Genomic DNA, 72,089 nt, shown 5'->3' with positions numbered 1-72,089 from the left:
AGGAGCTGACAAAAAGAGGGAAACCACATCCACAAAGAGGCTAAGGAAACTTATCATATCTGAGTGAATTTAGAGAGGGAGGAACATTGTGTGAATCTACCTCATCAGAGTTGGCTCAAAGAAAAATAATTGACATTTGTTTTAGAGAAAATTCTCTCTCGCCTCATTAAAAACGGGGAGAGGAAAAGGGAAAAGAAAAGAGTATAGGAAGGAACGGGGAAAGACTCAAAGGGGGGAGGGAGTGATTATAAAGAGGATAAGCATCGTGATACAAGAGGGTACATAGTTTAAAGGGGAAAGAGGGTTGGGGAGGCAAGAATAAGTAAAGCACAATCTGGGGTTATTAGGATGGCAGGAAATACAGATTTAGTAATCTAACTGTAAATGTGAATGGGATGAACTCCCATAAAGAGAGGAGGCAGATAGCAGACTGGATCAAAAGTCAGAACCCACAATATGTTGTTTACAAGAAACACATTTAAAACAGTGGATACATATAGAAGGTAAAAGTATTGAGAGAAAATCCTATTATGCTCGTGAAGTCAAAAAGCTAGGGTAGCCATCCTTATCCTCAGATCAAGCAAAGTAAAAATTGATCTAATTAAAAAGAGATAAGAAGGAACACATCCTCTAAAGTGTCATAAACAACGAAGCAATATCAATATGAAACATATATGCATAGTGGTATGGCACTCAACTTCCTAAAGGAGAAGTTAAGAGAGTTGCAAGAAGAAATAGACAACAAAACTGTAATAGTAGGAGATCTCAACCTTGCACTCTCAGAATTAGACAAATCAAACTACAAAACAAATAAGAAAGAAATTAAAGAAGTAAATAGAATATTAGAAAAATTAGGTATGTTGGATCTTGGAGAAAATTGAATGGAGATAGAAGGAATATACTTTCTTCTCAGCAGTTCTTGAACCTATTCAAAATTGACCATATATTAGGACATAAAGACCTCAAAACTAAATGCAAGAAAGCAGAAATAGTAAATGCTTTCTTTTCAGATCATGATGCAATAAAAACTACATTCAACAAAAAGTTAGGGGGAAATAGACCAAAAGTAATTGAACTAAACAATCTCATCTTAAAGAATGATTGGGTGAAGCAGCAAATTATAGATACAATTAATAATTCACTCAAGATAATGACAATGATGAGACATCATACCAAAATTCTGTGGATGCAGCCAGCGGTAATAAGAGGGAATTTTATATCCTTAGAGGCTTATTTGAATAAAACAGAGAAAAGAAAAGATTAATGAATTGGCTTGCAACTAAAAAACTAAAAAGACCAAATTAAAAATCCCAATCAAATACTAAATTGGAAATTCTAAAATTAAAAGGAGAAATTAAAAAGATTGAAAGTAAAAAAACTATTGAACTAATTAATAAAACCAAGAGCTGGTTCTATGAAAAGCCAATAAAATAGATAAGCCTTTGTAAATCTGATTAGAAAAAGGAGGAGGAAATGAAATTAGTAGTCTTAAAAATGAAAAGGAGAACTCTTCCACCAATGAAGAGGAAATTAGAGAAATAATAAGGAGTTATTTTGCTCAACTTTATGCCAATAAATCCTGATAACCTAATGAAATGGATGACTCACCTCCAAAAATACAGACTGCAGACTAACAGAGGAGGAAGAAATTGTTGAATAGTCCCATTTCAGAAAAAGAAATAGAACAGCAATTAAATCAACTCCTAAGAAAAATCCCAGGACCAGATGGATTACATGTGAATTTTACCAAACATTTAAAGAACAATCACTCAATGCTATATAATTATTTGATAAAATAGGGAATGAAGAGTCCTACCAAATCTTCTATGACACTAGAACATGGTAATTGATACCTAAACCAGGTAGGCTTGAAAACAGAGAAAGAAAATTATAGACCAATCTCCCTAATGAATATCGATGCTAAAATCTTAAATAAGATACTAGCAAAAAGATCACATGATAAATCATCTCCAAGATAATACACTATGATGAAGTAGGATTTATACCAGAAATGCAGGTTGGTTCAATATTAGGAAAACTATCAATATAATTGGCCATGTAATACAATCCAAATTAGCAAAACCATATGATCATCCTCAATAGATGCAGAAAAGCATTTGATAAAATCCAACATCCATTCCTATTAAAAAACACTTGAGTATAGAATCAAAATGGACTTTCCTTAAAAATAATCAGCAGCATCTTTTTAAAACCATCAGTAAGCACTTATATGTAATGGAGACAAACTGAAACTCATTCCTAATAAGATCTGGAGTGAAACAAGGCCACATCACCGTTACTAATTAATATTGTATTAGAAATGCTAGCTATAAGCAATAGAGCTGAGAAAAGATTAAAGGAATCAAGAACAGGCAATGAGAGCCAAATTATCACTCTTTGCCGATGACATGATGGTATACTTAGAGAACCCAGAGATTCTGCTAAAAAGTTATTAGAAATAATCTACAACTTTAGCAGTGTTGGTTATAAAATAAACCCACATAAGTCATCAGCATTCTTATATATCACTAACAAAATCCAACAGTCAGAGTTACAAGAGAAATCCATTTAAAGTAACTACTGATAGTATAAAATATTTAGAATCCATCTGCCAAGGGAAAATCAGAAACTTTATGAGCAAAATTAGACCACTTTTCACACAAATTAACTCTGATCTAACCAATTGAAAATATTAAATGCTCCTTGATAGGTGAAGCAAATATAATAGGATGACAATATTACCTAAACTAATCTATTTATTTAGCACTATACCAATCAGACTCTAAAAACTATTTTAATGACCTAGAAAAATAAAACAAAATTCATATGGAAAAACAAAAGGTCAAGAATTCCAAGGGAATTAATGAAAAAAATCAAATGATGGTGGTTTAGCTGTACCAGATCTAAAATTATATTATAGAGCAGCAGTTACCAAAACCATTTGGTATTGGCTAAGGAATAGATTAGTCGATCAGTGGAATAGATTAGGTTCAAGGGATAAAACAGTCAACAAATATAGCAACCTAGTCTTTGACAAACCCAAAGATGCCAGCTTTTGGGATGAGAACTTACTGTTTGATAAAAATTGCTGGAAAATTGGAAACCACTATGGCAGAAACTAGGCATTGATCCATACTTAACGCCGTACACCAAGATAAGGTCAAAATGGGTTCATGACCTAGGCATAAAGAATGGAATTATTAATAAATTAGAGGAACATAGGATAGTTTACCTCTCAGACCTGTGGAAGGGGAAGGTCTTATGACCAAAGCAAGAACTAGAGACTCATTACTATCACAAATAGAAAATTCTCTGGATTATACCAAACTGAAAAGTTTTGTACAAACAAAACTAAATGCAGACAAGATTAGAAGGGAAGCAATAAACTGGAAAATATTTTACAGTCAAAGGTTCTGATAAAGGCCCTCATTTCCAAAAATATATAGAGAATTAACTCTAATTTATAAAAAATCAAGCCATTCTCCAATTGAAAAATGGTCAAAGGATATGAACAGACAATTCTCAGATGAAGAAATTGAAACTATTTATAGTCATATGAAAAGATGTTCCAAGTCATTATTAATCAGAGAAATGCAAATTAAGACAACTCTAAGATACCACTACACACCTGTCAGATTGGCTAAGATGACAGGAAAAATAATGATCATTGTTGAGAGGGATGTGGAAAACTCAATTGATTCATTGTTGGTGGAGTTGTGAACGAATCCAACCATTTTGAGAGTAGTTTGGAGCTATGCTCAAAAAGCAGTCAAACTGTGCATACCCTTTGATCCAGCAGTGTTACTACTGGGATTATATCCCAAAGAGATTATAAAGAAGGAAAGGGGCCTGTATGTGCACGAATGTTTGTGGCAGCCCTTTTTGTAGTGACTAGAAACTGGAAACTGAATGGATGTCCATCAGTTGGAGAATGGCTGAATAAATGGTGGTATATGAAAATTATGGAATATTACTGTTCTGTAAGAAATGACCAACAGGATGATTTCAGAAAGGCCTGGAGAGACTTACATGAACTGATGCTGAGTGAAATGAGCAGGACCAGGAGATCATTATATACTTCAACAACAATACTAGATGATGACCAGTTCTGATGGATCAGGCCATCCTCAGCAACGAGATCAACCAAATCATTTCTAATGGAGCAGTAATGAACTGAACTAGTTATACCCAGAAAAAGAACTCTGGGAGATGACTAAAAACAATTACATTGAATTCCCAATCCCTATATTTATGCCCACATGCATTTTTGATTTCCTTCACAAGCTAATTGTACAACATTTCAGAGTCTGATTCTTTTTCTACAGCAAAATAATGTTTTGGTCAGGTATACTTATTGTGCATCTAATTTATATTTTAATATATTTAACATCTACTGGTCATCCTGCCATCTAGGGGAGGGGCTGGGGAGAAAGAGGTAAAAATTGGAACAAGAGGTTTGGCAATTGTTAATGCTGTAAAGTTACCCATGTATATATCCTGTAAATAAAAGGCTATTAAATTAAAAAAAAAAAAAAAAAAAAAGAAACTTGGATATTTAAGGATATTCTTACAGAGAAGGTAAAAAATGGAGAACTGGCAGGAATGGGTGAAAGTTATAAAAGGTAAATTTAATTCATTATCCGGTATACTTAGTAACATTTGGAATTATTCTAAAGTATAATGGGATGCCTTAGTATATAGTGGGAACCCTCTTATTTGAAGTCTTCAATCAGTGATTGAGTGAATATCAAGTATAATGTAGATGGGATTATCATTCAAGAATGGGTCAGACATCGTGAATTCTGACATCCTTTTCAAATGTGAAATTCTGTGATCCTATTTTTCATATTTTTTCCCAGGTTTGAAGAACAGAAGGGTTTGAATGCAAGGAAAAGTTCAGGTAAAAGAAAAAAAGATATAGAAACCTGAACTTGGATTGAATCTGAGCTGAGACATTTTTTGTGTTACCTTAGTCAAATCACTTTCTCATATTGAGCTTTAAGGGGGTTGGAGGTCAGAAAACAAGGTTTTTAAAACAGATTTGCATATAACTACAAAATCTCTTTTTAACCTATCTCCACCTGACCAAATTGAAGCTTTTTTACTTTTCTTTTGGAAGTAGACTCACGTTGCAAAAGATCCTACATGGGCATAAGCATAACCTTTATGCTTTTTATGTGATCTGCAATTTTTAAGAGATCCATTTCAATGAAAATGAATTATTTTGCTTTCTTAGCATTTCTAAACACTTCAAAATAATTTTAGACTCTACTGTTCATCTTGGAATGGGATATACTTCTATAATGATGGTGAAAAATAAAATTTTATCATTCACAGAAATGGAAAGACTGAATGTCTTTTCATTCATACATAGAACAATTTCTTAAACTGTGGTTTATGACCTCATATGGTGTCTGATAACTGAGTATGGGGCCTAAATTTTTTATTTATAATCAGTAATACGCTCCAGGTCATGTAAAAATTTGGGGGAGAAAAGGGGTCATTATTGAAAAAAAGTTTAAGAAGCCCTTATATATAGGATGATATGTTGGGCATCTCAAGAAGCATAGAAGCAAATAGAGGCATCACATCTAACTGTGGGAATAAGGCAAGAGGAAGTGACTCAAGCTGGGAATTGAAGAAAATAAGCATTTAGCCAGAAGCTATATTAAAGGAAATGAGTGATGAGGATACATAGGATGGTAGGTTCAAATGCACAGAAGTATAAAGATGGCAGGAGGAAATTAGGAAAATGTCTCATAATCAAGTTTAGTTGGAAAGTCATTTGCGTGAAGAGGAATATTGCAAAACAGGCCAGAAAAATTGGGTTAAATGAGAAGAATCTTTAAAATACACTGATAATTTTAAAACAATGATCAATAAACTTTTTTTAGAACTCTTAAATTTGGGTTTGAGTTCTCTTTCTACCTATCAATATATGTAGATTATATTCCATGGGTAGAGTAGAATGTTTTTATTTTAATTTCCCATGTCAAAGGCTATGTATCAGAACTCCATTGTGGGAGAAAAGATCTTATAAAACATTCCATTTTCTAGTGTAAAAATCTAATAAACCATTAACCTGGGACACTTGGTCATGTTAAATCGACTTCATAGCAGGGCACTAGATGAAATGAGTCCATAGGGACAATTAGAAGCAAAACATATTACATTTTTGCCATGTAAAGCCTATTACAGACTTATTATATGAATTCCTTCAAGGCTTGCAGGAATGGAGTCCTCATTTGATAGACTAAGAATTCTTCACAAAGTCTTTTGATTATTATTATTTTTTAATGAGGTTTGTGTGCTCTGGGAGCATGATGAGTCAGTGTTCTCTCTCCCTCTCCTTTACATTCTCTCTCTCTCTCTCTTTCCCTCTCTCTCTCTCTCTCTTTCTCTTTCTCTCTCTCTCTCTCTCTCCCCTTCTCTTTCCAGCTGTCTCATTAGTGGAAAAGTCTATTAAATTAGTTTTACTCAACTTTAATTAGGCTTCAGAAGGAAGACTGATAGCTGTGTACACTAATAATCCTAAAATCAAAGAATTGTTAAGATATACATATGACCAAAGAGCTTATGTCAAAGAGAAACATGGCTTACAGAATTTATATTTTTACACTAGTAAAACTAGAGAGGAGAATGATAAAGCTAGTGAAGTTCAGGTGTCTCAGCAATGAAAATGCATCAGATTAAAGGGAAGATCACAGTTTTTAGAGATATGGATTCTTAATTCATAACTGTGACTATATGAAAGCAATTCCTTATTGAATATTGTGTCCAATCATGAACCCCATCTAGGATCATGGAATTTAGAGGTCTTTCTGATTTTACATATAGCACTGGACCAACAACTACCCTAAGATGATTTTCAAAGAGAATAAAAATAGAGAATCACTGAGAAGTCAATCTAATTAAAGTGAGGAAGTTACTTGTCCTGCTACTCTGTTTCATGAACCTCTTTGTCTGTTTGATGAAACCTAGGAAAACTTTCCTTAGCATAATGTTTTAAATATATGCATAAAATACATAAAATTATACAAGAAGCTGGGTGTATTGAAGTAAATTGTGAAATATATTTTCAGCCAAATTTGTGATCAACTAATATATAGAGAGGTTTGTCTCATAAGTATAGCAAAGTAGTGAGAATCATAATATTTCAAGATAACTGTAATGGTAAAATGATATATGTCCATTCTCTTTGTCACAAAGTCAAAAATACTGGTAATGTTACTATATTTTGCTGCTTATATTCATAATGGTAGAAAAATGGTAGGTTTGATTAGATGTTAATTGAAAATAAAGATAATTTTGTTTTGTTTTCTTTTTTCACATCCAAGTTCATAGATTCCCTAAAATCTATTATGTTCTATGGTCCTCAGATTAAGAACTCATTTTTTAAAAGAAAAATAAAGTATTCTCTGTGTGCCAGTCATTCCCTCTGTTATTTTCAAAAAATGAAAGCTCTCAAAAACATGGTACAAATAGGCCAAAGTCTGGTATTTAAAAGCACTTTCAAGTATTTGTAATATTTAATAATGTGTATTTTTGTTTCTGTCATGAATCTGTTTATTTATATCATCTCATAAGGATTTAATGAAATGACAACATTTCCCCCTCCCCCCCATGAAGCCTGGTGAGATTTAGTCATATTTGTTTTTTTTCTTTTAGAATCTTAAAGGAAGCTTGCAGATAATCTGATTCCATTTAGAATTTTATTTTTATGCACATTTTATGACTTTAATTTTAATTGCTCCAATTGCTCCAGGCACTGAAAGGTTGAGAATCCCCACTGTAAAATACTAGAACATTCACCAACAATGTATACATGCAAAATACACATTTGTGGATCTATATCTTGGATTCATGGATTCTAACCAAAAACCTAAATAGTATTTTAATCCTAGCAATACAAAAATTATCCATGGAGATTTTATTTTTAACATACTTAAGATTCTTGATATCTTTGTCTAGTTTAAAAAAATTCATAAATATAAAGCTAAAGAGAAAACTAAGTCATTTGCCCAAGATCATACAGGTAAGTATGATGCCTCCTGAATATCAATGAAGCATTCAACTTGTTGACATATCACTTATCAGTCATTCTTGTTAACTCTATTTTCCTACTCTTAATGAATATTACTTAGACTAATGTGCCAAGCATTTTCACTGTTCCTTACACATGATGTTTTTTTTTTCCAATATTCATGATTTTGAGCTAGTCATCATTTATGCTTAGGCACTCCCAAATAACATCTATTTCATTAAAATTATTTTTCTATAAGATTCAGCTCAAGTGACATCTCCCAAATCAGGTCTTTCCTGATCTTCACAAATACTAGTACACTCATCAATTTATCATTTCCTTTAAATATTATGTTTTTTCTTTTTTTTAATAACTTTTTATTAACAGAACCCATGCCAGGGTATTTTTTTACAACATTATCCCTTGCACTCAATTCTGCTCCGATTTTTCCCCTCCCTCCCTCCACCACCTTCCCAAGATGGCAAGCAGTCCTATACATGTTAAATAGGTTACAGTAGATCTTAGATACAATATATTTGTGCAGAACCGAACAGTTCTCTTGTTGCTCAGGGAGAATTGGATTTAGAAGGTATAAATAACCCGGGAAGAAGAACAAAAATGAAAGCAGTTTACATTCATTTCCTAGTGTTCTTTCTTTGAGTGTAGCTGCTTCTGTCCATCCTTGATCAACTGAAACTGAGTTAGATCTTCTCTTTGTTGAAGAAATCCACTTCTGTCAGAATACATCCTCATACAGTATTGTTGTTGAGGTATATAATGATCTCCTGGTTCTGCTCATTTCACTCAGCATCAATTCATGTAAGTCTCACCAATCCTCTCTGTATTCATCCTGCTGGTCATTTCTTACAGAACAATAATATTCCATAACATTCATATACCACAATTTATTCAACCATTCTCCAATTGATGGGCATCCATCCATTTTCCAGCTTCTAGCCATTACAAACACAGCTGCCACAAACATTTTGGCACATACACGTACCTTTCCCTTCTTTAGTATCTCTTTGGGGTATAAGCCCAGTAGAAACACTGCTGGATCAAAGGGTATACACAGTTTGATAACTTTTTGAGCATAGTTCCAAATTACTCTCCAGAATGATTGGATGTGTTCACAATTCCACCAACAATGTATCAGTGTCCCTGTTTTCCCACATCACCTCCAACATTCTGTATGATCTTCCCCTGTCATTCTAGCCAATCTGACAGGTGTGTAGTGGTATCTCAGAGTTTCTTAATTTGCATTTCTCTGATCAGTAGTGATTTGGAACACTCTTTCATGTGAGTGGTAATAGTTTTAATTTCATCATCTGAAAATTGTCTGTTCATATCCTTTGACCATTTATCAATTGGAGAGTGGCTTAATTTCTTATAAATTAGAATCAATTCTCTATATATTTTGGAAATGAGTCCTTTATCAGAACCTTTGATTGTAAAAATGTGTTCCCAGTTTATTGTTTCCCTTATAATCTTGCCTGCATTAGTTTTGTTTGTACAAAAACTTTTCAATTTGATATAATCAAAATTTTCTATTTTGCAGTCAATAGTGATCTCTAGTTCTTCTTTGGTCATAAATTCCTTCCTGTTCCACAGGTCTGAGAGGCAAACTATCCTATGCTCTTCCAATTTATTTATAATCTCATTCTTTATGCCTAGATCATGAAACCATTTTGACCTTATCTTGGTGGATGGTGTTAGGTGTGGGTAAATGCCTAGTTTCTGCCATACCAATTTCCAATTTTCCCAGCCATTTTTGTCAAATAATGCATTCTTATCCCAAAAACTGGGATCTTTGGGGTTGTCAAACACTAGATAATTAGTTATTGGCTGTTTTGTCCTTTGAACCTAGCCTATTTCATTGATCAACTAGTCTATTTCTTAGCCAATACCAGATGGTTTTAGTAACTGCTGCTTTATAATATAATTTTAGATCTGGTACAACTAGGCCACCTTCATTTATTTTTTTTTTCATTAATCACCTTCAAATTCTTGACCTTTTGTTTTTCCATATGAACTTTGTTGTTATTTTTTCTAGGTCATCAAAATAGTTTTTGGGAAGTCTGATTGGTATAGCGCTAAATAAATAGATTAGTTTAGGTAGTATTGTCATCTTTATTATATTTGCTCGACCAATCCAAGAGCATTTAATATTTTTCCACTTGGTTAGATCAGACTTAATTTGTGTGGAAAGCGTTTTGCAGTTTTGCTCATAAAGTTTCTGATTTTCCCTTGGCAGATAGATTCCTAAATATCTTATACTATCAGTAGTTACTTTAAATGGAATTTCTCTTTGTAACTCTGACTGTTGGATTTTGTTAGTGGTATATAAGAATGCTGATGACTTCTGTGCATTTATTTTATAACCAGCAACTTTGCTAAAGTTGTGGATTATTTCTAATAACTTTTTAGTGGAATCTCTGGGGTTCACTAAGTATACCATCATATCATCAGCAAAGAGTGATAATTTGGTTTCCTCATTGCCTATTCTTATTCCTTTAATCTCTTTCTCAACCCTTATTGACAAAGCTAGCATTTCAATCAATTTAAATAGTAACGGTATTGGCAACCTTGTTTACCTCCTATCTTATTGGAATGGTTGCAGTTTGTCCCCCATTAAATATGATGCTTACTGCTGGTTTTATATAAGATGCCACCAAATTTTGGGAAGGAAAATCCATTTATTCCTATCTCCAAGTGTTTTTAAAGTAATGGATGTTGGTTTTTTCAAAGCCTTTTCTGCATCTACTGGGATGATCATATGGTTTTTTTAATTTGGTTATTAATATGGCCAATTATATTGATATTTTCCTAATATTGAACCAGCCCTGCATTCCTAGTATAAATCCTACTTGATCATAGTGTATTTCCTGGGGATGATTTTCTTATCTTTTTGCTAATATCTAATTTGATTTTAGCATCAATATTCATAGGAATTGGTTATAATTTTCTTTCTCTGTTTTCAACCTACCTGGTTTAGATATCAGTACCATGTCTGTCATAAAGGGAAATTGGTAGGACTCCTTCATTCCCTATTTTATCAAATAATTTATATAGCATTGGGAACAATTGTTCTTTAAATGTTTCGTAGAATTCACATATAAATCCATGTGGTCCTGGGGATTTTTTTCTTGGGGACTTGATTAATAGCTTGTTCTTTTCTTTTTCCAAATGGGACTATTTAAACAATTTACTTCCTCCTCTGGTCTGGGAGTCTATACTTTTGAAGGTAGTATCCATTTCCTTAGGTTATCAAATTTTTATAAAAAGGGAAAAATAACTCCTTAGTATTTCTCTAATTTCCTCTTCATTGGTGGAAAGTTCTCCTTTTCATTTTAAGACTACTAATTTCATTTTCCTCCCTCCTTTTTCTAATCAGATTTACCAAAGGCTTATCTATTTTATTGGCTTTTTCATAGAACCAACTCTTAGTTTTATTAGTTCAATAGTTTTTTTTTTTTTTTTACTTTCAATATTATTAATTTCTCCTTTTGATTTTAGAATTTCAAATTTAGTATTTGATTGGGAGTTTTAATTTGGTCTTTTTTTAGTTTTTTTTAGTTGCAGGCCCAATTCATTGATCTTCTCTTTCTCTGTTTTATTCAAGTAAGCCTCTAAGGATAGAAAATTTCCTCTTATTACCGCTTTGGCTGCATTCCACAGATTTTGCTATGATGTCTCATCATTGTCATTATCTTGAGTGAAATTATTAATTTTATCTATAATTTGCTGTTTCACCTAATCGTTCTTTAAGATGAGGTTGTTTAGTTTCCAAATACTTTTTCGTCTATTTATCCCTAACTTTTTGTTGAATGTAGTTTTTATAGCATCATTATCTGAAATGAAAGCATATACTATATCTGCCTTCCTGCATTTAATTTTGAGATCTTTATGGACTAATACATGGTCAATTTTTGAATAGGTTCCATGAACTGCTGAGAAGAAAGTATATTCCTTTCTGTCTCCATTCAATTTTCTCCAAATATCTAACATACCTAATATTTTTTTTATTTTTTTTATTTTTTATCTTTTTATATTTCTTATATTTTTCTAATATTCTATTTACCTCTTTAATTTCTTTCTTATTTGTTTTGTGGTTTGATTTGTCTAATTCTGAGAGTGCAAGGTTAAGGTCTCCCACTATTACTGTTTTGTTGTCTATTTCTTCTTGCAACTCTCTTAACTTCTCCTTTAGGAAGTTAGATGCCATCCCACTTGGTGCATATATGTTTAATACTGATATTGCTTTGTTATCCGTACTACCTTTTAGCAAGATATAGTTTCCTTCCTTATCTCTTTTAATTAGATCAATTTTTGCTTTTGCTTGATCTGAGATAAGGATGGCTGCCCCTACTTTTCTGACTTCACCTGAAGCATAACAGATTCTGCTCCAGCTTTTTAACTTTACTCTGTATGTATCTCCCTGTTTTAAATGTGTTTCCTGTAAACAACATATTGTAGCATTCTGGCTTTTGATCCAGTCTGCTATCTGTCTCCTCTTTATGGGGGAGTTCATCACATTCACAAATACGGTTAAAATGACTAATTCTATATTTCCTGCCATCCTAATATCCCCAGATTATGCTTTTTTTTCTTGCCCTCCTTCCCCCCTTCCTTAGTATTAAACTTATTGGTCCCACTTGTGTCACCCGGCTCTCCCTCTTTAGTATCCCTCCCTCCTCTCTTTGAATCCCTTCCCCTTTCTTGTACCCTTCCCTTATTACTCTTTTTTCCTTTTCCTATTTCCTCTCCCTCTTTTAATGAGGTGAGAGAAGATTCTCTGTAAAACAAATGTGTCAATTATTTCCTCTTTGAGCCAACTCTAATGAGAGTAAGATTAGTACAATGTTCCTCCCCCTCTCTAAGTTCCCTTAGATATGATAGGTTTCCTTTGCCTCATCGTCACATGTAGTTTCCCTCTTTTTATCTCCCCTTTTCCCTTTTTCTGACGCTATCCCCTTTCCTTTTGTACTTCTCTTTTTTATACTATATCAGTAAAATCAAATTATACATGTGGTTTTTAATGTATATCCACAACAGAAATACAGTTCTCAAGAGTTCCTTTTATCTTTTTCTACTTGTCTTGTGTCCTGTTGTTGGAGATCAGATTTTTTGTTTAAATCTGGTTTTTTCTTTAGAAACAGATGGAATTCCTCTGTTTCATTAAATGTCCATCTTCTTCCATGGAAAAAAATGCTCGGCTTAGCTGGGTAGTTTATTCTTGGCTGCATTCCAAGTTCTTTTGCCTTTTGGAATATCAAATTCCAGGCTCTTCGATCCTTTATGTTGAGGCAGCCAGATCTTGTATGACCCTTATTGTGGCACCTTGGTATTTGAACTGTTTTTTCCTGGCTGCTTGTAGAATTTTTTCTGTAGTCTGAAAATTCTGAAGTTTGGCCACAATATTCCTCGGAGTCTATATTTTAGGGTCTTTTTCAGAAGGTGTTCGATGGATTCTTTTAATGCCTATTTTACCTTCTGGTTCTATTACTTCTGGGCAGTTCTCTTTAATGATTTCCTGTAAAATAGTATCTAGGCTCTTTTTTCATCATAATTTTTGGATATTCTTAGGTTATCTCTCCTAGATTTATTTTTCAGATCTGTTGTTTTTCCAAGTGAATATTTGACATTTTTTCCCAATCTTCCTTTTTTTGGTTTTGCTTGAGTGATTCTTCCTGTCTCAATGGATCAGTCATTTCTATTTGTTCAGTTCTGATTTATAGTGAGTTATTTTCTTCATTAGCTTTTTTTTACTTCTTTCTGTATATATCCAATTGAATTTTTAAATGAGTCGTTTTGTTCTATGGAATTTTTTTTCCATTTCACTATTTTTTTTTTAGTGAGTTATTTTCTTTCTCCAATTCACAAATTGTCTTTCCCTGCACTTCTTCGGAGTTTTTTACCTTTTCCAATTTACATTTCAGGAAGTTGTTTTCTTTTTTCACTCTATCAATTTTTTCTTTTAGTGAGTTATATGTCTTTTCTGTACTCTCTTGCATATCTTCTCTTTCCTTTCCCCATTTTTCTTCTAGTTCTCTTTTGAGGTTTTTAATAGTCTCTTCTAGGACAGCCTTTTGTATTGGGGACCAACAATTGTCTGGAGACTGTCTGCTATTAGTCTCTTTAGGGTTGAAATGCTGTTCTCTTTCTGAATAGAAACTATCAATTTTCCTTTTGATTTTCTTACTCCTTTTATTAAAGCTTGTAGGGTCTGCCTTCAAGGCCAGGAAATAATCAGCTTCCTCTGCAGAGCAGTGAATGGTGCATGGATGAGTAGCTGTCCTGCTAGCCGGCTGCAAAAAGCAGGGAGGTACTGGAGTGCTCTGGGAAAGAGTTCCCCACCCAGAAGTAACTCAGGCCTGCAGGGCAGAGCTAGGAACGTGCCCTGCAAAGAACCCCCAGTGTGTGAGATAATGAGTGCCATGGGGCTAGATGCTGAGCAGTGAGATTTTCACTATCTGAAGCCAAATCCTGCCCTGGGGCTGTGGGTATTAGCAGTTGAGCAGTGAATGGATTTGCAGGGACCAGAAGTGTCTCTGCCCTGGGAAGTACAGTCCTGTTGGGGAAGTTCTATTGCCCCAGGCTGAGCCCCCCATTGTGCTGATTAGAGGCTGCCCAGGCTGTGCACCCCTGCCTTGCAGGTTGTAACTGCCCCCACAAAAGCCCCAAACTGCAGTATGTGGCTGCAGGGCTGAGTTTCAGTCTGCCTGAGTCACTTCCGGATTTGAGTAGCTACAGCCAGATCTTGTTAGGTTCTGGCATTTTTTAGAGAACCCTCTGTTTTAGGCTTTAATTTCGCTGCCAGTTTACTGCTTTGTAATCAAGGCAGAGCAGAGTCTGTATAACGTCTCTAGCTACAGAGATCACCCCCGCTCCTGGTCTACTCAGGAAGCTAGTCTTTCACTGCCTGTGCTATTCTGTTCCTGGACCCTCAAGACAAACCTTTCCTAGCATTCTTCCAAATTGACTTCAGCTGGTAAGTTGTAGTGCTTCTGATCTTCATGAATATAATGAAGAGCTATTTTTGAGGCTGGATTAAATAGTTGGTTATGAGGGGAATGAGAGGAATTTAGAAAGTTGTGTGTGCCTTCTCCGCCATCTTGGCTCCGCCCCTGTTTTTTCCTCTTTACATTATTTTCTGCATCTACCTACTTAGTAGGTTCCTCCATAGACTATTGTAAGAAGAGGTCATTAACATTCATATTATCTACATCCCCAAACGTCTACTTTGTCTAATGTAATAACTGGAATATAACAGATGTCTTAATAAATTACTTGTTGGTTGATTATTTGTCATATGAATCAACTGCCTTATCAATCAAATTTCTTTCTCATTCCCTAGAATAAAACATCCTTCAAAGGACATTTCTCCTATATTTGTCCTTCCTAATTAGAATGTAATCATTTTGAGAACAAAGAACTATCTTTCTTTTATATAATGTGTACCAAAAGTTTTAATCCAGTTTTAAGCTATAAATCAATGAAATTAGTCAGTATTTATTAAGTACCTACTGTGTTCCATGCACTATGCAAAAAATGCTATCTATACAAAGAAGGAGGTCAGTTCATATTGTCAAAAAAATTAATATGGGACACAACAAACAAATATGATATGATAAACATTTGTTAAGCAGCTATTATTATGTTTTAGGCATTTTTATAACCATTGGCGATACAAATACAAAAAAGGAAAGACAAACCCTGCCATCAGGGAGCTAATAATCTAAAAGGGTGATATAAAAAATAAGCTGAAAGGGGGGTGGTGGAGAATGCTGGAAGGTTTCATGTATGGGGGTATGGTGGATGATGAAGGAATGAAAACCAAGCAGATAAGCCCATGGCAAAAAAGAGGTGTTTGGCATTGTGATTTCTCTAAAAAGGAAAGCTATGGAGGAGGTTTTTTGGTCCTTTTTTCTGACCTTGCAAACAGAAAGTAAGTATTCAACACTTTTATTTATTCAAAGTATATCCTATTAAAAAAAAAAAAAACTAAAGTTCTTAGATATTTATTTTTCTGAAGTGCCAAAAATATATTGGGAAGTATTATAATATTTAATTTAATCCTATCCATATTTATAGCAATCTTCATCAACATCATCTTCTAGAATTACAGGTCATTAAGTTTACTAGGGATTGTTAATTCACTTAGTAAAATACATATTACAGAGAAGGAAATTAAAGTTCAGAAATGTCTAATGACTTATTGAAGAACACATAGATTTTTAAAACAACTTAGTATTGACACAACATGTGGTCCCAGCAGCATGTGAATTTGACTAAATTATTTAATTTCTCTGACATGTAGTTTTTTAGTACTTCAAATGGGTATAATCCTTAACTTGTAGGATTTTGGTGAAGTTTCAATGATATAGCACATATATAAAGCAATGTATAAATATTAATTATTCCATTATCTGATTTCAATTCCAATGTTTTTCAACATAAACACACATTCCTGATACCTCTTAGGGACTATAGTATGGTAGTATGGCTATCTCCTTATATCTTCTACTTCCAAGACAACAGAGTTGTTCAACCTTTTGTCTTCTGCTTCTTTCTTATTGGTATGCCTTATTGTTGACAGCAACAATTATGTGAAGTCCAAGTCACCATTCCTTATCTCCCCTTTATGGTTATTGCCAGTCTGTAATTCTCTTCCATCCTTCTTATCCCACTCATCTTTTTCCTTAATGCTTCTTCTGGATTTTGTAATTTCTCACATGGATTGGATTCCTTGACATGAGACTGGCTTTTATTTTTATTTTTTTTTATCACCAGTCAACCTGAACTTGCCCCTACCATACAAATTGAAAAAAAATCAGTAAGTTAATAGTTACCACAATGATTGTGTTTGATCTGTGTATTTTTGCTTGCTCTTTTATATTTAGAAGATATTTCTTTGTTGTAAAATAAGTTTTTTTAATGATTCAAAAATTTTCTTCTGTAAAATTAGAAGATAAAACTATATGATCTCCAGTTCCCTTCCATCTCTAAAAATAAACATTTCTATAATATCTATAATTCTGAAAGCTTATTGGGGATGGGGAGTTTGAATAAGAAAGATTCTATTGGATCTTCCGTGTGTCAATAATCACAAAACAGTTTGTAATATTAAAATTTTTGTTAAAAGAATATGAATTTGAATCTGGTATTTATCCCACACTACATATTTGACCAGAACCTAGAAAAAAACTAATTAAAATTCTTTGATCTTAGACCTTTCTAAAAGTTTAGAAAGACCCACTTCTTAGATTTTCAGGTTCTTCCTCTATGAGATGTAAGAATTGTAAATGAGGACTTATAAATGTTTTTGAAATCTTAAATCATATGTTAATGGTCTACATGCCATGAATTAATTTATAATTGAAAAAATCTTTCTGGTTTTTATCCCTGAAGTGACTATATTAATTCCTTATAGCAAGAACAAATATAAACAAAAAGTTCTCTCTGAAATAACACTACCCACATACAATGTGGAAACATAAATAGGCATTGGATTATTTGACTCTTTATTCTTAAAGTTTGTTTCCAAATCATTTTACTTTATTTTTGAAGGTAAATTTCAGTGAACAAAGTAGTTTCCCTCTTCGATAGACTGCCATTATTTTAGGCACAAATAATCTAATTCACCTAATTTTGAGGAGAAGCTAAAGCATAAAGTCATTTAGAAAGAATCATTGTGATTTAAGATGTCTATTTTTTTCAATTGAAAAGGAAATACTTTGCACCAAAATGTTTGCTCCTATAATAGCATTCTCAGACAATAGGGTCATTTGTTTTTACATTGGAATCTAGGTGGTTTTCATCTTCTTGACACACAGTGATGTCTCTTTAATGGTCTCATCCCTACAATTACATTCTAAGTAGTTTATTCCATATTTGATCAGAACTATTGTCTGGAAAAACTAGAGATTGTTTAATGAAACAATTAGGACAGTAGTAATCAACATTCATATTGCAGTATATTACTTTATAAAAGCTTTCTGATTATTAAGTATGCATTCAAATAATTGAGGTTTTATCTTAGATTTTTCTTTTCGAGGTATGGGATAAATTTCTCACTGAACTAGCTATTTATGCTTTTGCTTCTAGTAAAGGACACATATATTCTGACCCATGACATAAGACATGCATGTTTAACTATAATTGAATCCCCTGGATGCCACTGATCTAGGAAGGAAGAACAAGGATTTTACCTACTTCTTTATCAAATATTCTTCATTTTATTAATTCTAATTAATATTTTAGAGCTGGAGAGGATAGGGGATAATCATCTGGTTCTTTCTTTTATATATAAAGTTGAGAAGGCACAGAAAGGACAAATTTATTTCAAAGATACAAAATGTTAGTGGCAGAAACCCCAGATCTCTAAACTATCACAAACTTCTCTTTTCACTATCCCATATCACAATTAGTAATAAAATAAATACCATGTTACCTGTCCAGAGTACAAAGTGTATTTACTTATTAGAATGAAGTTTCTACATGAAAAGTCCTTTCATGACCATAACATGAAGTAATAAAATACTTCACAGAGAACTATTAACAATACATTTTGCACTGTTCCCTATCATTTCCCCCCTTTCCAGATATAAATGTGATTCACATGGCATTATCTGTGATTTCAGACTTTTCTTTAATGATCTCATCAAAGTATTTCATGAGAAAAAATTAACTTATAAATCAAAAAGCAATTCAGGTATACTTTTCTTCCTTTGCTTTTCTGATTAATGATTCATTAAACTTTGGCTTTCCATAGGTTATCTCAAGGTTTTCTGCACATAAATTTGTCCAGGAAATTAAAAAAAAATATGGATGTGCATATTCTGTTCAGCAAACTTTCAATTCTCTTTATGTATGTTACAATATATTTCTGGATGCAAAGTTATTTTGATATGAAAAGTCACATGGGGAATGTATTTGAAACAGTCAGTTAAATAAATGTGCTAGAGATGTTGGCTGAAGTAGTAAAGACTTAGTTGTGGAGGCACAATGTATTTTGAAGAAAATGGTGGAGCCACCCCCATGGAGCTGAGTCATATGTAGATAACTGGATTATTATATCATTCATTTTCTTATCATAATCTCCCTCATCTCTGTGCTTTAATCCTTGTAATACAATTATGAGTTATGTTGAGGTATAGACAAAGTGCATTACACACACACACAAGCATGCACACACACACACACACACACACACACACACATACATTCCCTTCCCCCTAGCTCTAGAAAGGCAGTATGCCTTATATTCAAAATGTTTCACATGCTTCTAGTGGACTCTTCCCAAACTGTTTTATGTTCCCCGGAATCTTTCTTTTTGCCAAGATCAGGCACAATTCACATTCTTCATCAGACTTTCCCTGATCACTTTACCCAGGTGTAAGTGGTCACTACTTTTACACTACTTCTCATTTTGCCTCTGTCTCTGTTTTGTCTTTATCTATCTTCTGCATGATAATTATTTGTGTGCATTTCCTTTTACCTATTAAATTGAAAGTATCATCTATATCATTTATCATATTGAACAAATATTTATTAAGCATCAGAATACTGTTCCTTAACTACCAAGACAGACAAAAATACCCCTTCCTTCAAGGGCCTTACAATTTACTAGGGTGGCAATGTGGCATAGTTGTTATGCCTCCCTGGATTTCCATTTCATAGTCTGTGAATGAAGGTGTTCAGTTGTGGGTCCCTTCCAGTTGTAGAGCTATGATTCATTGGTCCTGTGAAATTTCATGTACACAAAATTTTATACCACATGTAACATAGAATGAGACATTTGTCCCTTCTTTCTCTTTTTTATGTACTTCATTTCTACAGTGCTGTAAACAACAATTGTTTTGTTGATGCAGGTATTCCCTACACCAGTGAAGCAAATGATCCTTCTCTGAATCTGTAGCTAGATTTTTAGAATTGCCAGAACCAAATTTCTGATATCTTTATGGTCATCTCACTTATAAACCTCTCCAAATAGATGTCTTTGGACAACATGTATATAGTTACTAAATGCTTACTTGAAACTATTTCAGTGAATAGAGAAAGAATAATGTGACCAGTGCTTAATCTTATGTAGAGTCAGGATTCTGGACTTCTGGCTTTCACTGCATCTCCTTCAATCAAAGCTCTTATCTAGAACTTTCCCTGATCACCTTATGCAGGAATAACTAACTGATCACTACCTTTACACATTCCTCATTTTGCCTCTGTCTCTGTTTTGTCTTTATCTCACTATCTTTTGCATGATAATTATTTGTGTGTATTTCCTTTTACCCATTAAATTGAAAGCATTATCTAAATCATTTGTCATATTGAACAAATATTTATTAAGCATCAGAATACTGTTCCGTAAGTACCAAAGGAGTACCAAAGGAGAAAAAAAATTCCCCTTCCTTTAAGGGCCTTACAATTTAGCAGGGTGGCAGCACAATATTTTTGACCATTTCATCTCTTTAATCTTGTTTCTTTCTCCATAAATGAATGATCAAACTTGACTATCTCTTATTTTTGTTCTAAACCAAGCCCTCCTGAAACCTGTTCTGATCAAGATCATATTCTCATCTGTTTCAGGCTTAATTGAGGTTGGACATGTGCTTAAATAGCTTGAAAGATAACTAAATGTAGAATTTCCTTTGGTAATTTTGTGGATCAGCAAAATATTTTTAGATGGTTTAATTAAAGCTAGTGATTGGTCTATAATTTAGAATATATTCTCAAAAATAGAGTTATATCATATATGTGAGAGATGAACACAAGATACGTGTTTCTGAAGGCATAGGGACCTTCCATTAAAAAAAAATAACAACAATAACAACTTGGAAAACCATTCCAAAGAGATAATTGTTAACCCACACAACAGCATAGGTACAATATGGCAATAGGATCCTTCTTCAGAGAACAAGCAGCATTGTAGTTATTTCAAGACTAATCAGTAGCCAAAACCTCTTGAAGAAAGTTGAAGAAAATTGGAAATGTAAATTAGAGATGTGTTAAATGGTTTAGCAGCAACTAACAAAGGTTACCTGCTGGCAAATGGGCCATGCTCAGCACCTTATGTACTGCCAGTGCTAGTCCCTTCGGTATACATTGGAGTCAAGACTGCTATATATAGACTATTTTTGTAGGTTATCTTCCAATGCAAATTAAGACAACTCTAAGATACTACTACACACCTGTCAGATTGGCTAAGATGACAGGAAAAAATAATGATGATTGTTGGAGGGGATGCGGGAAAACTGGGACATTGATGCATTGTTGGTGGAGTTGTGAACGAATCCAACCATTCTGGAGAGTAGTTTGGAACTATGCTCAAAAAGTTATCAAACTGTGCATACCCTTTGATCCAGCAGTATTACTACTGGGCTTATATCCCAAAGAGATCATAAAGAAGGGAAAGGGATCTGTATGTGCACAAATGTTTGTGGCAGCCCTCTTTGTAGTGGCTAGAAACTGGAAACTGAGTGGATGCCCATCAGTTGGAGAATGGCTGAATAAATTGTGGTATATGAATATTATTGAATATTTTTGTTCTGTAAGAAATGACCAACAGGATGATTTCAGAAAGGCCTGGAGAGAATTACACGAACTGATGCTGAGTGAAATGAGCAGGACTAGGAGATCATTATATACTTCAACAACAATACTATATGATGACCAGTTCTGATGGACCTGGCCATCCTCAGCAACAAGATCAACCAAATCATTTCCAATGGAGCAGTAATGAACTGAAGCAGCTACTCCCAGAGAAAGAACTTTGGGAGATGACTAAAAACCATTACATTGAATTCCCAATCCCTATATTTATGCCCACTTGCATTTTTGATTTCCTTCACAAGCTAATTGTACAATATTTCAGTCTGATTCTTTTTGTACAGCAAAATAATGGTTTGTTCATGTATACTTATTGTGTATCTAATTTATATTTAAATATATTTAACATCTACTGGTCATCCTGCCATCTGGGGGAGAGGGTGAGGGGTAAGAGGTGAAAAATTGGAACAAGAGGTTTGGCAATTATTAATGCTGTAAAGTTACCCATACATATAACCTGTAAATAAAAGGCTATTAAATAAAATAATAAAAAAAGTAAGTTGTCTCTTTAAGAGTGAAAATAAATGTATATTTTTTGGCAAAAATAAAATACTATTAAAAGATTTTTAAAGACAAAAAAAAGTAAGTTATCTTCCAAGAAAAAGGAAAGTTTAATACATAAAATAATCTACTAAAAGTTTGTATAACCATATGTCAGTGTTTAGGTTTTTTATTAGCTTTAAAATAAATGGAATTAATAATTTCTTAAATAATTCCTAAGGACCAAAGAAAAAAAGGACATTACAGAACTAAGTCTGATATAAATATGAGACATGACTTCAGGGAATCCAACATATAATGAAGAAAATGGGCTTTAGTTTTGTAAATCATGCTAAAAATGTATTCATCTGATGCATTTGAGAATTACCTGCCTAATCTTCCCAGTGAAATCAAAATGGTAGGAAGAGATAGTTGAAGATGAGATTTCAGATTAGGTATAAAAAAGCCCCTCTCTAAGTGGCCTCCCATACTATCTGTCTTTAGACTGCTGGAAAGTATTATTGGGTCACTGTCCTAACTTGACTTTCCTGCCTAGTCTATCTCCTTCCTTTACAATTCTTGGTTTTCTGAACTGTCCTAATTTCATCCTTCTGGTTGTCTCTGTCCTTGAGGATGAAACTGATGCTATAGAGTATCATTAGATTGTTTTCTAATATCATATGATGCCAAATTATCAGGCTGAGCATTAAGAATCTTCTTCCCTCAGTCTTATCTAACTTTTTACTTTGCACTGACTCTCTCCTTTTAGATAAATAGTTTGTTCTAGCTCTGAGGCCAAGTGACCAATTTGTGCTTACAGATTTCTAAGTTGACATATTCCAGGGCTATTATTGGATCAAGTTGAATGTTGCAATTATTTGTCTCCTCTTGGATCTATATATGGGTCAATTCCCAGTCTTCCCAGGAAAATAAATTATTAGAGTCACAATTAGAAAACAAAATTTCTTAAATGTACATTTGAAAACTTTCAAAATATGTCTCTGTCACTATGTAATGTTAAAGCAAGATATAACATTCCAATGTAGAACTCTGAAAATGTAAGACTGCAAAAAAGGCTAAATTAGTATAAGTTTAGCTGCCATCTACTACCTCAAAATAGTAACAAAATTGTCCATGTAAAGAATAAATAACTGAAACAATGATAAGAATAACAAAAACAGCAATGATAACAATAACACAAGGCAATGATAGAAGAGGAAGAAAGGAAACAAACTTTTATTAAATACTTACTCTGTGTCAATTACTATGCTAAGCATTTTACAACTATGCCATGTAAATCTGAAGATAACCCTGGGATATATGAAATATTATCATCCCTGTTTACAATTGAGGAAACTAAGAAATCAAAAACAATGATTTTAGCAGGGTCATAGCTGGTAGGTATCTGAAATGGGATTTGAACTCATATCTTCCTGAATCTAGGCCAAGCATTTTATCATGTTCTTACCTAGATTGCAGAGGGGTCTCTGAATTTGGATTCGTAAAATATTAGGATTCAAAAAGTTATTGTTAACCTTTGAGAGAGTAGCATCAATAGAACTGCAAATATATAATCAGATAACAATGGGTCAAGATATGAGTTAATGGTGACTAATGCATTAGATTGTGAGTACCTTTATAATAGAATCTGAGGAGGATCCTGGGAAGATAGAGGAGTAGTCAATAAATTTCAAGCTCTCCATATTTCTCCCACAAATAGAACAAATTTGTTTCTCAGGGGAAACATAGACTGGCCAAAAATCAAGAAGAGTTGGGGCAGGATTGTACTCATCCTGGGACAACTTTAGGTCTGAAGAATGACTCTACACTGGGGATTAATCTGTGTGAAGTGCAAACACTTGCAGGCTAGCTCCACAGAAACAGCAAATGGGGAGTCTGGGATTAGCTGGGTTTGCTTGAAGCCTTAGCAGGAACTACAGACACTTTCACCCCCCAGATTGCATGAGGAATCTGAGTGCAGGAAGATTAGGGGAACTTTGATTGGGAATTGCCAGGCACAGCTGCACTGAAGAAATGGGACATTGAACTAAAAGGAACCAGCACACCCCGTGAGTACAAGGCAGTGGGGCAGATTGCTACTGGCTGTGGGCACTTGCAGGAGGGTAGAACTTTGATTTAGGGTTCCAGATCAGAGAGGAGAGCTAGAGTAAAGCTACAGGGGCCAATCCCCACTTCATAATTAGAGGTATGCAAATACTTCCTATAGAAGGTTTCTGTTTGGCTTCTTTCTTATTGGCTGGTTCATCTCCAGGGGAGTACACTTTTATTTTCAAAATGCTGGCATAGTTTCCAACTTTCATCCTTGCAAAACCTGATGTTCCAATTTTTTCTCCCTCGCTTCCCTCTACCTCTACATGGCAAGTAATTCAATAGATATTAAACACATGCAACCGTTCTACATATATTTCACCAATTATCATGATGCACAAGAAAATACAGATCAAAAAGAAAAAAAATAAGAAAGAAAACAAAATGCAAGCAAACAACAAAAAAGTGAAAATAATATGTTGTGCTATACACTCAGACTCCACAAACCTCTTTCTGAGTGCAAATAGCTTTCTTCAATACAAGACCATTGGCTGAAATATCTCTTTGTTGAAAAGAGCTGCCTTTGCTAGAATTAATCATCTTATAATCTTGTTGTTGTTGTGTACAATGTTCTCTTTATATTTCACTTCTTCTAACTTCACTTATTAATTCATGTAAATCTCTTCAGGCCTTTCAGAAATCATCCTACTGATCATTTCTTATAGAAAAATAATATCCCATAATATTCATATACCAAAGTATTCCAGAATATATAACATCTTATTAAACAAACAACAGATCTGAAGAATAGATCAGGGAGAAAAAATATAAGAATAATTGGGCTACCTGAGAGTTGTGACCAAAAAAAGAACTTTGATACAATAATGCAAGAAATAATCTAAGAAAATTGTCCTAGAGTAATAGAACATGAGGGGAAAATAGAAATATAAAAATCTACCCATCACCACCTCAAAGAGATCCTTGTAGAAAACTCATATTGCCAAATTTTGAAACTCCTAGATCAAAGAGAAATTTTGCAAGAAAAAAGAAAAAATATTCTGGAGGTAAAATTAGAATTGTACAGAACTTATCAGCAGTCATAATAGTGAAAACCAGGCCCTAGAATCATATCTACCAGCAATCAAAACAATTAAGCCTGTGACCAAAAATATCATATCCAGCAAAATTATCCATAATGTTCAATTTTTAAAAAATAAACCTTCAATGAGCTTGCAGATTTCCAGGACTTTCTGTCCAACAAATCTAAATTCAATATAAAATTTAACATATAAGAGCCAATATCAATATCAATGATTAATCTCCAGGAACTCAACAAGAAATTGTTTGTGATTTTTACGTGGAGATGATATACCATATGCTTAAGATTGACATCAACAATTGGGTAGCTCAAAAGAAAGATTGGGGCAGAGTTGAGTATGATCTGATTCAAAAAAGCAAAACTGTTTAGGCAAAGGAAAAATTGTAATTATGTTATACAAATGAGTTACAGAGGAAGAATAGTTGCAGAGTAATTGGAGGAGGGAAGAGGGCTCATATTTCTGAAAATCTACTCACATTGGGAATGGGTTAAATAGATAACACTACATGTGTATTATGAGGAGTATAGCACCTTCTAAAATCTATAAAGAAATAAGAGGGAAGGGGAACCAAAGAGTGGAGGAAGAAGACAAGGGAAGGATCCATGGATCCAGGGAGGTTAATTAATAGCAAAGCAAGTTAAGGAGAATGAAAGTAGAGAAGTTAGCAAGGATAGGAAAGAAAAATGTACACAAACACTACAACAAAGATTAAAAGTACAATTTAATAAGAAAAATATATGGCTAGAAATCATTGATCTTAGACAAAGTTAAACTTAAAGATTTAATCAAGAGAGAAATTTACATTATATGTCAATCATACTAATAGTTTTATATTCCTGTTTACATATGGAGAAGTGCGTGTATATGTGTGTCAGAATATGTATAGATATGTATTCACAATGTATCCACATTGCTCTATATGTGTGTGTATATAGATATATGTATATGTGTGTGGGTCTTGGGTATATGTGAATGTATATGTGTGCATATGATTGATATATATATATATATATATATATATATATTTATCTATGTGTATGTGTGTGGGTAGGTGAGGGGTGTGTGTATGTGTGCATATAATATAACTACATAAGCATATGTAAATGTATCTGTCATTTACTGTAGCTTACTTGAGGGAGATGGGAAGGATGAAAGGGAAACAAAGAATAAAGTTTTAAAAAAAAAAGACACAACCGAAAACAAGAAAACAACCTAGAAGGAAGCAAAGAAAAGATGGATACTCATGAATATAATTTCTTCTTCTCTCATCTATCCTTTTTTCAACAGGAAATTTATTGTTATCTATTTTGAATCCTCCCTAATGTTCTGCTGGGCACATAATGCTTTGTTTTGGTTTGCTTTGTTTTCATTTTTTTCTTTATTCTATTCTGTTCTTTATTTATTTATTTTTTTTTATTTAATAGCCTTTTATTTACAGGATATATACATGGGTAACTTTACAGCATTAACAATTGCCAAACCTCTTGTTCCAATTTTTCACCTCTTACCCCCCCACCCCCTCCCCATATGAACTTTGTTGTTATTTTTTCTAGGTCATTAAAATAGTTTTTTGGGAGTCTGATTGGTATAGCGCTAAATAAATAGATTAGTTTAGGTAATATTGTCATCTTTATTATATTTGCTCACCCTATCCAAGAGCATTTAATATTTTTCCAATTGGTTAGATCAGACTTAATTTGTGTGAAAAGTGGTCTGTAATTTTGCTCATAAAGTTTCTGATTTTCCCTTGGCAGATAGATTCCTAAATATTTTATATTATCAGTAGTTACTTTAAATGGAATTTCTCTTTGTAACTCTGACTGTTGGATTTTGTTAGTGATATATAAGAATGCTGATGACTTATGTGGGTTTATTTTATAACCAGCAACTTTGCTAAAGTTGTGGATTATTTCGAATAACTTTTTAGCAAAATCTCTGGGGTTCTCTAAGTATACCATCATGTCATCAGCAAAGAGTGATAATTTGGCTTCCTCATTGCCTATTCTTATTCCTTTAATCTCTTTCTCAGCTCTTATTGCTATAGCTAGCGTTTCCAATACAATATTAAAAAGTAATGGTGATAGTGGGCAACCTTGTTTCACTCCAGATCTTATTGGGAATGGTTGCAGTTTGTCTCCATTACATATGATGCTTACTGATGGTTTTAAATAGATGCTGCTGATTATTTTAAGGAAAAGTCCATTTATTCCTATACTCTCAAGTGTTTTTAATAGGAATGGATGTTGGATTTATCAAATGCTTTTCTGCATCTATTGAGATGATCATATGGTTTTGTTAATTTGGTTATTAACATGGCCAATTATATTGATAGTTTTCTAATATTGAACCAGCCCTGCATTCCTGGTATAAATCCTACTTGATCATAGTGTATTATCTTGGAGATGATTTTCTGAGTCTTTTGCTAATATCTTATTTAAGATTTTAGCATCAATATTCATTAGGGAGATTGGTCTATAAGTTTCTTTCTCTGTTTTCAGCCTACCTGGTTTCGGTATCAGTACCATGTCTGTGTCATAGAAGGAATTTGGTAGGACTCCTTCATTCCTATTTTATCAAATAATTTATATAGCATTAGGGCCAATTGTTCTTTAAATGTTTGTAAAATTCACATGTAAATCCATCTGGTCCTGGGGATTTTTCTTAGGGAGTTGTTTAATTGCCTGTTCTATTTCTTTTTCTGAAATGGGACTATTCAAACAATTTACTTCTTCCTCTGTTAGTCTGGAAGTCTGTATTTTGGAGTAGTCATCCATTTCACTTAGGTTATCAAATTTATTGGCATAAAGTTGAGCAAAATAACTCTTATTTCTCTAATTTCCTCTTCATTGGTGGAAAGTTCTCCTTTTCATTTTAAGACTACTAATTTCATTTTCCTCCCTGCTTTTCTAATCAGATTTACCAAAGGCTTATCTATTTTATTGGCTTTTTCATAGAACCAACTCTTAGTTTTATTAATTAGTTCAATAGTTTTTTTTTTACTTTCAATATTTTTAATTTCTCCTTTTAATTTTAGAATTTCCAATTTAGTATTTGATTGGGGGTTTTTAATTTGGTCTTTTTAGTTTTTTTTTAGTTGCAAGCCCAATTCATTAATCTTTTCTTTCTCTGTTTTATTCAAGTAAGCCTCTAAGGATATAACATTCCTTCTTATTACCGCTTTGGCTGCATCCCACAAATTTTGGTATGATGTCTCATCATTGTCATTATCTTGAGTGAAATTATTAATTGTATCTATAATTTGCTGCTTCACCCAATCATTTTTTAAGATGAGATTATTTAGTTTCCAATTACTTTTTGGTCTATTTCCCCCTAATTTTTTGTTGAATGTAGTGTTTATTGCATCATGATCTGAAAAGAAAGCATTTACTATTTCTGCTTTCTTGCATTTAATTTTGAAGTCTTTATGTCCTAATATATGGTCAATTTTTGAAGAGATTCCATGAACTGCTGAGAAGAAAGTATATTCCCTTCTATCTCCATTCAATTTTCTCCAAAGATCCAACATACCTAATTTTTCTAATATTATATTTACTTCTTTAATTTCTTTCTTATTTGTTTTGTGGTTTGATTTGTCTAATTCTGAGAGTGCAAGGTTGAGATCTCCTACTATTACAGTTTTGTTGTCTATTTCTTCTTGCAACTCTCTTAATTTCTCCTTTAGGAAGTTGAGTGCCATACCACTTGGTGCATATATGTTTAATATTGATATTGCTTCGTTGTTTATGCTACCCTTTAGCAGGATGTAGTTACCTTCCTTATCTCTTTTAATTAGATCAATTTTTACTTTTGCTTGATCTGAGATAAGGATGGCTCCCCCTTTGACTTCACCTGAAGCATAATAGATTTTGCCCCAGCCTTTTACTTTTACTCTATATGCATCCCCCTGCTTTAAATGTGTTTCTTGTAAACAACATATTGTAGGGTTCTGACTTTTGATCCAGTCTGCTATCTGCCTCCTCTTTATGGGGAGTTCATCCCATTTACATTTACGGTTAGAATTACTAAATCATGATTTCCTGCCATCCTAATAACCCCAGATTGTGCTTTACTTATTCTTGCCTCCCCAACCCTCTTTCCCCTTTTAAACTTATGTACCCCTCTTGTATCACGATACTTATCCTCTTTATAATCCTTCCCTCCCCCCTTTGATTCTTTCCCCCTTCCTTCCTTTATTACTCTTTTCTTTTCCTTTCCTCTCCCCGTTTTTTAATGGGCAGAGAGAATTTTCTCTAAAACAAATGTCAATTATTTTTCTTTGAGCCAACTCTGATGAGTAAGATTCACACAATGTTCCTCCCCTCTCTAAATTCACTCAGATATGATAAGTTTCCTTAGCCTCTTTGTGGATGTGGTTTCCCTCTTTTATCCCTCCTTCCACCTTATTCTGCCATCATCCCTTTTCCATATCTACTTCCCTTTTTATGTTATATCTAGTACAATCAAATTATACATGTATTCTTTTTGTATATCCACAACAGAAATACAATTCTCAAGAGTTATTTTTACCGTTTCTGCATCTCTTGAGTTCTATTCTTAGAGATCAAATTTTTTGTTTAGTTCTGGTTTTTTCTTCAGAAACAAATGGAATTCATTTGTTTCATTAAATGTCCATCTTCTTCCCTGGAAGAAAATGCTCAGCTTAGCTGGGTAGTTTATTCTTGGCTTCATCTCAAGTTCTTGTGCCTTTCGGAATATCATATTCCAGGCCCTTCTTTCCTTTAATGTAGAGGCAGCCAGATCTTGGGTGATCCTTATTGTGCACCTCAGTATTTAAATGGTTTTTGGCTGCTTGTAAAATTTTTTCCTTAATCTGATAGTTCTGAAATTTTGCCACAATATTCCTTGGGGTTTTTATTTTGAGGTTTCTTTCAGAAGGTGTTCGATGAATTCTTTCAATGCCTATTTACCTTCTGATTCTATTACATCTGGGCAGTTCTCTTTGATGATTTCTTGGAAAATTGTATCTAGGCTCTTTTTTTCATCATAGTTTTCAGAAAGTCCAATAATCCTCAGATTATCTCTCCTAGATCTATTTTCCAAGTCTGTTGTTTTTGCAAGTAGATAATTCATGGTTTTTTCCAGTTTGTCATTTTTTTGGTTTTGCTTGACTGATTCTTGCTGTCTCAATGAATCATTAGTTTCAATTTGTTCAGTTCTAATTTTTAAAGAATTGTTTTCTTCAATAGCTTTTTTTACTTCTTTCTGTATATGTCCAATTGAGTTTTTGAATGTATTGTTTTGGTCTGTGGAATTTTTTTCCATTTCACTAATTTTTTTTTTAGTGAATTATTTTCTTTTTCCAATTCACAGATTCTACTTTCTTGTGTGTTCTTTGTCTTTTCCAATTCACGGATCCTACTTTCTTGCGAGTTCTTTGTCTTTTCCAATTCACAAATCCTACTTTGTAGTGAATTCTTTATTTTTTCCAATTCATATTTCAGGAAGTTGTTGCTCTCTTGTAAGGCTTATCTTTCCTTTCCCCATTTGTCTTCTAACTCTCTTTTGAGACTTTTAATGGTCTCTTCTATGAGAGCATTATGTAAAGGAGGACAGTCTGATGCATTTTTTGCTGTTTGAGGTCTCTTCAGGTTTGCTGACCTGCTCTTTTTCTGCATAGAAGCTGTCGATTGTTCTTTTCATCTTTTTATTCATGTTTTAAAGCCTTTAGGGTAGGTCTCCTAGGCAGGGGGGTTACCAGCTTCCTCTGCAGAGCAGGGAAAGATGTAAACCAATTTCCGGCTACTAGGTATGGGAGTGCTCTGGGTGAGAGTTTTCCCTTCCCCCAACAGGAAGTGGATTCAGCACTGGCAGAGCTATCAAACTGCTTAGTAGGGCTGAGTGGATTATCGATTGCCCTGGGCTAGAGACTAAGTGGTGAAAGTGCCACCGCCCCAGGCCCGAGCCTCTTGTGGGACTGTGAGTATTAGCAGCTGACCACAGACCACAGACCGCCACAAACTCTGCCCAGCGTCTCTGCCTGATGCAAATCGGCCCAGGAAAAGCTCTATGGCCCCAAGCCGAGCTCCTCCCTGCGCAGACTGGAGGCTAACCCGGGCTGCGTCCTCCTGCACGATGCAGGATCAACTACCCAAGGAAAAGCCGGTACTGCGGGTTGGGGCTGCGCGCTTGTGCTGAGTTCTGTGCCTTCACCCTCGGTTTGAGACTCTCCTCGGAACCTAATTTCTCTCCCAGTCTGCGCAGATCTCCCCCCTGGCCCCGGAACCAACCTTTTTTGGCGAGACTGCAGATTTTCTTCGGCAGGTGAGTTGTTCTACTTCTTATCTTTACGAATTGTAGCAGTCAAGACTATTTTTGAGGCTCGATATAATATTGATAAAGAGGGTAAGAGAAGAGCTTAGAAAGTCTCGTGTGTCTTCTCCGCCATCTTGGCTCCGCCCCTCTGTTCTTTAAATAAATAGAAAATTTAAAAATAGAATCCATCTGTTGCCACCCTTTTTTGCTTTTCCCATATTTATCATGGTGCTTGACATATAATAGATGCTTAATAAATGCTTATTGACTGATTAAGAAAAGATACAACAAATTGTACATAAATTATGACATGCTTGTAATATTTTGTCTTAAGGGAGTGTTGTTTCATAAATCTGAAGCTCTAAATATAGAGTTTGAAACAACTTCTCAATTATTTATAATCTTAGAAAGTTACTTGAGTATCAGAGAGGTTAAATGATTTGCCCATAGCCATACAGTTAGTGTCAGAGAAAATATTTGAGAGTAAATATTTGAAAGTATTTCTGTCTCTATCTATGACTCTTTATATGGCAATAATGCCTCTCTGAATAAACTAGATCCAAGATTTATTTGCTGTGTTGTTGTTTTGAAATATAGCACATACAAGTCTAAATAATATGATATCTATGTAAATGTATGAATTAATGAGACACACATATATTCCACCATGTCTTTGTATCTTATGGAATTACAATTTTAAAAAATAAACTTAAATATAAGTATTAACTAGCTGTGTCAAGAAAGCAAACAAAAAAGATAATAATGACTGGTAAAAAAATTGTTAAGGTATCTATTCCCTCTCTCATGGGGTAAATTTTTCCAGTAATTATATGTGCAACTGTATTGAAAATAACCCTGAGAATAGAGATGTTATTTGAAAAGAAATGTGTATAAAAAATTGGATTAGACATAAGGGCATTAATTTCATTCATTTTTATAATTATTGTGGGGGGACAGTAGTATATGGGTTGAGTATAAATAATTCTTCCATAAATGAATTAGCACTTATGCCACATCTTGTTCATAATGATCTCTAACTCAGGATTACCACTAAGGATACCTTAGAATAATGGTATTGATTTACTTATAAGATTGCAGAGTTACATACATGCTTAAATGATTATCAGTCCATGTCTTTTGTGTAGAGTTGAATCAAGCTGTGCCCTTAGTTCAGTCACCTTGGGAAATCATAAGAAGTTATATCATTAGTTAATGAACATCTTATTTTTGAAGAAACAATCTTGAAAATTATAAAGGTTTTCAATAATTTTGTTTAATTTACTTTAAACATGATTTTCTTTTTCCCCAAGTGTTAATTTCTATCATTTTATTCATTGGTTTAATACATTGTTATTAATAATAAAACTTCCTAATTATAAGTATATAATTAGCTACTTATATAGCATGTGACATTTGGGAAGGACTTTCTCAGGTTTATTTCTAGTTATTCAGTTGGAGCTATACTTTTAGGATTTCTAGTGATATTACTTGCCTTTTTTTTTTCCTGAAGCAATTGGGGTTAAGTGACTTGCCCAGATTCAATCTACAAAGTGTCAAGTGTCTGAGGCCAGATTTTAATTCAGGTCCTTCTGACTTCAGGACTGGTGCTCTATCCATTGTGCCACTTAGCTGTTCCTTGTCATTTTTTAATAATATTTATGGAATGAAAAGTCTGAGTTCCTTCACAAAAACGCATATATATTTTTTAAAAATAATTATAACTTTTTATTGATAATACATATGCATGGGTAATTTTTAAAAACATTATCCCTTGCACTCACTTCTGTTCCGATTTTTCCCTTCCTTTGTCCACCCCCTTCCCTGGATGGCAGGCAGTTTTATGTTAAATATGCTATAGTATATCCTAGATACAATATATGAATGCAGAACTGTCCAGTTCTCTTGTTGCACAGGAAGAATTCGATTCAGAAGGTAAAAATAACCTGGGAAGAAAAACAAAAATGCAGAGTTCACCCTCATTTCCCAGTGTTCCTTCTCTTGGTGTAGCTGATTCTGTCCATCATTAATCAATTGGAACCGAATTAGATCTTCTCTTTGTTGAAGATATCTCCTTCCATCAGAATACATCCTCATACAGTATTGTTGTTGAAGTGTATAGTGAACTCCTGCTTCTGCTCATTTCACTTATCATCAATTCATGTAAGTCTCTCCAAGCTTCTCTGTATTCATCCTTCCGGTCATTTCTTACAGAACAATAATATTCCATAACATTCATATACCACAATTTACCCAACCATTCTCCAATTGATGGGCATTCATTTATTTTCCAGTTTCTAGCCACTGCAAAAAGGGCTGCCACAAACATTTTGGCACATACAGATCCCTTTTCCTTCTTTAAAATTTCTTTGGTATTTAAGCCTCGTAGTAGCACTTTTGGATCAAAGCATATACAGTTTGATGACTTTTGGGGCATAATTCCAGATTGTTCTCCAGAATGGTTGGATTTGTTCACAACTCCACCAACAATACATCAATGTCCCAGTTTTCCTGCATCCTCTCCAACATTCATCATTATTTTTTCCTGTCATCTTAGCCAATCTGACAGGTGTGTAGTGGTAGCTCAGAGTTGTCTTAATTTGCATTTCTCTAATCAATAGCATTTCCACAGAAATGGCTGAGATCACACCCAACCACCCTCTCTGATCTGGTCAGTTTGATCTGCCTGCCTTACTCTCACTGCCTGACTTCAGCCTGCACCCAATCTGTCTATCGCACCCACGAGCAAAAACTGGCAAATTTCTGGCAAATTTCAAGGATGTCTTCTGTTGGTAATTATTTGTGTGTGTGTTTTTTTTTTTCAGTCAAGCACTATTTCTGTGCTTGTCTATGACAAGTTATGAGGACTTGTCATAAAATAAATTCTGAGAGCAAAGGTGGAAATTAGGTAGTTGTGTGTGTCTTCTCCGCCATCTTGGCTGGAAGTTTGCATATATAAATTTACTTAGCAATTGCCAAGTTGTCATCATATACTTTTACATTTCCACAAATTTGTCTTTATTATTATGATTGCTATCAATGGATGGCTTTGGGATTACCTTCTAGAATCTTAATTGTTGAATAAGCTTCATTTTGTAATGAGTCACTTTTGATTACATTAAGCAAATACAATTGTATACCCCTACTATCATTCTAATGTTATTATTAATTTATTCTTATTTCAAAAGTATTCCTAAATTTTTTTCTATGCTCTGAGAGCATCTAGCAATCCTGCCTTTCCTTTTTTTAGAGAGGAAATATTGATCTTTTTCTAGCTATTTCTGAGTAATGGACTCTATATTTTATTGATATTTTACTGTTTAGGTTTTTTTAGAGTACTTTCAAATTCTGCTATTTTCAACTTTTGGATTTCAATAGTTCAGATTAATTAGTATGGTGTAGCTGTTAAATATTTCACAAATACTCATTCCATTTAGCTTTGACTTCAGAATGTCAAGAAACTGAGTAATGGTCTTATCTTTATGATCTGTGAGTTTTACCTGAAGAAGATTTGTGGATATACCTTGGCCTTCTGTTGATTTAATGTGTCCTTTAGATTTAAACTCAAGTCCTTCTGTCTCAATATTTCTATGGCATATATTATGAATCTGACATTTATTAATCCAAATAATGTTAATATATCATTGAACAAAGTTTCCATAGAGTGAGGAAACTGTATAATTTATTTTCAATGTAGCCATATAGATTTGTCATCCATAAAAATAAAATGGTAAATAAATTGTTTTTACTTTATATAATTTGAATCTTTATTTAGCTCTGTTTTGGAGAAATACTAATGAATTTAAGGATATATATAACTAAAAAGTACTTAAATTGTCTCTTTTAAAAATGTCACTTCAAGAAATTGGAAACCACTGGGATACATATCTTTTGAAGAATGGCAGAACAACTGGTGCCATATGATTGGGATGGAGTTCTTTTGTCTTATTAGAAAAGATGAAGGAGGTGGTTTCATGGGGAAAATATGGTAAGAATGAAGTGAGAAGGATTGACAGATCATTGCTCATAGTTACAGCAATGTCTTAATGATTGTGAACCATAAAAGACTTCAATACATAGATAATACAATGATCCAAGATAATTCCAAAGGACTCAAGATAAAAAAACCAACCAAACAAACAAACAAAAAAAAAAAAAACTATCCATTTTGAGAGAGAAAGAAAGCTGCTGAACCCTAAGTAAAAATTTAAATTAAATTTTCTCCTTTTTAAAAAATATTGCTGATATGGGACTATATTTAGCATAATTTTACATATAGAATTGATATATTACTTGCCTTCTTGATGAGTTTGGAAGAGAGTGAAAAGAAGAGAGAAAATTTGGGACTCAAAATATAAAAAGGAAAGAAAGTTAAACTAAACAATAAATTAATATTTTTATATAATTACTTTTTTACATTTTAAATTATTTGTTCTTTCTGTCATTGTATTAGTAACATATATTAAAGGTAACAATTTTCTACACTTACATGTATTGTTCATTTAGGTAACAGTGGATAGGAAGTTGGACCTGCAATTAGGAATACCTAAGTTCAAATCTATTCCTTCTTAGACACTTAGTAACTTTGGGCAAGATATTTAAAAATCTTTCTTTGCCTCAGTTCACTCAATTGTAAAATTGGAATAACAGCACCCAGTTTGCAGGGTTGTGAGGATCAAATGAGAAAATATTTATTTGCATAGTATGTGGTACACAGTAAACATTAAAGAAATGCCCATAGCTCTCATAATATTTGATTTTAGTTTGTGTGTGAAATAGGATTGAACTGAGTCAAAAGCTTTGTAAAAATCAATAGGGTATATATGTTACAGACCATTCAATCAGCTTATTCACTAATTATTATATTATTAGTAAGTTGTTCTTTATACTCTTAAATGTTTTGTGATACTTCTAAATCCCCTTGTTTTGGATTTGTGCATGATAATTTGTTAATAATTTCTATGAAACATATAAATGTTGATTTTATCTACATGAAATCACTTGCCTTCTTTTCCTTTGGTAATAGCTATATAAGGTTTTCTGCTAAAAAAAAATGTAGGTCCAAGCCTGTGTCTGACCAGAATCTTGTGAAGAATGTTGCTAAAAATTCATGCAGGATTTTTAACTAATCACAGTGGACTTTATCTGGCCTTGCTTCTTTCCAATCTTTCAAAGACTAGAACTTTAGTAACAAACATTGATGTCACCATTTTGTTATTTATTATGTTAATGTTGCAAAAGTTTTTTGTCATATGTTCTGACTTTTGTTTTATCTGTATTGGACAATTTGTGACAATATAGACAACCAGAAAATAACTGCATTTTCTTTTCTTGTACATGATTTCTTTCCTTTTCTCAGGACTCTTTAATAAAATTTGTGGTTGATACTGAATTGTTTGTCTCCTTATTCTCTTTGAAAGGTTCTCATGGCTATATTTTTAACTTTTATTTTTCATTGCTAATTAAGGGAATCTAGAATTTCTGGTATGCTTTTGTCTTCTGAATTATATTCTATATGTATCTTTTTGTTGCCTTTAATTGCTCGATATGGTGCACTAGCTTTTTATTCTATGTATCAATTTTCATTGTTATAAAATTTAGCAAATTTTCCCACATTGTCATTAGCTCTTTCAAGTCACATTTCCATTGCCAGAACTTAGGTAAATTTTACAATATCTCTTCTCTTAGGAATCTTTATTTTAGTGTTACTTTAGTATAATATATATGCATACACACATACATTTATATGTACATATATATATACATACATGAATGTGTACATATATATACAGCAATATTCATATGTTAAAATACTTTTCTGTTTTCTCTCAAATACTGCGCAAGAATGTGTCCAATGATTGTGATTGAATTACATTTATGAAGCCCTTTCTTATAAGTGGATGGGTTCTTTTCCCAATTTTTTAGTAATATTTCAATTACTCAAATCAAATATTCACATCTTTAGTCCATTACATCTTCACTTTGATTTTTTTTTCATTTTAATGATCACTACTATCTGTACAAAAGCATTTACATAATACTAATTTCCTACATTATACCAACTTATATGTTAATGCAGGCAAAATTATTGCTAGGGCACATATGAGGAACCTTTCAAAGTTCCTGGGAGAGACAGGCCTTATTAGCCTTTCAAAACAACTACATAAACCATTCAAACCACACAAAAATCTCAGCATATAGCACCTTGACTCCATTCTTTTATTTTGTCATTTTCCTGCATCTCTACATGACATAGGTTTGGCTTTGAAGATTAGTTGTAGTGGTGGTAGTAGGGTGGTAGTGGTTGATCATGACTGAGGACAACAATACCACCATTCCATTAAACCTGAAAGCTATACTTATCTGAATTTTTGTCACAAGGCAACATCAGATGTTGAAGTATATCTGAAAACAAATGTGATCAAATGTCAAAAGCTTCTCTTGAAGAATGAATAGATATCCAATTTTGGCAAATTATAAATCCTTGGAGCAGTTTTAATTTAAATTTATACCTTTAAAGATGTTGTGAGATTTTATGTGATAGGGACAAAACATACAGAAACTTCAATTCAAAATGTTATAAAGTAGTATATAATTTTTGTAGAAAATGTATGCTTTCCTCTGAAATGGTGGCATTGTACACACTATTGTCTCAACTGGTCTCTTAGAAGAATCATCCAATTAAGCAACCTCAGAATTGATTGATTAGTTTCTTCAAACAAATGTCAAGATTGATTACCTAATTCCAAAGCAACCAGTCTTCTATGAATAAAAGATGCATTGATAGGTAGGAGAATAACAGACTGAAAGTAATTATGGCAATGAAACATCTAGAACAATAAATTTGGATCTTCATTATTAGATCATCAAAGCATTTTTATTTAAAACAATCATAAGAGTCTGAACTCCAACGTTGGCAAATGAAAATCATCAGAGAGAAGTCAAGGAGAAGACCTCTGTTAAGTGAAAAATGAGGAATGACTTAATGAAAGAATAGTTATAAGATGGCCTTAGTCACTTCATAGAGCTTTTAAGTAATGGCAGCCATGTTTAACACTAATTGTCTAGTCTACTAATCTCTCCACTTAAAAATATGCTGCTTTACTCTGTTAAGTCTCTCATATATCTATATCTATGTATATGTATATATACATAGGTAGTATATCTCAGCTAGATCATATTGCCTTTTTTATAAGGTTGATATAAGAAATGAACTTTGTAAACTATAAGTAAACTACTAACTACTACTTACTACTACCATTAACTATTACTATTATTTACTATGACCATTATTACTACCACAACAACTACATCTGCTACCAATGCTGCTATTTTATGTCATACCACTTAAATACACTAATATTTAATGCTAATTCTAATTCTTTAACTACTTACAACTGATATTATTATCACTACCTTTAGCAATAATTTAATGTACTACTTCTTAGTACTAATAACACCATGACTACAACTTACTACTTCTACTACTTATTACCAGCATGACTATAACTATTATTACTACTACCTACTCTAAATACTAATTACTACTTCTACCACAACTATAATATAATACCCAAAGCAGGCTTTTGCAAGGGTGAGGAAAGGGCAGTGATACTTTTGCTTCTCACACTCTAGCCCCAAGGCAGTCGCTAATCCTCACAGCAGGGCTCCTCTCATGGCACTTCCCATTTCGGCCCATGATATCCAGGCCTAGTCATTTCCAGTGAGGACCTTTTCCCAGAGTACCTCCACAGTTCAGCTGCTCTTTGCAGCCCATTGACAGGACAGGTACTGTCCATATACCTATCCCTCCTCTGCAGAGGAAGCTGGTAACCTCCTTGCCCTGAAGGCAGAACCTAAAGGCTTTAAAAAATTAGTAAAAAAATCAAAAGGATGATCAGTAGCTTCTATACAGAAAGAGAGCTTCAACCCCAAAGAGACTAATAGCAGACAGTCTGCAGACAAAACCCAAAAGGGGGATGTAACCTGATCCTCAACAAAAAAAGTCTCTCCTAGAAGAAACTATAAAAATTCTTAAAAGAGAGCTAGAAGAAAAATGGGAAAAGAACAGAGAAGCTATGCAAGAGAGTAACAACTTCCTGAAATGTAAATTGGAAAAGGTAAAGATCTTCTAGGAAATCAGGATTTATGAATTGGAAAAGATAAAGAACTTCCAAGAAAGTAGGATTTGTGAATTGGAAAAAGAAAATAACTCAGTAAAAAAAAAATAGTGAAATGGAAAAAAATTCCATAGAGCAAAACAACTCATTTAAAAACTCAATTGGATATATCCAAAAAGAAGTTTAAAAAGCTAATGAGGAAAATAATTCATTAAAGATCAGAACTGAACAAACAGAAATGAATGATTCATTGAGACATCAAGAATCAGTCAAGAAAACCAAAAAAAAAAAAAAAAAAAAAAAAAAAAAAAAAAAAAAAAAAGAAAGAAAGAAAAAGAAAAATTAGAAAAACATGATAAATAACTATTTGGAAAAACAACAGCCCTAGAAAATAGATCTAAGAGAGATAATCTGAAGATCATTGGACTTCCCAAAAATTATGATGAAAAAAGAGCCTAGATAATATTTTATAGGAAATCATCAAAGAGAACTGCCCAGATATAATAGAATCAGAAGATAAAATTGATATTGAAAGAATTCATCGAACACCTTCTGAAAAAGACCCTAAAATAAAAACTCCAAGGGATATTGTGGCTAAATTTCAGAACTATCAAACTAAGAAAAAAAATATTACAAGCAGCTAGGAAAAAAAAACAATTTAAATATTGGGGTGCCACAATAAAGATCACTCAAGATCTGGTTGCTTCCACATTAAAGGATTGAAGGGCCTATAATTTGATATTTCAAAAGGCAAAAGAACTTGGAATGCAGCCAAGAATAAACTACCCAGCTAAGCTGAGCATTTGCTTCCATGGAAGAAGATGGACATTTAATGAAACAGATGAATTTCATTTGTTTCTAAGGAAAAAACCAGATCTAAATAGAAAATTTGATCTCCAAATATAGGACTCAAGAGATGGAGAAAAAGGTAAAAAGAACTCTTGAGAACTGCATTTCTGTTGTGGATATATATAAAGAGTACATGTATAATTTGATGTTACTGATATAAAAAGGGAAGTAAAAATGGAAAAAGGATAGTGTCAGAAAAAGGGAAAAGAGGACATAAAAAGGGGGAAACTACATCCCATGAAGAGGCAAAGGAAACCTATCATATCTCAGGGAATTTAGAGAGGGAGTGGAACATTGTGTGAATCTTACTTTCATCAGAGTTGGTTCAAAAAGAAAATAATTGACATTTGTTTTAAAGAGAAACTTCTCTCAAGTCATTAAATAGTGGGAGAAGAAAAGAAAGAAAGAATGATTATGATCAGCAATAACTGGAGACTTTAGTAATGATGATGTGTGATTAAGGAAAGGAAGACTTCAGCTTTTTAAAAGAACTGAAATGGCTGATAGAAAGATAAGTAGATAGGAAATATGATCTACCTTTGTATAATGACTTCATATAATTAGATCTAGTTGACCTATGTCTTTGGTTTTTGATACAAAAAGCAGATATGAATGTTCAGCCCTTGACAGTCATCTTTTAAAAATAATTCAATAGAAGGGTTGGTACAAGACTGAAAGAAAAGGAAGTTATGTCCCAATATAATTGTTGTTAAAAGAAGATGTAAATTCTGTAAAAGTTATTCAAGGGAATTTGTTTTGATTGCTATAAAAATTATAAAATATATTATTAAAGATGTAATTATCAGGTATTTAGAAAAGGAAATGAAGTAAGAGCCAAGATAGTGAAGCAGAAGAAGCTTTAAAGCCAAAATCTATCAACATTCCCCTAAAAAAAATTCTTAAATTAATGCCTCATACTTAATTCTGGAAATTCAGAAACTTTTGTTGCTCAGGGTGAGTGATTTTTCAAACACAAGACAGCATGGAGCATAGAAGGAAAAAAATTATGATACTGGGGATCACACTATGAGTGAAGGATCAACTGGAGTGTGGGTGGAGACAACAGCCACTGTGGACTTTTGAGGCATTGACAAAAACAGCTGCAGCAAACTCTGAAGCTCTCAGCCCAGACCATAAAGGGATTGGACAATTGCTTAGAAAGGAAATATATGGGATGTTCCTCCTAGCATTGTGTATAGATCACTGGCAGTTAAGGTGATTATAACTCATTCTCAGTCACAGTTCTAGGGAGGAGATGAGGGTTTATATTTTTAAGAGAACAAGGACCCTGAGAAGTAATAGTACTTTTATGTTAAGGGAACAAGGGAGGGGAAGAAAAAAAGAGAAAGGGAGGTATAATAAGAAAAGACAGATTAAGGGAGTTACTGGTTAGAAGCAAAATGTATTTTTGAGGAGGAACAATGTAAAAGAAGAGACAAGAATAAACAGAAAAAAATAGGGAAATGCATAGATGCTAATTAACAACTATGATGTGAATGATATGAATTCACCTATAAAACAGAAGCCTCTAGTAGAATTTATTAGAAAACAGAATTCAGACCTCTAGGGGTGGAGCCAAGATGGTAGAGTAAAGCCAAGAAACTACTAGAATTCTTCCAATCTCCCTCAAAAACCACATCAAAGACTCTGAACAAAGTCTGACAAATGAAATCACTCTCTAGTTCAAGACAGACTATAAAAACTTCAAGAAAAGGCAGTCTCACTGAGGTGGAAAGGGTGTTCAGTTCTGCTCAGACAGACTCTAAGAAAACTGGTGAGAAAATCTTAAACACAGCAGATTAGCAACTAAAATTTTCAGGCCTGGCTCAGTAGAGGCAGGAGACCAGCTTCCAGTCCCAGCTCAGAATCAAACTCTGGGAAACCAGGCTATTTCCTAAAAAGAGGAGGCAAAACTAACTTCTGCCAACATAAGGAACCCCTGTGCTCAAAACCAAGGCTCAAAGTTACATAGAAAGCTTGGAATATCTTTCCCTTTACCCCAGGAGCAGAGTAAAAGAAGAGGAAATACCAAAAAGAAAAGCAAAGAAATTAACCAAATAAGAGAAAAGAACTTCGACTACAGAAAGTTACTATGGTGACAGGAAATACTAAAACACCAACTCAGATAAGGACAAAATGTCCACAGAATAAATATCAAAGAATGATATAAATTGGTCTCAAGCCTAAAGAGACTGCTTAGAAGTGCTCATAAATGATTTAAAAAGGCAAGTAAGAAAGGTCAAAAAAAATGAAAAAAGAAATGAGAGCTATGCATGAGAGAGTCAAAAGCTTGGAAAAGAAAGGGAAAGAAAATGCCTGAAGAAAACAACTCCTTAAAAAATATCATTAGCCAAATGCAAAAAACAAAGCAAAACAAAACAAACAAACAAACAAAAAACTGAAGAAAACATCTTCAAAAGTAGAATTAACCAAAAGAGATAAAAAAAGTAACTGAAAAAAATGACACATTAAAAACTAAAATGGGCAAAAGGAAGCTAATGGCTTTGTCAGACAGCAAGAATCAATAAGAAAAAACTAAACAGAATGAAAAAAATAGAAGAAAATGTGAAATATCTCATTGAAAAACCAGCTGACTTGGAAAATAGTTCCAGAAGAGATCTGAAACCCATGACCAAAAGATAGAGCCTGGATAGCATTCTTCAAGAGATCATTAAGAAAAAAATGCCTCAATATTTTAGAAACAGAGAGGGAAATACTAATTGAAAGAATCCATCAATCACTTTTGGATCCCACAATAAACCTCCAATAACCCCAATAAACATTGGTATGAAATTCTAGAACAAAATCGCAAGGAAAAACACTGCAAATGGCTAGACAAAAATAATTCATATATCAAGGAGCAATAGTCAGAATTAACCAGGATCTGGCAGCTTCAAGAGAAGCACTGAAAGGTAAACAGGGGGAAAATATATATTATTTAAAGGTTAAACTGTTTATGTTCCTAGATGGAGAAATTATATCTGTAACTCTTGAGAACTGTATCTGGCACTGAGGAAGACAGAGGGAGGCATCACATGAAATGAGAGGGTGGTTGTGAATGGACTATGATGTGATGATACAAAGAAAAAAAATATTAAGGGATAGCAAAAGGTCTGCACTGGAAAAAGAGGAAAGGGGAGGTATAATAGAAGAATTCACATGAAGATCTTATAACAATGGAGGGAAAGAAAGGGGTATAATCATTGTCTAAAATTCTTATCAGTTTTGATTCTAAGAGGGAATAACATAATTATTCACTTGGATATAGAAATTTATATAACCTTATAGAGAATTAGGAGGAGAAAGAGGAAAGTAAAGGAAGGGACACAAAAGAAGGGAGGGCAGAAACACTAGGAAAAAAGTTAATAGAAGGGGGTAAGGGGTGATAGAAGATAAGGTAGTGGGTGAGGTGGGTTACAAAATCACTCCTAAGGACAGGGTGGAAAGACAGAAGAAAAATATATACAGGAGAGAAAATAATTTGGAGGAAAATACAGAGCTGGTAATCATCACTATGAATGTGAGTGAATGAAATCCAATAAAATGGAAGCAAATATCAGAATGGATTAAAAAAGCAGCCTATAATATGTTGTTTACAAGAACCACATGTGAACCAGAGGGACACATACAGAGTAGAGTAAACATCTAGAATAGAATTTATTTTGTTTCAACTGAAGTAAAAAAAAAAAAAAAAAAAAAAAGTAAGGGTAGCTATTCTGATCTCAGATAAAACAAAAGTAAAAAATAGGTCTAATTAAAAGAGATGAGAAAGAAAAGTACATCTTGGAAAAGGGTACTGTAAACAATGAAGCAGTAAAGATAATAAATATGTATACACCAATTAGTATAGCAGCCAAATTCCTGGAGATTTAAAGCCAATTAAAAGAAAAAATAGACAGCAAAACTGGGGGACTTCAACTTTCCCCTCTCTGAAGTAGACAAATCTAATCACAAAATAAACAAGAAAGAAACTAGGGAGTTTAATAGAACACTAAAAAAGCCGAACATGATATACTTCTGGAGAAAATCGAATAGGAAAAGGAATGAGTACACCTTGTCCTTGGCAGTACATGGCACCCACAAAAAACTGGCCACATATTAAGACATAAAAACCTCATAGTTCAAATGCAGCAAGGCCAAAATAATAAATGCTTCCTAAATTGCAGGAAGAAATAGACCATAAAACTAAAATGGTAAAAAACTTCAACTTTCAAATCTTAGTGCCCATAAATATAACCATAAAATAAAATAACTAAGAGGAATAGAATTTTTAAAATTATATAATACATCTCTGAAGAAAATTGAATAAGAATTGAGAAAAGTATATAATTTTATTGACCAAAAAAGGAATATTCAGAAACATTGACCATGTATTGGGAAATAAAATCCTAACAACCAAATATGGAAAAGCAAAAATTTTAATTCATCCTTTTCAGATTGTAATGAAAAGAATTACATTCAATTAAGAACTCTGGAAAGATAGATTAAAAAATGATGTGAAACCAGATAATCAAATCCAAAACAATTACTCAAAAATAACTCATAGAAGCAATTAAAAATACATTTAAAAAGAATGACAACAATGAAACAACATACCAAAATGTGTAAGACACAGAAAAAACAGAACTTATCAGAAAATTTTATATCTCTTAATGTGTAACAACAAAAACACCAGGAAAAGATAGAAAGAGAAACTCTATTTAAAATAAATGAAGAGAATCAGTTAGGAGGCATGGCCGATAGAGCATCAGCCCTAGAGTCTGGAGAGTTTGAGTTCAAATACAGCCTCAGACACTTAACATTTAGTGGCTCTGTGACCTGAGCGACTTACTTAACCCCAATTTTGTCACCAAAATAAATGAATAATATAAAATAAATACAGATAAAATGAAATATTTAGGAATCTACCTAACAAAAGAAACCTAAAAACTAGATTAACCATGTTACAAAACATAAATAAAGGCAAATCTAAACAATTGAAGAAATATTATTTCCTCATAGAAAAGCCAAGCCAGTATAATAAAAACTAAAATTTTACCAAAATTAATTTTGTTTGTTACCATATTAATCACAATACCAAGGAATTTTTAAGAAAAGCTTAAAAGCACCATAATTTGTTTGAAAGAACAAAAGATCAAAAGAAAAAGGAAATCAGTTTTGAAAAATATTAAGAAAGATAGCCTACTAGTATCAGATTTCAAATTATATTGCAAAGCAGAAAGCATCAAAAACAGTCTGGTACTATTTAAAAATGAAGTAATAGATCATTAGAATAGATAACAACATATACAAAAATAACCATAATATTCTAGTGTTTGATAAACCCAAAAATCCAAGCTTTGAGGGCAAGAATTCACCTTTTAACCTTAAACCATTACTAATCTTTGCCTACCCCTTCATACATATTAAATTTGCTAACATGATAGGAAAGGAAATTAACAAATATTGGAACTCATGTCGAAAAATGCACTTTTGGTAGAACTATTACCTTAAATTAGAACTATATGGCTATATATGGTAGAACTATAACCTTAAATTATCAAAATTTGCTGAGAAATTATTTGAACTCTTCTTATCTAAACTGAATGAAAGAGGAAGAATACATATATACACTAACTTGGGTAGAGAAATCAATCTTACAAAATAGGAAAGAAGAGGCAAAAAATAAGGTAAAGCTGATAAGAAATGTATCTCCCAAATCTATGGATAAAAGAAAAGTTTATAACAATGCTAAAGAAATAAGATGAATAATTTTGATTACATGAAATATAAAAGAAGTACAGCCAGAATTAGAAACAAAACAGGAAACTGGAGGAGGGGGATGATTTCCCAGCAAGTTTCTCTGCTGAAAATCTCATTTCTCCAAATATACAAAACTGAGCTAAATGTACAAAAATAAGAAGCATTCCCCAATTGATAAGTGGTCAAAATATATGAAGAGTCAGTTTTGAAAAAACACTGTCATTTATTTCACTAAGTATTTCCACTTACATGTAAAAATATGTAACACTTTTTAAAAAGTGAGTTTTGAATTTTCTCCCTCTCACATCTTCCTCCTCCTTGGAAAGACAAGCAATTTGATATCGTATATACTTAAGAAATCATTCAAAACATATTTTCATATTAGCCATGTTGCAAAAGAAAGCAAAGACAGAACTATAATAAGAAAAATAAAGTTAAAAAATATTTATTCATTTGCAATTCAACAGTCCTCTCTCCCTGGAGGTGGATTTTTCATCATAGGCCCTTTGAATTTGACTTGGACCATTGTCTTGATCAGAGTGGTTAACTCATAGTTCATTTTCTTCACAATATTGCTGTTACTGAGTACAATTCATTCCCTGGGCCTGCTCACTTTAACTTGCATAAGTTCACATAAGTCTTCCTAAGTTTTTCTGATATCATACTATCATTATTTCTTGTAGCAAAATAATATCACAATCATGTATCACAAATTATTCAATCATTCTTCAATTCTTGGAAATCAGCTTGATTTTCAATTCTTTGTCACAATAAAATTATTTCAAAACGGAGAAAGAAGCATAGTACCCAGTAAGGAATATTGTAAAAAGCCAAATAACAAAGACTTTGCTATTCTGATCAAAATAATGATCCAAGACAATTCCAAAGGACTCATGATTTTTAAAAAATGCTCTCTACCTCCAGAGAGAGAACTAACAAACTCTAAATGCAAATTAAAGCATATTTTAAATGTTTTTTTCCCTTTTATTTTCCCATGAGTAATGTGGAAATATGCACTGCATGACTTCACATATATAATTTCTATCATATTACTTGTCTTGTTGAATGAATGGGTGAAGGAGGGGCTGAAAGAAGAAAAAAAAATTTTGAACTCAAAATTTACAAAAAAAAAATTAAAATATGAATATGTGTAAATATTAAACATAAATATGTATAAAATGCATAAATAAGAGGAAACATCTTAAAAGAAAGGGAAATGATGAATGTAAAGAATATAGCAACAATCTTTCCTTTATTGATAAAGCTATACTACACTGTCAAATCAATGCAATATTAGGAATCCAATTTAACTAGTTTTAAGCCAACATACAGTTTAAAAAAATGTTTTTTCTTTACACTTCTTATATGCAGTTTTCTTAGTTTTTTGGTGTAGTTACAAATTATTCACCAGAACTTTTGTATCAATTAATAGTTCTACCAAAAGTGCATTTTTCGACATGAGTTCCAATATTTGTTAATTTCCTTTCCTATCATGTTAGCAAATTTAATATGTATGAAGGGGTAGGCAAAGATTAGAGATTAGTAATACAACCCTGCTACACACACTGTTTAGCAGTTTCATTAGACAAACGTTAAACTAAAAGAATATTCACTAATGGTTCAATGTCAGTCTAGGTTATTGTGACTCAAATGGTTTTGGTTTCTATCCTTGGCCCATTATTGTTTATAGTTTTACCAATAACCTGAATGACATGTTTATATAATTTGCAAATAAAACAAATTTGTGAGAAAAAATTAATAGACTTGTTGCCAATCAAGATAAAAAAAACCCTCACAATTAAATAATGTTACAAATTTAATATGGTGAAATCTAATAGAAATAATTATAAAATTTTTAGACTGGTTCAAAACAACTACTTTATACATACAAGATAGTTAGAGATTCCTTGGACCATAGTATGCCTGAAAAAAACATACTTTAAGGGAACTATAAACTCAACAGGACAGACAGCACAGGATAAAAGATAGAAGAAAGATTTGTCTTGAAATTATGAAGATCAGGATTCAAGTTCTGCCACTGAGGCTGTATGAACAAGAGGAAATCAGTTAACATCTCTAAACCAATCACATTGTCCTTTATGTCTAAAAATTATAGATGTGCTGTTGAAATTTTTCAGGGAAGTTTCCATGTTGGGACTGACCCTTACAGATGAAAATGATGGATAAATAGAAAGATAAATGAATGACTGAATAAATGAGTACATAAATGTGTGTGTGTGTGTGTGTGTGTGTGTAACCTACTAAAGTCAATAGATTATAAAATGATGCTTTGGATTTAGTCAAAAGTGTAAAATGTCTTAATAAATAATATCTTTTCTCATTTTTTCTCCATTGAAAGATGACATTTTTCATATTACAAATTAAACTATTTATTCCATGAGATTCCTTCCATTTCTAAGATTATAAATTAAAGAGAATAGTGTTTAGAAATTACCCCAGACATTGTATAGTCCAACAAGTATCTAAACAATAATTGCATCAACAATATATCCTACTTTGATTAAGCTATTTATGTAAGGAAGAACTTTCTACTGCTCAAAGCAACCCATTCTACTTTTAGTTTGCTCTAACAGTAAAAAAAGTTGTTATGGTTTTTAACAATATTTTTCCATACATCAAACCAATTATTTATTATAGTTTTGAACACACACAATCCACCAACACCACCAGTAACAACAACATTAAATCAAGGAATAGGGAGGGTAGTATAATGTATTTATTTAGGGAGTATCTACTTGTATCTGGCTCCAGAAATACACAACATATAGTTTGCTTCCATAGATAGATACAAAAGATATTAAGTATAAACACAATACACTCTATATTCTAGAATACATGTATTCATTACCTCATATATGCACATGTATAAAATATATACATGCAACCCACACACATACAAAATAATTTTGGGATGGAGAACTTTAGCAGTTCAAGTTTGGGCATCAAGAAATACTCATCTATAACATTCTCCAATTACTCATTCTATTTGAATAGAAGACTTTATGGTACCAAAGTACAAATATCATAAGCCTTGTCATTTTTCATTAGGATAACTCAGAACAAGATTTCTCAAAATGTTTTTCACACACAACTTTTTGAATATTTCATTGGTTGGTAATGCATTGTTTTCATAGATTTGTCCTCAAATTAGTTCATGAAGCTGATGCATTATTCACAGGCTGACTCACTCACTGAAATCCAAAAGCAATAATGTAAATTGCCTTTGAGAAAATATTTATTTTGGGAACATGAGCACCCTAACCTTAATTCTGACTTCATCATTGAGATGTTCTCTCATTTTATAGCTCTACAAAAAGGTTCTCAGCTGGAGGCCATATCCAAAGAATAATCCCAGCCAGTTTCAGGAATCTGTGATTTGATTTCATCTACCTAGTGAATCTTGTTGAAAACACTTTTCCAGTAGATTCTTCTCCCAAGGCTCATCAAACATTACTGGTAGAAACTTTGCTTCCTTTAAATATTTTTTTCTTCAGGTAACTGAGAATACCATATAATTTGTAATGATAACTAGAATAATGAATGCACAGTGTAGTTAGCTATTACCAGTAGTAATTGGTACACCTTTCATCTCCTGTCAAACTGAGTGGTTGGGATTAGGACCAAAAGGCAGCTATCATCTCTCTTATTTCCTGATTCAGACAAAAGGAGGAAAAAAGGTGCCTATCTGTGCTGAGAGGTATCTGATCAAAGCCAGAGAACCTGTCAGAAGCCAGCTCAGCTCAGCGGCCTGATTGCTCCTGAGTATAGTACTGCCTTTGATCTGGGTGCAGCCTAACCAGGGGGTTTTATTTATGTTATTAAAAAAGAAACATAATCAAGATTGTAACAGAGCAAAAGAAAAAGTGCCATTTTCTATTTCTGAACCAATTTTGCAACTTTACAAAGGAGAGGAATATGGGATGAATCACTTCTGGGCAAACACAAAGATCTTTAATAAAGATCCTATACCAAACTCCTTTTGAACCCTCCCTCCCTGGATTTCCCCTTGAATTATAATGAAAGCAAGAGTAATAAATGTTTACTGACATAGATGGGAATTATTTTCACCTCTGGAGAGAGGGAAGTTTTCTGTAAAAATACAAATTAATTCTAAGTACAAAATTAATTTACAAATATTTTCAAGCATTTATAAAAACACAGATGCTTTGCTAAGCGCTGGAGTTAACAAAGAAAAGAGTAAAACATCATTTATCCTTAAATAACTTACAGTTTAATTGTGGTGGAGGGTCAGCATATATAATAATAATAAAGTAGAAAATTACCTTTGAGGATATGGCACTAGCATCTAAGAATAAGAAAAGATTTCCTTTGGAAAGTGGTATTGAGTTGAAGAAAGCTAGGGATTCTAAAAGGATAAATTGAGGAAAGAAAGTATTCAAGTCATGGGGCAAACAGTTCAAAGATTAAGAGTTAGCTGATAGATGAATGAAAAAAAAAGTAAGTATATCAATGGCTGCATTGAAGGTAAGTATGAGTCATTCAATGAATTTGTGAAGAATAGGTAAGTGCAAGATTATGAAATGCTTTCAATGCCAAAAATGGGACTTATTATTTAATTTTATAGAAAAGAATGAGATTTGATCCAGCAGTGTCACTTCTTGGTCTATATTCCAAAGAGATCATAAAACAGGGGAAAAGACCCATATGTACAAAGATATTTGTAGCATCTCTCTTTGTATTAGCAATGAATTGGAAATTGAGTGGATCCTCATCAGTTGGCAAATGCTACATAAGTTATGTTACATTAATATAATGTAATATTATTGTTCTATAAAAGTCATAAGGAGACTTACTTTAGAAAAGCCTAGAAAGACTTACATAAACTGATGCTGAATAACACAAGCAGAATCAGAGGAATATTGTACACAATAATAGCAAAATTATGTAATGATCAATTATGATCTAAGAAAATTCCAATAGACTTGAAAAGAAAAATGCCATATGCATTTAAAGAGAGAATTGTAGAGACTGAATTTGTATTGAAGTGTAGCAAGTTTCCCCTTTTGGTCTGATTTTTCTTGTATAACATAACAAATATGGAAATATGTTTTAAAAATTATAGATGGAATCTTACTCTCATCAGAGTTGGCTCAAAGAAAAAATAATTGACATTTGTTTTAGAGAAAATTCTCTCTCACCTCATTAAAAACAGGGGAGAGGAAAAGGGAAAAGAAAAAGAGTAATAAGGGAAGGAAGGGGGAAAGACTCAAATGGGGGAGGGAGGGATTATAAAGAGGATAAGTATCGTGATACAAGAGGGGTACATAAGTTTAAAAGGGGGGAAGAGGATTGGGGGAGGCAAGAATAAGTAAAGCACAATCTGGGGTTATTAGGATGGCAGGAAATACAGATTTAGTAATTCTAACCGTAAATGTGAATGGGATGAACTCCCCCATAAAGAGGAGGCAGATAGCAGACTGGATCAAAAGTCAGAACCCTACAATATGTTGTTTACAAGAAACACATTTAAAGCAGGGGATACATATAGAGTAAAGGTAAAAGGCTGGAGCAAAATCTATTATGCTTCAGGTGAAGTCAAAAAAGCAGGGTAGCCATCCTTATCTCAGATCAAGCAAAAGTAAAAATTGATCTAATTAAAAGAGATAAGGAAGGAAACTACATCCTGCTAAAGGGTAGCATAAACAACGAAGCAATATCAATATGAAACATATATGCACCAAGTGGTATGGCACTCAACTTCCTAAAGGAGAAGTTAAGAGAGTTGCAAGAAGAAATAGACAACAAAACTGTAATAGTAGGAGATCTCAACCTTGCACTCTCAGAATTAGACAAATCAAACCACAAAACAAATAAGAAAGAAATTAAAGAAGTAAATAGAATATTAGAAAAATTAGGTATGTTGGATCTTTGGAGAAAATTGAATGGAGGTAGAAGGGAATATACTTTCTTCTCAGCAGTTCATGGAACCTATTCAAAAATTGACCATATATTAGGACATAAAGACCTCAAAATTAAATGCAAGAAAGCAGAAATAGTAAATGCTTTTCTTCAGATCATGATGCAATAAAACTACATTCAACAAAAATTTAGGGGAAATAGACCAAAAAGTAATTGGAAACTAAATCAATCTCATCTTAAAATGATTGGGTGAAGCAGCAAATTATAGATACAATTAATAATTTCACTCAAGATAATGACAATGATGAGACATCATACCAAAATTTGTGGGATGCAGCCAAAGCGGTAATAAGAGGGAATTTTATATCCTTAGAGGCTTACTTGAATAAAACAGAGAAAGAAAAGATTAATGAATTGGGCTTAACTAAAAAACTAAAAAAGACCAAATTAAAAACCCCAATCAAATACTAAATTGGAAATTTAAAATTAAAAGGAGAAATTAAAAATATTGAAAGTAAAAACTATTGAACTAATTAATAAAACTAAGAGTTGGTTCTATGAAAAGCCAATAAAATAGATAAGCCTTTTGAAATCTGATTAGAAAAAGGAGGGAGGAAAATGAAATTAGTAGTCTTAAAAATGAAAAGGGAGAACTTTCCACCAATGAAGAGGAAATTAGAGAAATAATAAGGAGTTATTTTGCTCAACTTTATGCCAATAAATTTGATAACCTAAGAGAAATGGATGACTACCTCCAAAAATACAGACTTCCCAGACTAACAGAGGAGGAAGTAAATTGCTTGAATAGTCCCATTTCAGAAAAAGAAATAGAACAGCCAATTAAACAACTCCCTAAGAAAAAATCCTCAGGACCAGATGGATTTACATGTGAATTTTACCAAACATTTAAAGAACAATTGTCCCCAATGCTATATAAATTATTTGATAAAATAGGGAATGAAGGAGTCCTACCAAATTCCTTCTATGACACAGACATGGTACTGATACCTAAACCAGGTAGGCTGAAAACAGAGAAAGAAAATTATAGACCAATCTCCATAATGAATATTGATACTAAAATCTTAAATAAGATATTAGCAAAAAGACTACAGAAAATCATCTCCAAGATAATACACTATGATCAAGTAGGATTTATACCAGGAATGCAGGGCTGGTTCAATATTAGGAAAACTATCAATATAATTGGCCATGTTAATAACCAAATTAACAAAAACCATATGATCATCTCAATAGATGCAGAAAAAGCATTTAATAAAATCCAACATCCATTCCTATTAAAAACACTTGAGAGTATAGGAATAAATGGACTTTTCCTTAAAATAATCAGCAGCATCTATTTAAAACCATCAGTAAGCATCATATGTAATGGAGACAAACTGCAACCATTCCCAATAAGATCTGGAGTGAAACAAGGTTGCCCACTATCACCATTACTATTTAATATTGTATTAGAAACGCTAGCTATAGCAATAAGAGCTGAGAAAGAGATTAAAGGAATAAGAATAAGCAATGAGGAAGCCAAATTATCACTCTTTGCCAATGACATGATGGTATACTTAGAGAACACCAGATATTCTGCTAAAAAGTTATTAGAAATAATCCACAACTTTAGCAAAGTTGCTGGTTATAAAATAAACCCACATAAGTCATCAGCATTCTTATATATCACTAACAAAATCCAACAGTAAGAGTTACAAAGAGAAATTCCATTTAAAGTAACTACTGATAATATAAAATATTTAGGAATCTATCTGCCAAGGGAAAATCAGAAACTTTATGAGCAAAATTACAGACCACTTTTCACACAAATTAAGTCTGATCTAACCAATTGGAAAAATATTAAATGCTCTTGGATAGGGCGAGCAAATATAATAAAGATGACAATATTACCTAAACTAATCTATTTATTTAGCCTATACCAATCAGACTCCCAAAAACTATTTTAATGACCTAGAAAAATAACAACAAAGTTCATATGGAAAACAAAAGGTCAAGAATTTCAAGGGAATTAATGAAAAAAAAATCAAATGATGGTGGCTTAGCTGTACCAGATCTAAAATTATGTTATAGAGCAGCAGTTACCAAAACTATTAGGTATTGGCTAAGGAATAGATTAGGTGATCAGTGGAATAGATTAGGTTCAAGGGATAAAACAGTCAACAAATATAGCAACCTAGTCTTTGACAAACCCAAAGATCCCAGCTTTTGGGATAAGAACTTACTGTTTGATAAAATTTGGGAAAATTGGAAACTAATATGGCAGAAACTAGGCATTGATCCATACTTAACGCTGCTACACCAAGATAAGGTCAAAATGGGTTCATGACCAGGCATAAAAGAATGAAATTATTAATAAATTAGAGGAACATAGGATAGTTTACCTCCTCAGACCTGTGGAAGGGGAAGGTCTTTATGACCAAAGCAGAACTAGAGATCATTACTGATCACAAAATAGAAAATTTCGATTATACTAAACTGAAAAGTTTTTGTACAAACAAAACTAATGCAGACAAGATTAGAAGGGAAGCAATAAACTGGGAAAATATTTTTACAGTCAAAGGTTCTGATAAAGGCCCCATTTCCAAAATATATAGAGAATTAACTCTATTTATAAAAAATCAAGCCATTCTCCAATTGAAAAATGGTCAAAGGTTATGAACAGACACTTCTCAGATGAAGAAATTGAAACTATTTCTAGTCATATGAAAAGATGCTCCAAGTCATTATTAATCAGAGAAATGCAAATTAAGACAACTCTAAGATACCACTACACACCTGTCAGATTGGCTAAGATGACAGGAAAAAATAATGATGAGTGTTGGAGGGATGGGAAAACTGGGACATTGATGCATTGTTGGTGGAGTTGTGAACGAATCCAACCATTTTGAGAGAGTTTGGAACTATGCTCAAAAGTTATCAAACTGTGCATACCCTTTGATCCAGCAGTGTTACTACTGGGATTATATCCCAAAGAGATTATAAAGAAGGGAAAGGGACCTGTATGTGCACGAATGTTTGTGGCAGCCCTTTTTGTAGTGGCTAGAAACTGGAAACTGAATGGATGTCCATCAGTTGAGAATGGTTGAATAAATTGTGGTATATGAAAATTATGGAATATTACTGTTCTGTAAGAAATGACCAACAGGATGATTTCAGAAAGGCCTGGAGAGACTTACATGAACTGATGCTGAGTGAAATGAGCAGGACCAGGAGATCATTATATACTTCAACAACAATACTAGATGATGACCAGTTCTGATGGATCAGGCCATCCTCAGCAACGAGATCAACCAAATCATTTCTAATGGAGCAGTAATGAACTGAACTAGCTATGCCCAGAAAAAGAACTCTGGGAGATGACTAAAAACCATTACATTGAATTCAATCTCTATATTTATGCACACCTGCATTTTTGATTTCCTTCACAAGATAATTGTACAATATTTCAGAGTCTGATTCTTTTTGTACAGCAAAATAACGTTTTGGTCAGGTATACTTATTGTGTATCTAATTTATATTTTAATATATTTAACATCTACTGGTCATCCTGCCATCTAGGGGAGGGGGGTGGGGGGGGTAAGAGGTGAAAAATTGGAACAAGAGGTTTGGCAGTTGTTAATGCTGTAAAGTTACCCATGTATATATCCTGTAAATAAAAGGCTATTAAATTAAAAAAAAAATTAAAAATAAATAAATAAATAAATAAAATTATAGATGTCAGATTGCTTGCTGTCTTGGTGAGGGGAGAGGGAAGAAATAGAAGCAAAAAAAAAAAATTAGAACACAAAATCTTGCAGAAATGAATGTTGAAACTATTTTTACATACATTTGGAAAAATTAAATGCTATTTAAAATATGTAAAATTGTGCTTTAGGAAATTAAAAGTTGAGGATTGCTTAGTTTGGGGAGAGAAATGAAACAAAAAAGCAATTAGGTGACATAAAAAGTCATGAAGTTTGTACTGCAATGAAAGATCTGTATATTTAAAGAAGGAGACAAATTATGTGGAAAGAGGAAGTGACTATATGGGTGTGAGAGAAAATTAAAAGCTAAGGATGAAAACAAAATTGTAAAGCTTGGTGACCAGAAATATACAGTATTTTCAACACTGATATATTCATTTGGGAGAGGTATCGATTAAGGAAAAAGATAAAGACCTCTGGGCTTGATCATGTACTTTTGTAATTACTCTTCTGCAGCTCTGAAGAAAGATTATCATTAGAGATATGTCATCTAGAATAGCCCTAGAAAAGATAATCAAGCTGATGAGAACCAATAGGGAAATTAAAATTTTAAGGTATATGTTAATTAAAAATAAAATAAAAATAACAAGTATAACAATAACAATATCCATTTATATTAATAGATATGAATAAAATGTAGATGTTAATGTAAGAAAATAAATAAAAATAGACATTTTCTAATCAAGAAAGAATGGATGATGTTGATAAATGTTCTCAGAATATGCATTAAATAAATAGGGTAAAAACATTTCCAGATACTCTTGGAACAGATTTAGTGGAAACTCCACTAAATAATAATAACTACTAATACTTAGTATTTATATAGCACTTTAAAGCTTACAAATTATTTTGAATGTGTTAACTGATTTAAATGCATTGCATATGACTGAAATTGATTTTATATTTGATGGGACTTATAATCCAGTTAAATTCCATCCATAAGTTTCAATTATATCAGTTAAGCCAACCATATATTGAAAAGCATCTAAAAAATGTCTAAGTCATATAGATATGCTGTATTTCAATGTAATGATAACATTGTAGGACCAAATCAGTGTCACCAGAAATTATAAATAATATAATCTTAATAAAAATGAATTATTGATGACTGAAGAAATGAAATCCCTTGTGACAAATGTTACAAATTTTAGTGATGAGTATGTCCAGAAATTAGGTATCATTATGCACCATTGAGTCTATTATCACTCTTGTAAGATCAGCATAACATGCTTCAACATTGGACCTCTGGAATCATAATTGGCCATTGAGTGAATCAGAATGTTTAAGTTTGTCAGTATTTATAAATCTTTGTAATTTTTTGTTACTTAAAAATTATCGTAGTTCTTTAAAGAGCTATTTTGAAGGTAATAGACAAATTGCTAGCTAATTAGGTGAGATGACATATGTAATATGTAAACCTTAAAATTTAGATTTTGTTAGTATTACTATTATCATATAATCAAAAATGAGAGAAAAAAATCAAGACTTTAAAGATGGAGAATCATAACAAAAGAAAATATAGAAAATAATTAGAAATGATTTTACCCAATTTTGTGCCATAAAATGATTAAAAATAAAGTAGATAAATATTTATAAAAACACAAAATATATTACCATCAAAATAAGAAAGAGAGCATTAAAACTATATATTAAGAAAAAATGAACAAGCCATAAATGAATCTTTGGTGAACCCTTATGCACCTTGTGGCAGGGGTGGGAAAAGACAAATTTAGGCAGAGGTATAGATGAATAATATGTAGCATTCAAAAAGCCCTATAATAATATAACAATCTAGTGCATGAGTAGGGATATTCTCCCTAGATATAATATTCTGTTATGTAGATGAGGGAGAAATCAGTGAAAAAATCTTATAAGGCAATATTTTAATGAATGTTAATGCAAAATAATTAATAAAATTAGCAAAGAAATTAGAGCAACATATTAAAATGATTATAAAAATGTTAAAGCTGGATTTCTGATAGACATTCAACTCAAAAATAAATGCATAAGTATAATATATTTTATTAATAACAATGATAAAAGTCACATTAATTAAACACACAAATTTTTTGACAATATAAAATATTTTATGTTAAACACACACACACATGAGTAAATAAAAATGTTCTTATTATGGAACACAATGTTTATTTGAGAATCAAAGTTTAGCAATAATTTTAATGGCAAAATTCTAACAATAGGTGGAGTAAAAAATGATGCCTATTTTGACATTTGATATCTTTCTAAAAATAATAGCTCTAGCAGTAGTACAAGAAAAATAATTTGAAGGTACAAGATAAGAAAAGATGAAACTTTTATAATCTTGTTTTACTCTTAGACTCTGGTAAAATCAAATAACATTAAATGGACCAATTAATATCTTACAAAATTAAATATTTTTACATAAATAGCAAATAGAGAATAAGAGAAAAGAAAAGGAAATTCTTTCTGACTTATTACAGAATGTGTGAAATATCTGAGCATCCACTTATAAAGACACACTTGATTTATAACTGTAAGAATAAAGCACTCTGCAGAAACAGAGTAATATACATAATTGTAAAGAGATTAATTATTCAAAGTTGTTCTTTACTAATATAATGAAATAAGAAGAATAAATTCATTTGTAAAGTTAGTTCTTTGTCAATCAACCTACCAAAGGATGAATTTATAAAACCAGATAAAAGAAAATAGACAAAATTCATTCATGAGGAACAAAATATCAAGAATCTTAAGTGAATCGACAAAATTGTAGGAAGGAAGAGGACCTAACAGTCCAATAGTCCTAGAACAGACTTTATTTAATCACTCTGTACTCAGTAGAAGTGAAATGTAAAACAACTAATAAGAAGACCTGTTGCCAATATTCTAATTATGCTCATATATTTAGACTTTTAGTTGCTCTTAATCATTCTTTAATTCTTTATTTCTTTCAATTCCCATTTCTGTGTGGGAATTAAAGCTATTTCATTATACTCGAGTCATATTTGTATTCAGAGTGGTTTTGTTTTGTTTTGTTGTTTGCTTTTTATAACTTCTGTGGGAAGGAATGCTTTGAGGCAAAAATAGTGTTGTTCCTCAAGGGTTTTTTTCATATAGATATAGATAGCTTTAATTCAATCATCTGAAAATTGTCTATTCATGTCCTTTTACCATTCATCAATTGGGGAATGACTTGTATTCTTATAAATTTGACACAGTTCTTTACATATTTTTGAAATGAGACCTTTATTTGAAACATTGGTTGTAAAGATTTTTACCCAGCTTTGTACTTCCTTTTTAATCTAGTTTCTTTTGATTTACTTTGTGCAAAACCTTTTTAATTTAATGTAATCCAAGGCAAATTTTTGCCTTTTGTAATGTTCTCTAGTCCTTCTTTGTTCATAAATTCTTCCCTTCTCCAAAGATCTGAAAGGTAGATTATCTCTTGTACTCCTAATTTGTTTATGGTATCATCCTTTATGACTAAATCATGTATCCATTTTGATTTTATTTTGGAATGGGGTGTGAGATGTAGATCTATGCTGAGTTTCTGACACATTATTTTCCAGTTTTTCCAGAACTTTTTTGTCAAATAGTGAGTTTTTATTCCATAAGATGGAGTTTGGGAGTTTATCAAATATTAGATTGTTATACGCCTTGGTTATTGTGTAATTTGTATCTAATTTATTCTATTGATCAACTACTCTAATTCTTAGTCAGTACCAAATGGTTTTGATGACTGCTGTTTTATAATATATTTGATACTGCTAAGCCTCTATATTTTGTATTTTTTAAATTAATTACCTTGATATTCTTGATCTTTTGTTCAAGATGAATTTTATTATTTTTCCATTTCTATAAAATAATGTTTTGGTAGTTTGATTGGAATTGTACTAAACAAGGAAACCAATTAAGGCAGAACTGTCTAATTTTCCTTTCTTTTTCTAAGCAAATTAACTGAAGTTTTATCTATTTTGTTAGTTTTTTCACAAAATCACTTCTTTATTTATTAGTTCAATAGCTTTCTTAGCTTCAGTTTTATTAATCTCTCCATTGATTTTCAGAATTTCTAATTTGGTATTTAATTGAAGGTTTTTAATTTATTCTTTCTCTAGCTTTTTTTAGTTGCCTGCCCAATTCATTGATCTCTTCCTTCTCTATTTTATTCATGTAGCTATTTAGAGATAAAATTTCCACTAAGAATTGCTTAGGTTTTGGTATGTTGTCTCATTATTGAATTAAATTATGGATTGTTTCTGGGATTTATGGTTTGAGCTATTCATTCTTTAGAATTAGATTATTTAATTTCCAATTTGCTTTTAGTCTATCTTTCCCTGGACCTTTATAGCATATAATTTTTATTATGGTCTGATTTGCCTTCCAGAATATAATATTCTAGGGCCTCCAATCCTTGATTATAGAAGTTGCCAGATCCTGGGTAATCCTGACTGTTGCTCCTTGATATTTGAATTTTGTCTGGCAACTTGCATTGTTTTTCCCTTGAGAAGGTAGTTTTGGAGTTTTGCAACAATGTGCCCTGTGGGTTTTTCTTGAGGGAATCTTGATTGACAGAGTCTTTTAATCAGTATTTCTTCTTCTGTTTCTACAATATTAGGACAATTTTCCTTAATGCCATTTGTAGAATGCTATCCAGGCTCTATTTTTGATCGTGGCCTTCAGGTAGGCCAATAATTTTTAAAATGTCTCTTCTGGATATATTTTCCAGGTCAGCTGTTTTGCCAATGAAGTATTTCACATTTTCTTCCTTTTTTTTTTATTATTTTTTAGTTTGTTTTACTGATTCTTGTTGTCTCACAAAGTCATTAGCTTCAATTGTTTGTGTTTTAGTCTTTATCATGTGATTTTCTTCAGCTAGCTTTTGTATCTCTTTTTGATTTTGGTTAATTCTCCTATTCAAGGAATTGTTTTCTTCAGACTTTTTTTTCTTTCCTTTTCTAAGCTGTTAACTCTCTCATGCATACCTCTCATTTCCTTTTTCATTTTTTCTTCTACCTCTCTTATTTACCTTTTAGTCTTTTACAATCACTTCCAAAAAGCTCTTTGGGCTTGAGATCAATTCATATCATTCTTTGAGATTTCTTATTTGGACATGCTATCTTTGTGTGAGTTTGTGTTTTGGTTTGCCCTGTCACTATGGTAGCTTTCTATGGTCAAGATTCTATTCTGCTTCTTATTTTCTTTCCTTTTCTTTTGATATTTCATTTTTTTTTTACTTTTATGTTTGAGCTCTGCTCCTGGGGTAAAACGGGCTAAAGGAGGAAAGATAAAAGCTTTCTGTGCAGGTCTGAGCCTTGGCTGTGAGCACAGGGTCCCTTTGTCTTTGTAGTGGATAGCTTTGACTGCTTTTTTCAGGAAACAGCCTGGTTTCCTAGAGTTTGCATTCTGAACTGAGACTGAAAGCTATCCCACTGACTTGTTCCTCAATTGTGCAGGTCTATGGATCTTAGTTTGTGATTTACTGTGATTAAGACTCTCTCGCCAGCTTTACCAGAGTCTATCTAACTTGGGCTGAACACCCTTTTCACCCCAGTGAGACTGACTTTTCTTGAAGTTTTTCCAGTCAATCTGAGCTGGACAGTAGTTTCATTCCTTCAGACTATGTTCAGAGGTTTAGTTTCCTATGGTTTTTGAGGAAAACTGGGAGAGCTTGAGCAGCTTACGGAATTTATTTTGTCAATGTGGCTCCACCCCGCAGAAGTCATTTGTTTACACTTTAAATTTAAAAAAAATGAAGAATTGAACTTTTTGAGTTATTGTTGTTGTTGTTTTTTATTTGTCATTTATTCTTAAATAGGACTAGTGATATCATGAGGGTGATGTCTTGACTTGTGCATAAATTAGATTTAATTAAGGTCTTAGAGCTGGGCAAATCTTCAGCCTCATTCTCTTCTCCAGAATCATCAAAGTCCAGTGGCAGCACAGAAATCAAAGAGACTGCAGATAGCCCAGGAGGCAGTAGATGACCTTGTCCTTTCTAAATTAAGGTCTTTCCTGGTGTTCAGGTTGTTTCAGAAAATATTTATTCAATGACTAAGGGCCAGTTTACAACAACAACAAAAAAAAAATTCTGAAGAGCAAGTCTCATTGTTTATAAATCCTGGCATCCCAGAGTCCAGGTTCTAACTCTGATTATTATCATTGCCATGAATATCAAGGAATGATCTTTTGTATCCGGTTCAGTAGTAGCTGAAATAAGGATTCATCTAACAGATTAATATTTCAGATAGGAATTTACTGAGGACAATATTATGTAGTAACTATATTAAATGTGATTCCATTCTCTTTAGATACCAGTATGGTATGGGGAAATATATGTCTCCAAGATATTGGGAATGGGAAGGGAAATATTTATACTTTTCTTCATAGTTTATATACTTTTTTAAAAAGCTAATTAATGTTAAGTAGAACTGGGATATTTTCTGAAACCTAACACAACTGATAAGGGCTCAAACTGGTAGATTAATTAAAATATCCATGAGGGGGCAGATGTAGCTGGCTTGGTTTTGCGTTAATGGAGTTATCCCTATTGTCACAATATGTTAATGTCCCAGTTTGGGGCCTCTATACTTTCTATGCATTCTAAAAATGAATGAGTGAGAAACAGAGAAAGAGAAAGAGATGAAATCATATATGTAAGCTATCTTACAAAACTTAAAGTGAGAGAGAAAGACAAAGAGACAGAGAAAACATATTTCAATATTCAATTTTTCTACTAATGCTTGCCTATTTGTCTTTCCTCAACTATATAATTAAGTACTTTATAACAAACACATGATAAAAATGCAGTGGTAATTGGCTCCTGTTTATTTGTAGGAAATAAAAAAACTCTTTATAAAAGTAAAAATTGCAAATAAAGATTTAAGGGTAAGCAATGAAAGTTCACTAAAATGAGACAAGATGAGGCAGGAGAGCAAAAGGATGAAAAGGGAGATAAATTCACTAAATCTCAGTGGAAATGACAACTAAAGAAATAACAAAATTTTGTCTGGGAAGATCTCACCTTAATAGTGGTTCAGAGAAATAGAAAAATCTCTAACTCTATATGACTATATTCACTTAAAGTTAGTGACATTTCCATTGCAATTGGTACACACTCTCCTTAACCAAGACTTCCTTGCATTGCACTACTCTGCCCCAGTTTGGGGGGGGGAGGGAGAAGTGGGGGAAGCACTGCAATTTATCTGATCATAAGGAATTAAAGCTGTAATGTCCAGCTAACACTCTGGAGGGTCTTAGGATGGGCCTTGGTCTTTAGGTGGAAAAGTGATGAAGGCAGGAAAGCCATCATGAGGCTGGTCAAAGATGGAGTCCCAAATCTTCTCTGTGTCAGTCTGAAACTCTTCTGTGTCTGTGGCATAGAGACTCCTTCCAGTAGTCCCAGCCCTTAAATACTTCAGTACAATTACATCACTACAGCAACTGAGTATGTGCAACCATTACATACCCTATCACATTAAGTATATGTTTAGAGAACCCTTATCTCACACTGAGTAGATGCTTAACTATAAACACCTTATTCTCTTAGATCCAAATATACCTTTCCAGAGTTCCAGCCCTCTACTTCTCCCCCTTTCTTTTGTTTTAGAACACAGGTTGTCACACCCTCCCTGACTTTTCAGGAACGGAGGTGAGAACACCAAAGGGAAATGGGGAGTCAAACCAGATATTGTTAGCAGGTTTCCGCTGGGCTGAAATTGAAACAGGTATACATAATCCATCAGCATGGGAGGTATTACACAAGCACATAATAATATAACAGAGGCTAGTAATGATATAACAAACAACACAAATATACATTAACATGTGTTATGAATATACATGTCCATAAGTCCTAGGAGGGTATATAAACAACAATCGCACATACACCTCCTTCAGCAGTCAGGAAATAGTCCAAAACCAATCTATTGTCCATTACTTCATGTGTCAGAAAATCCAATGATTCCTGCAAATTTTGAAGTCCTGCAGCACTCTTATTATTTGTTAGGAAATCCAATGATTCCTGCAGATTTGTAGTCCTGTAAAAGTCTTATCATGTCTCAAGGAATCCAATGATCCCTGTAGGTTTTGAAGTCCGGCATCAGTCTCGTTAACAATTTTTGATGTTCATGAGTCAATTGTCATACACATAGGATTAACTGCCAGGCTCTTTCATGGCACATATTGTCAGAGATGGAACCATCTGATGTTTCTTGGGTATTCTCCTTCGTTTCTAGGGTCTTTTCTTTTTCCACCTCTCTGATGGACAAGGCTGATATGGCTCATTGGCACCCATCTGATTCCTTCTCCATCTGTAGATATACAAGCAAACCTTCTCCCTCAACCTATCTGGTCCCTTCCATTCACCACTTTCTTCATCTCTCCACATTACCTGGTGACTATTTAAAGATAGTGGAGCTGCTTGCAATGGACACTGCCCTTCTGGTGGGATATAAACCTGTATTTCTGGAGCCAGTGCATCTTTATCAAAAATCAAAAATATTATAATATAAAGAATTAAATTTAAAAGTTCTCTAGGGTTATCTAGGGGGGTCCCCCTTTCTTTTGTTTTTGGAGAAGCATCTTGATGTCTCTGTTTCTCCTCACTATTATTGCCTGTCCTTGAGGATTAAAAGGTATGCCAGTGTTGTGTAAAATCTTATACTGTTCACAAAAGTGGGCAAAATGTGTAGAAGTATATATACAGGTTCATTATCTGTTTATATAGCTTGTGGCACACTCATAATTGCAAAAGCTTGTATAAAGAATTCAGTGACTACTTGGGCTGTCTTTTTTGCTGCTGGTATTGCAAAAGTAAATCCTGAAAAGTTGTCTACTACAACATGGATAAAAAAGAGAAAACCAAAATATTTATAATGGAACACATCCATTTGCCAAATTTTATTGGGTCTCAACCCATGGGCGTTCTTTCCTGGAGGGAGTCTTGGAGCTTAGAACAGAAGGCAAGCTGTATAGGCTTTTACTATGTTCCTAGCTTCCTCTTTTGTTATCCCAAATAGAAAAATTAAAGCTTGAGAAGCCTGGTGATATTTAGAATGAGATTCATGGGCTGCCTGAAATAAAGGAGTATTGGTCAACATGGTTAGAAGGCGATCTGCCTTTGAATTTCCATAAAAAAATAGGACCTGGAAATCACTGGAAGTCCCACTGAAATCTTACTTTTAGTTTGCTCTGTCCTAGCAATGGATATGCTACCATATTAATCTGGAAGTGGTTTCTTCTATTGCTTTCATAATAATAAGTGATAAAAGATTAAAATATCATGTAAGACTATGCAAAAAATATATATATATATATATATATATATATATATTTTAGAAGCTACAAATTTTATTTGGGCTGTGGCAATTCTTTGTACCCCACCTATTGAATAGGTCAAATCAGATATTATATTTACATCTGCTGAATAATAAGTAAGAGGTAGCATGATTGAATACAATTTAATCTGCAGAGTGGATTGAAAAGGAGTTCGGACTACTCTCTTTATACTTAAGTCATGAAAGTATACAGCACAAATGATATGTTTCAATGCATCTATAAAGATAGTTGGTCCTTTAAGAGGAACTTTAGAAAACTTTTCATCAAAAATACATTGACAATTATGTAACAGCCAGGTAATCTTTAATGGAGACCCTTGTGTAAAATTTAGAGATGTGGCCAAAAAAAAATTGCCACTCTGGGGTGGTTCCTTTGGCATACATTAATTTGCATATTGGTATAAAAGTTGTATCTTGTCAAGTCTTATCCCAGATAATAGTACTACTTGGTTAATGGCCTTTAATTAAATTTTTCCCACAAGCACTGGGTAATGAGTAAGGCTTTGGTCTTGCTATGCTGGCAGGTTCACCCACTCTATCACACTGTCTCCTTGATGAAGAATGGGCTGTGGGTGCCTCTTTTGTAGCAAAAACTGATATCTCCAAGGATTTTTGAGTAATTCTTTCAACCAAATTGGATAAAACCGGTTCAACTTCTCTCACAGCTCTTGAGCTTCTTTTATAAGCTAGCATAGTGAGTTTAAAGCACTCTTTCTCCTTAAAATGACATATAATAGTTGTAAATGATAAGTAGTTAAGCACTATTTTCAGCTGCTATTGATCCTCCTTTGCCAGACACATAGGTGTCTGCCTCAATCTTTGGCCAATGACTGGGCCAATTGGCACCTCTAATGACTGTATGATCTGCACCCCTGTCTATCAACCCTTTCAGTGGTATGCCATTTACATAGATAGTGAGCATAGGACAGTCAGCTGTAATAGCTGCAGTCAAGAATATTCCTAGATTCTGTTGTTGGGAGTCAAAATCTGAGTAAATATCACAAGATTACCTATCAGGAGAATCTATCACTAAACCTGATGCTATTACTTCTCCTGGGTGATGTCACACATTGTCTACCTGTATTAGTGACTGGGATATTAGCTACACACATTCCACAGTTTCCTAAATCAGTATATAGATACTCTTTTGTAAGCACTCTCAGGAGGTGAGATGGCCAAGCCTACTGTGCCTGGAGGCAAAGGATCCATCGACCAAACAAGGATGGATTTCACCTCTCCAAAGTATATCTCAGTAGTCCCAGCTGTATACAATTTTGTTCTCCCCAATTGTAATCCCTTTCTCCCATCAGGTTGCTTCTCGACTATTTAATAATGTTGGAGTACTGAGCTTCTAAAAACTGTGAATGTAGCATGGATTGCCATCATGCACCAAGTGTATTTTGCTTGAAGACCTGGAGCCGAGCCCTGCTACACATTTCCCCTGAGTCAATCTACATTCTGATGCCCAATGGAAGTCTTTGTTGCATTTTGGACTTTGGGTCTTGTTCTCTCATCCAATCACTTTATGCTAACATTGAGCTTTCAGATGCTGTACTTGATTACAATGAAAGCATTGGCAAGTCTCTCTGCAAGTCCCTTGCCAAAAGGAACCCTGTCTTCCCATGTTCATGTCTTTAAAAGTGCATCATAGCCTGGGTATAAAAGGTATTTGTGGACTTCCGGCCAAGATGGCAGAGAGGACACACACATCTATTTAAGCTCCGCATTTTCTCTCAGAACACTTCATTTCATGACAAACCTTGGAATTAATGCTTGACTTGAAAAAAACACAAATAATTACCAAAAGAATCTATCCTTGAAATTCACCAGAAAAGGTCTCTTTTTGCTCACAGGTGGAGATGGTTAGATCAGTTGCAGACTGAAGGCAGGAAGCAGCAGCACAGCAGACAGTGAGAGTGAGGCAGGCAGCTCACACTGAGCAGACCTGAGGGAGGGCGGGGTATGATCTCAGCCGTTTCTCTGGGGAGAACTTTACTAGTCTGGCTACTTTGCCTGGCAATAAACCAGTACATCAGCAGAGAAGCTTTAAACGCAGGGGGTAAAATCAATAACGCCAAAAAGCTAGAGTTTCATGGGACCTGGCCACATCCTCCCAGAGTGTCTCAGCATGCTCTCAGAGCTCACAGTCTCAGAGCACAGACCCAGCACAGCTATTGCTGTCATTCTAATGCATCACTGACAACCCCCACAGTCTATACAGGAAGCTTGGGAACACCACCCAGCCCCTTCCCACCCCCCAAAAAAAAGCAGATTTCATTTGGGTTTTTTGTTTTGTTTTTTCTTAGTTTCTTTTCTTTGATTCTTCTTTGACAAAATGAGCAAATAATTAAAACAGACTCTAACTATTGATAGCTTCTATATGGATAGAGAGCAAATATTAAACCCTGAGGAGACTAAAAACTGATTGTCTCCAGATGAATCCCCAAAAGGGAATATGATTTGGTCCTCAATAGAGAAGACTCTCATAGAAGAAATAGAAAAGGCTCTCACAAAAGAGCTAAAAGAAAAATGGGAAAAGGAAAGGGAAGCTTGGCAAGAGAGTCTGGATAAGTCATCCCACTCATTTAAAAGTTGAGTGGATAAAGAAATCAAATCCGTGAAAAACAGAATTAGTGAATAGGATAAAGAAAATAGCTCCCTGAAAAATAAAATTGGTGAAATGGAAAAAAAATTCCATAGAACAAAACAAATCACTTTAAAACTCAATTGGACTATTAGAAAAAAATATAAAAAAGTGAGTGAAGAAAATAATTCATTAAAAATCAGAATCAAGCAAATGGAAACAAATCACTCGAGGAGATACCAAGAAACAGGCAAGGAAAACCAAAAAAAAATGAAAAATGGGGAAAAATGTCAAATACCTTCTTGGGAAAACAACAGAACTAGAAAATAGATCTAGAAGAAATAAAGTGAGAATTATTGGACTTCCTGGAAATATGATGAATAAAACAGCCTAGACACTATTTTCCAGGAAATTATTGAAGAGAACTGCCCAGATGTTATAGAAAGAAAGGGTAAAATAGATATTGAAAGATTTTATTGATCACCTACTGAAAGGGACCCTAAAATAAAAACTCTAAGAAAAATATTGGCTAAATTCCAGAACTATCAGACCAAAGAAAAAATATTACAAGATTCTAGAAAAAAATCAATTCAAATATAGAGGAGCTGCAATAAGGATTATTCAGTATTTAGCAGCGTCCACATTAAAGGATCGAAGAGCCTAGAATCTGATATTCAGAAAGGCTAAGGAACTTGGTATGCAGCCAAGAATAACTTATCCAGCCAAAATGAGCATTTTTTCCCAGGGAAGAAGATGGACAATCAACAAAATAAGTGAATTTCATCTATTTCTGATGAAAAAACCGGAACTAAACAAAAAGTTTGATCTACAAATATAGAACTCAAGAGAAACCTAAAAAGATAAAAAGAAATCTTGGGAACTATATTTCTGCTATAAAGATATATCTCTATATAATAAAGATATATATTTATATAAAAGTTCTTTATATAAAAGAACACATGTATACATTCTTCTAGAAAGTAGAGGTGGAAAGGAAATTGGACCAGGAAAAGGGTAAAGTGGGGTTACTAAATCTCACGAAGAGGCAAAGGAAACCTATTATATCTGAGATAAAGAATGGAGGGAGATGAACATAATGTGTTTCATACTCTCATAAGAATTGGCTTAAAGAAAAAAATATTAGACATATTTGATTTATAGTGAAACTTCTCCCACCTCATTGAAAAGTGGGAGGGGAAAATTGAAAAGGGAAAGAGTAAATTAAGTGGAAGGGAATACAGAAATTGTGAGGTAAAGGGGTAAGATAGGGGGAGGTAAACTAAGGTGCGGGGAGGGAAACTTAAAGGAAGGTATGTGAAAAGCAAGTGGTGCTCACAGGTTTAACATTGGGGAGAGGGGTAAGAAGGAAGGAAAGAAGAAAAGCATAAAAAGGGGTTATCAAGATGGCAAGTAATACAGAATTGGTAATTTTAACCATAAATGTGAATAGGATAAACTCCCCCATAAAGAGGAAGCAGTTAGCAAACTGAATTAAAAACCAGAATTCTACAATATGTTGTTTACAGGAAACACACTTGAAGTAGGGCAATACATACAGAGTAAAGGTAAAAGGTTAGAGCAGAATCTACTATGCTTCAGGTGAAGTCAAAAAAGCAGGGGTAGCCATCCTAATCTCAGATCAAGCAAAAGCAAAAATTGATCTAATTAAAAGTGATAAGGAAGGGCACTCTTGCTAAAGGGTAGCATAGATAATGAAGCAATATAAATATTAAATATGTATGCACTGTGGTGTAGCATCTAAATTCTTAAAAGAGAAATTAAGAGAGCTGCAAGAAGAAATAGACAGTAAAACTATAATAGTAGGAGATCTCAAACTTGCACTCTCAGAATTAGATAAATCAAACCACAAAATAAATAAAGAAATCAAAGAGATAAATAGAATACTTGAAAAGTTAGATATGATAGATCTTTGGAGAAAACTAAATGGAGACAGAAAGGAGTATACTTTCTTCTCAACAGATCATGGAACCTATAAAAAATTGACCATAGATTAGAACATAAAAAACTCAAATTCAAATGCAGTAAGACAGAAATAATAAATGCATCCTTTTCAAACCAAGATACAATGAGAATTACATCCAATAAAAAGCCAGGGGAAAATAGACCAAAATATAATTGGAAACTAAATAATCTCATACTAAAGAATGATTGGGTGAAACAGCAAATCATAGACATAATTAATAACTTCACCCAAAAAAATGACAATAATGAAATGCCATACCAAAATATTTGGGGTGCAGCCAAAGCAATAATAAGGGGAAATATTATATCTCTAAAGGCCTACTTGCATAAAATAGAGAAAGAGGTCAATGAATTGTACTTGCAACTAAACATGCTAGAAAAGGAACAAATTAAAAATCTCCAGTCAAACACTAAACTTGAAATTTTAAAAATAAAAGGAGAGATTAATACAATTGAAAGTAAAAATGATTGAATTTATTAATAAAACTAAAAATTGGTTCTATGGAAAAACCAACAAAATAGATAAACCCTTAGTAAATTTGATTAAAAAGCGAAAGAGGAAATCAAATTGTTAGTCTTAAAAAAAAAAGGGGAGAACTTGCCACTAATGAAGAGGAAATTAGAGCAATAATTAGGAATTACTTTGCCCAGCCTTATGCCAATAAATTTGATAACTTAAATGAAATGCAAGAATACCTTTAAAAATATAGCTTGCCCAGATTAACAACCTAGAGATAACTTGGCCAGAGGAAGAAGTAAATTCATTAAACAGTCCCATCTTAGAAAAAGAAATAGAACAAGCTATTAATCAACTCCCTAAGACAAAATCTCCAGGACCAAATGGATTTACATGTGAATTATACCAAACATTTAAAAAACAATTAACTCCAATGCTATATAAACTATTTGAAAAAGTAGGGAATGAAGGAGTCCTACCACATTCCTTGTATGACACAGATATGGTACTGATACCTAAACCAGGTAGGTTGAAAACAGAGAAAGATAATTATAGACCAATCTCCCTAATGAATATTGATGCTAAAATCTGAAATAAAATATTCACAAAAAGATTACAGAAAATCATCCTTAGGATAATACATTATGACTAAGTAGGATTTATACCAGGAATGCAGTGCTTGTTCAATCTTAGGAAAACTATTAGCATAATTGACTATATTAATAACCAAATTAACAAAAACCATATGATCATCTCAATAGATGCATAAAAAGCATTTGATAAAATCCAAAATCCATTTCTAATAAAAAAAAAACACTTGAGAGGATAGGAATAAATGGACTTTTCCTTAAAATACTCAGGAGCAAATATTTAAAACCATCAGTAAACATCATATGTAATGGAGAAAAACTGGAATCTTTCCCAGTAAGATCAGGAGTGAAACAAGGTTGCCCACTATCACCATTATTATTCAATATTCTTTTAGAAACATTAGCCTCAGCAATAAGAGTTGAGAAAGAGATTAAAGGAATTAGAGTACGTAAAGAGGAAACAAAACTATCACTCTTTGCAAATGATATGATGGTATGCTTACAGAACCCCAGAGAATCTCCTAAAAAACTATTAGAAATCATTCATAGCTTTAGCAACATTTCAGGATACAAAATAAATCCACATAAATCCTCAGGATTTTTATACATCACCAACAAAATCCAACAGCAAGAGATACAAAGAGAAATTCCATTCAAAATAACTGCTGATGGCATAACATATTTGGGAATCTATCTACCAAAGGAAAGTCAGGAATTATGTGAGCAAAATTACAAAACAGTTTCCACACAAATGAAATCAGATTTAAACAATTGGAAAAAAAATTAAATAATTGGAAAAAAATTGCTCTTGGATAGGCCAGGCAAATATAATAATCATGACAATACTCCCTAAACTAATCCATTTATTTAGTGCTGTACTGATCAGACCCCCAACAGACTATTTTAATGACCTAGAGAAAATAACAATAAAATTCCTAAGGAAGAAAAAAAGGTCAAGAATTTCAAGGGAATTTATGGAAAAAAAAATCAAATGAAGGTGGCCTTGCTGTATCTGATCTAAAACTATATTATAAAGCAGCAGTCACCAAAACCATTTGGCATTGGCTAAGAAATAGATTAGTTTATCTGTGGAATAGGTTAGTTTCATAGGACAAAATAGTCAATAACTATAGCTATCTAATGTTTAACAAACCCAAAGATCCCAACTTTTGGGATAAGAATTCATTATTTGACAAAAACTACTGGGAAACCTGGAAATTAGTATTGCAGAAATTAGGCATAGACCCACACT

This window comes from Sarcophilus harrisii, chromosome 2 (assembly GCF_902635505.1).
Source record: "Sarcophilus harrisii chromosome 2, mSarHar1.11, whole genome shotgun sequence".
Taxonomy (NCBI): Eukaryota; Metazoa; Chordata; class Mammalia; order Dasyuromorphia; family Dasyuridae; genus Sarcophilus; species Sarcophilus harrisii.
Note: the sequence above shows the minus strand (reverse complement) of the source record.